This window comes from Diabrotica virgifera, chromosome 1 (genome assembly GCF_917563875.1).
Source record: "Diabrotica virgifera virgifera chromosome 1, PGI_DIABVI_V3a".
Taxonomy (NCBI): domain Eukaryota; kingdom Metazoa; phylum Arthropoda; class Insecta; order Coleoptera; family Chrysomelidae; genus Diabrotica; species Diabrotica virgifera.
The window spans coordinates 119,168,773-119,240,861 of record NC_065443.1 but is presented as its reverse complement, the minus strand read 5'-3'; the positions used below and the strand labels follow the sequence as shown (position 1 = coordinate 119,240,861).

Sequence of the window (72,089 nt, the reverse complement as noted above, 5' to 3'; positions counted from 1 at the left end):
GATATGCTAAAACTGCCTACTAACTACCGTTGTTTTTTTATTATTTCGCGCTGGTAACAATGATAGATTTGTGTTGAATTATTCCCCAAAAAGAAAACTAGGTTTTGTTTATCCAAAATGCGATATTTTATTTTAGAAAATTGAAAAAAAGATGAAAAATATTGTAACAGTAATTTTTACAGATTTTTGATACTCAAAACACATTCACAAACGTGCAATATTGTCGTTTAAGTAATAAAAAAAACTAAAATTGTTGTTAACCAAAAAATTAAAAGTAAAAATTAGACTTTAAATTTATATGAGTTTAAATTTATTTGTAAAAGAGAGCTTACATAAAGGGTAACATAATCTATTTTGCGATTAAGCAGGCGACATTTGTGGATATCATAAATGCATAAAGAATTGCATTTATTTTCGACGAACGAAACTTGTTCATTTTTTAAATAATATACTGATATTTTTGATAGTTCGTTAGTTTAAATCAGCGAAAATTTTTATATGTATAGTCTTTTTACTACAAAAGCAAGATTACCTAGGTCAAAATTTCTGACGTAACAGCACTGTCAAACATTAGAATGTAACTTTTCATCAAGGCCACGTTTATGTCATTACTTGTCAGATTTTTTTGTTTACTATAAAAATAATATCTATGGTTATTTATTCAAATTAATGATGTCAATTTGTTTTTCATTACTTGCCGAAATATATTATTTACCAACAATATTACCACAGTGTAGGTATAATCATTAAAATAGATTATTTAATATTTTTAAAACTAAGTACTGCAATCGCTAAAATTCATAAGAAAACTTTCAGATCTTTAAATCTAATAATAAACTTATTTCTAATAAAGCTAATCTGAGAAATCTAAATTCTGTAACTTACATCTATTCTCTGCAGTTAATGGTAGAAGGGAATCCCATTTTTTCGTTCTTGTTTAAAAATAAACAATCTATTAAAGAAGCATTTTTGATTTTGCATAATGTTTCTCAATACGAACACAAACACAATAGTATAGGTACACAACAATAATTGCAATAGTTTTTAAATTAAGGTATATTTTAATATGTGTAGGTATTTATAAAAACAGTCCCTACAGTGTAAAGCTATATTTTGAATCAAATTGTGTACGAAATGAAGAAAAATGTAGCAACACAGAACTGTTACATCAGTACGATTACAGCGTTACAGCGTACGATTGTCTGATATATTTAAATAAAATTATTATTTTCTGGAGTATTTAACTTAAAGGAATGTTTCATAAAATTTATATTATTAATAATAAAATATGTTTTTGGTTATTTAATTAATATAATTCTAAAATTCTCAATGTACTCGCGATTACGTTTTTCTTATAGGGCTTTTCATCGATTGTCATTTGTTTCGAGCTTCCGTCATATGTTGTATAATCTGTGTATAATATTAATATACCCGGATTATACAACATATGACAGAAGCTCGAAACAAATGACTGTGAATGAAAAGCCCTATTATAATACCATTTTGACACTTTTGCAAGATCGGTCAGTTCGGTCAGCTAAAGAAATGTAAATTTTAAAGTTGATTTCATTAACATTACCAATATTTCGGCGTATTATTAATATATTTCGGCAAGAAATGAAAACCGATTGACATCATTAATAGGAAAAAATAATTAGATATATTATTTGTACAGTAAACAAAAACAAAGAAAATATCTGACAGGTAATGGCATTAACGTGGCCATGACGAAAAGTCACATTCTAATAATTTGTCAGTGCTCTGACGTCAGAAATTTTGACCTCATAACCTTGCTTTTGTAGTAAAAAGACTATACCTACCTTTAGCCCAGTCGGGATAGCAGTCGACCTTGCATGCCAAGCTGTCCAAAATTAAATTTTTCTAATCTTTAAGGAGGGTTAAGAGTAATGTAAATTTAAAATCTCGACTGAATTCCGCTGTAGTGTTAGCCGCCATCTTGATTTTAAACGAGAACGGTTTTTGCTCAATATCTCCGCCATTCTCAACTTTTCGACAAAACGTGTAAGTACTAAAATAATTTTAGTACTTCACACAATTATTGTTGAAAATTCAATTTTAGATAATTTATTTTATTTTAATTTTTTTCGTGCGGTCGATATTTTCCGAGTTATGGGGGAAAACAGTGAGTTGGAGCATAATTATTGAATTATTTCGTTTATTATTAGTTTTACGACAAAAATGTACCTATACAAAAATAAAAGTGAATTAAATTTTATACAATTTTCATTTGATCCATTTTTTTCATAAAATCAATATTTAACGTAGTACGTATGCGGTAAAGGCGCGAGCGTAAGACCTGATTGGTTTTATAGCAAATGTTTTTGTTCCATATCTCCGCCATTTTCAACTTTTCGACAAAAATTGTAAGGACTGAGTTTGTTACAATAGCGAGTTACTACAATTTTTCGAGAGAACCAGTGAACCTACGAAGGCTCGTTCTCTGGCTAGAGAGACCAGAGAACCTACGATCATTCTCTTTATTTTTGTTTACGTACAATCATGCCCTTAAATTAATGATACACGAGACAATTATTCAATAATTATGCTTCCCCTCCGCTTTCACTATTTTACCCCTTAACTCGAAAAATAGTGATCGCATAAAAAAATGTACAAAAGAAATTGTAGGAGATTGCATTTCCAACAATTCTATTCCTACCATTTTTTCAAAAAGTTGAAAATGGCGGAGATATTAAGCAACAACGCTTCTTCTTTAAAATCAATATGGCGGCTAACGCAACGGCGGAATTCAGTAGCAATTTTAAATTTACTCTACTATTGACCTTCCCTAAATGATAAAATTATAAAACTTGGGATAATTATGCCTCACACCCCTTTTTACTATTTTTCCGCTTAACTCCAAAAATATCAACCGCATCAAAAAAATTTTTAATAAGAAATTGTAGGAAATCATATGTGGAACAATATTAGTTCCGGCCGTTGTTATCGAAAAGTTAAAAATGGCGTAGATGCTGAACAAAAACCATTGCTATAAAATGAATCAGGTCTTACGCTCGCGCCTTTATCGACTACGTACTACCTTAAATATTGCTTTTAGCAAAAAGGTAAAAGAAATCAAAATTGTATAAAATTGAATTCTCTTTATTTTTTATTGGTACATTTTTGTCGTAAATCTAATAATAAACGAAATATGTAATTCAATAATTATGTTCTAACTCTCATTATTTTCCCCCATAACTCGGAAAATATGGACCTCACGAAAAAAATGATAATAAAAGAATTTATAGAAAATCGAATTTTCAACCATTTCAGTTTTTACACTTTTTGTCGAGAAGTTGAAAATGGCGGAGATATTGAGCAAAAACGGTCCTCGTTTAAAATCAAGATGGCGGCTACTCAACGGCGAAATTCAGTCGAGATTTTAAATTTACGCTACTATTGACCCTTCCTAAAGATTAGAAAAATGAAATTTGGGGCAGCTCGGCATGCAAGGTTATAGGCCTTTTATTCGTCTAACCCGACTGGACTAATTTGTATAATTTAAGTATAGTAAATAATGAATGAACAACGTCCAAAAAACTGTAGCGACTATAGAATGATAAGCCTTATGAGCCACACCTTGAAAATCTTTCTACGTATCATCCACAGTAGAATCAGAGATAAATGTGAAGAAGACCAGGATGAAACACAATTTGGCTTCAGAAATGGACTGGGAACCCGGGACGCACTCTTTGCACTAAATGTGTTATTGCAGAAATGCCGAGATCAAAAGAAAGACGTCTTTGCTGTATTTATTGACTATGAGAAGGCCTTTGATCGAGTACAACATCACAAATTAATTAAAATATTAAAGGATAAAGGAGTTGATAGTCAAGATGTACGAATCATAGAAAAATTATACTGGCGTCAAACAGCGACAGCTTGCATAAATGGAAAATCAACAGAAATATGCAAAATACAAAGAGGTGTCAGACAGGGTTGTATACTGTCCCCACTGTTGTTCAATTTGTATTCAGATAGAATATTTAAGGAAGCGCTGCATAATTTGGAATGGGGTGTGAAGGTTAATGGAATTCTGATAAATACAATCAGAAATGCAGACGATACAGTTATTTTAAGTGATGATATGAATGGATTACAACATCTTTTAAATGCCATTGACACAGTGGGAAGAGAGTTTGGCCTAAATATAAACTGTTCAAAAACAAAATACATGGTATTTAGCCCATCAAGATGTTTGGCCCATCAAGATTCACGGTTATATGTTAATGGTCATATAATTCAAAGAGTACCCAGTGTTAAATATCTTGGTTGCCATATTACTGAACAACTAGATCCAGATAAAGAGATAAAATGTAGAATCGAGATAGCCCGCACGACATTTTTAAAAATGAGGTCATTCTTCTGTAATGATGCCTTGCAACTTCAACTTCGAAAGCGCATGATTAAATGTTACATTTGGTCAGTCCTCTTGTATGGTGTCGAAGCATGGACATTAAAAATATCCACCATTAACCGTTTGGAGGCCTTTGAAATGTGGCTTCACAGACGTATTCTGAAAACACCATGGACGGCTATGCTGACAAATGTGGCAGTCCTTAAGAGAGCAAATGCTACCCGCGAGCTGCTTGATAACATCAAATATAGAAAGATGGCCTATTTTGGACACGTAGTAAGGGGAGACCGGTATAATATTCTTCAACTTATTATGATGGGTAAAATCGAAGGACGCAGAGGAATTGGTAGAAAGCAGGCCTCTTGGTTGAAGAATATCCGGGAGTGGACAGGAATAAAGAAAGCAGAACACCTATTTAGAATAGCTCGAGACAGAGACAGTTTCGCCATCTTAATCGCCAACGTCAAGGGGACTTGATAGGGCACGTTAAGAAGAAGAAATAATGAATCCCAAGGTCATGATATTTTATGGAGACAAATTTATTAACTTCTAAAAATCCAATAATTGTGACCACTTAGGGATTGGTATATGGTATAACATTTTCGACCAACGCCACGAGCCCCGATTGTCTGGCAACACCGCTGGGTCTGGTTACGATGGTGGGATATTATCAAGTAGTATATATGGGCTCGAGAAGGTGGTAAAATGAATTGGGTTTAAAAACTGTTATTCGGTATGCAACTTTTTATGTAAAAAGAAATGTTTTCCCCTCTAAGCATGCTTAAGAAGTTATATTTTCGAACTGCTTATTTCCTGTTTATATACACACCTTAATCATTTGGATTAAGTGGGTCTTAGGTAGCCTGAATAATATAGCGGGACTGAAAACGTGGGCCGGATAAATATATATATATATATATATATATATATATATATATATATATATATATATATATATATATATAAATGTAAAGAAAAAAGAAGTACTTTGTTGACTTGTTTATAAAAAACACTTTTGAGTTTCGGTGGGTTGGAGTCAATAAAAAGGGGCTGTTAGAATACTATTTTTTATTACTCGAGCTTTCGAATGTGTTTACATTCATTTTCAAGAGCTAAAAAGTAACTGATAAAGTGGAAACAAAGATCATGTAAAAATATAACTCACCAGATAAATCTAGATTGGTTATTAAAACTTGCTAACATTAATACATATAAATAAGAGGAAAACTATTAATATCCATAAAATGAATTCTTCCCAGACTGCATAATATAAATTAATGGCCAAAAGATTTAAATTTTTTTTTTTTTTTTTTTTTTTTTGAAATGAATTTTGAATTTGAATGATCGGTAAATTGGAAAAAAATTTTAATACAAAAAGTCAATGTCAGTGAAAAAATCAGCCTACATCGACAAGTAGCTAAAAGTAATTTATTTAAATATATTATAACGTGATGATTTGTTAAAAAAAAGAAAGAAGAAATAAATAAGTAGAGAAAAAAATATTTTAGTAGTTTACAGAAGTACAAAAGAAATGTAATAAGGATGTGAAAAAAGTGAAATATTTATGGTGCTCTGAACATTATTTAAAATTATAAGGAAATGATGTAATTATAAATTTTGCTTAAATTTTGAATTTCTGATCTTTTATTTAAACTATGATCACTTCTACTAATAGATACCATTTCCAAAAAAGTCCTTTTGAATTTATTACCTTCATTGCACAAAATTTTTATGTTGTCAAAATCCATGATATGATCTTTGTCAATCACATGCTCTGCCAAAGCACAAGACGGTTTTTTTGATTCGGCAATCACTTTTGTGGGAAATTACGCGACTAGATAAATTCCTGCCAGTCTCACCAATATATACAGCCTCACACTGAGTGCAACTAATGCCGTATACTACATTAGTTTTCTCTAATTTTTCTATAGGATACTTTGTCTTAGAATACAGAGATGTAATGGTTTTGATGTTTTTTGTTGTTATTTTTATATTGTCAATAACCTTTAAAATTTTTATTAACTTAGGTGTTAATGATGGTATGTAGGGGAGTGAATGATAATAGATTTGAATAACAGATGCAGCGTTTTGAGATCTCACAACAGATGGTGTCAGATTATTAAAATTGTTAGAAAAAAGTATTCTGTGTAGCATGTGTGGAGGATAAGAGTTCTCAATCAAAATATTTTTTAATACTAAAAGATCAGCTTGTAGGTAATCTGGATGGGATAGCCTCGTGACACGTTTTTTTAAACCTGTTATAAGGTTCATTTTCATTCTGTTGGGATGATGTGAGTAATAACTTATAAACCTATTACTGCACATGGGTTTTTTGAACCATCTAGTTTTTAAAACATTATTTGTTGTTCTAATAATTCTCATGTCTAGAAATGGTAGAGAATTGTCCACCTCTTCCTCAACTGTGAATTGTATGTGCTGATTATGGCTGTTAAAAATGTTGATGGTTTCATAAATTTTATCTCTGGGAAGTGCTAAAACCAAATCATCCACATACCTCTTTATGGAAGGAATAAAAAAATTGCAGTTGTTAACACAATCATTAATGACATCATCCATGACATAGCTACTCAGAATGGGTGAAAGACTAGAACCCATAGGGCTACCAAAAATTTGTTTATAGAAAACACCATTAAAAATGAAAATATTTGACTCAAAGACAAAGTTGATGAGTGTTTTGAAATGTAATAAGTCAATAGTGGTGTGTTGTGAAATCTCATTCCAATGCTTTTCTATTATACTACTTATGATTAAGTTTAAAGGTAAATTGGTGAAAAGAGACTTTACATCAAAACTAACTAACATGTAGTCAGGTGGTAATTGAAAATTATTGATAAAGGAGCTGAAGTCAAATGAATCTTTAATGTGCATGTTGTTATTAACATTATAAGAATTAGTTAAGATGTCAGTGAGGAGCTGTGCTACTGGTCCATTGGGAGTGTCTATAGATGATATAATCGGTCTCATAGATAAAGTCGGTTTGTGTATTTTAGGCAGAGCATAGAAACGTGGAGCAATAGAATTGTATATTTTAAGTTCCTTTGCTTTTTTGTTATCTATAAATTTCTTTTTGTGCAATTCAGATATTAAACTATTAGCTTTCTGTTGCAGTGTACAAACAGGACTTCTTCTAAGTTTAGTGTAATACTTAGTATCATTTAAAAGTTCTCCAGTTTATAAAGGTAACGTAACTGTTGCGATGTGGAAAGAGGATTACCTCCAAAAAACTGGAGAACTTTTAAATGATACTAAGTATTACACTAAACTTAGAAGAAGTCCTGTTTGTACACTGCAACAGAAAGCTAATAGTTTAATATCTGAATTGCACAAAAAGAAATTTATAGATAACAAAAAAGCAAAGGAACTTAAAATATACAATTCTATTGCTCCACGTTTCTATGCTCTGCCTAAAATACACAAACCGACTTTATCTATGAGACCGATTATATCATCTATAGACACTCCCAATGGACCAGTAGCACAGCTCCTCACTGACATCTTAACTAATTCTTATAATGTTAATAACAACATGCACATTAAAGATTCATTTGACTTCAGCTCCTTTATCAATAATTTTCAATTACCACCTGACTACATGTTAGTTAGTTTTGATGTAAAGTCTCTTTTCACCAATTTACCTTTAAACTTAATCATAAGTAGTATAGAAAAGCATTGGAATGAGATTTCACAACACACCACTATTGACTTATTACATTTCAAAACACTCATCAACTTTGTCTTTGAGTCAAATATTTTCATTTTTAATGGTGTTTTCTATAAACAAATTTTTGGTAGCCCTATGGGTTCTAGTCTTTCACCCATTCTGAGTAGCTATGTCATGGATGATGTCATTAATGATTGTGTTAACAACTGCAATTTTTTTATTCCTTTCATAAAGAGGTATGTGGATGATTTGGTTTTAGCACTTCCCAGAGATAAAATTTATGAAACCATCAACATTTTTAACAGCCATAATCAGCACATACAATTCACAGTTGAGGAAGAGGTGGACAATTCTCTACCATTTCTAGACATGAGAATTATTAGAACAACAAATAATGTTTTAAAAACTAGATGGTTCAAAAAACCCATGTGCAGTAATAGGTTTATAAGTTATTACTCACATCATCCCAACAGAATGAAAATGAACCTTATAACAGGTTTAAAAAAACGTGTCACGAGGCTATCCCATCCAGATTACCTACAAGCTGATCTTTTAGTATTAAAAAATATTTTGATTGAGAACTCTTATCCTCCACACATGCTACACAGAATACTTTTTTCTAACAATTTTAATAATCTGACACCATCTGTTGTGAGATCTCAAAACGCTGCATCTGTTATTCAAATCTATTATCATTCACTCCCCTACATACCATCATTAACACCTAAGTTAATAAAAATTTTAAAGGTTATTGACAATATAAAAATAACAACAAAAAACATCAAAACCATTACATCTCTGTATTCTAAGACAAAGTATCCTATAGAAAAATTAGAGAAAACTAATGTAGTATACGGCATTAGTTGCACTCAGTGTGAGGCTGTATATATTGGTGAGACTGGCAGGAATTTATCTAGTCGCGTAATTTCCCACAAAAGTGATTGCCGAATCAAAAAACCGTCTTGTGCTTTGGCAGAGCATGTGATTGACAAAGATCATATCATGGATTTTGACAACATAAAAATTTTGTGCAATGAAGGTAATAAATTCAAAAGGACTTTTTTGGAAATGGTATCTATTAGTAGAAGTGATCATAGTTTAAATAAAAGATCAGAAATTCAAAATTTAAGCAAAATTTATAATTACATCATTTCCTTATAATTTTAAATAATGTTCAGAGCACCATAAATATTTCACTTTTTTCACATCCTTATTACATTTCTTTTGTACTTCTGTAAACTACTAAAATATTTTTTTCTCTACTTATTTATTTCTTCTTTCTTTTTTTTTAACAAATCATCACGTTATAATATATTTAAATAAATTACTTTTAGCTACTTGTCGATGTAGGCTGATTTTTTCACTGACATTGACTTTTTGTATTAAAATTTTTTTCCAATTTACCGATCATTCAAATTCAAAATTCATTTCAAAAAAAAAAAAAAAAAAAAAAATTTAAATCTTTTGGCCATTAATTTATATTATGCAGTCTGGGAAGAATTCATTTTATGGATATTAATAGTTTTCCTCTTATTTATATGTATTAATGTTAGCAAGTTTTAATAACCAATCTAGATTTATCTGGTGAGTTATATTTTTACATGATCTTTGTTTCCACTTTATCAGTTACTTTTTAGCTCTTGAAAATGAATGTAAACACATTCGAAAGCTCGAGTAATAAAAAATAGTATTCTAACAGCCCCTTTTTATTGACTCCAACCCACCGAAACTCAAAAGTGTTTTATATATATATATATATATATATATATATATATATATATATATATATATATATATATATATTCTTTTACATGTTCCACTTTTGTTCCTTGGATGGTTATCGTTGGTTGATCATCTTTGTTCGACATTAGCTTAGTCGTAACTTGAGCAAAACTAAGCTAATGTCGTGGAGCATATACGACTCAATATATTTTCTGTTTTTCTATAACGGCATTCATTGAATCACCCTCGTTTTGTGAATGTGCTATTTCTAAAAATACATGTGTAATGTTAATATTAAACTTTTTCACTACATATAAGTACGTAGCAAACACTATTCGATATTTATTTTGTCCACCACAACTACCAAAAGAAAAAAACTCCGTAAATCCGTTTTTACTTTTATTTCGATAATTTGACTTATGAGATGCACCATATTATGTTTGAATACGTTATAAATTAAACATACGTGCAACATAGTTGTAACTCATTTAAAAACCTTGTTAATCGTCAAGTATAAAGAAAGTAAATATTTTACATATGGAGTATCCAGTGTTACTGCCTTCTTTAAGCTAAAATGGAGTAAAATGGCATACATAACTTAAAATACAACTTCTTATTAGCCAAACCATTGGGAATAAAACTATGTCGTTTATATTGACGTGTGCGCAATTTTTTGCTGAATTCGCCTGTGTTGAAATCTGAAAAAAAAATGTAACTTGAGTTACAACCTTGTTCGATGGGGGTGTCGATATAATAGGTAAATTATAGAAACGGTCTAATATCTCGAGAAATACACTTCCAAATAAAAAAGCGAAAAATACTTGTTTAATATTTTTCAAGAACCTATTGAATAACATCAAACACGACGCTTTACTCCACCCCCTTGAAGTGGGGTGGGGGTAAATTTAAAATCAAATAAGAATCCCCATGTTTTATTGCAGATTTGTATTCCTCATGAAAAAATAAGTGTAATTACTCAAAACATTTTTTAGAATTGTTGATAGATGGCGCTAATAAATATTGTTCTTCCGATTATAGCGCCATTTATCCATAATTCGAAAAAATGTCTCGAATAAAAGTTACTTATTTTTACGTAAGGAATCCGAATCTGCAATAAAAAAATCAAAATGGGGGCTCATATTTAAGATTTTAAAGTTAACCCACACCCCACTTCCAGGGGGTGGAGTGGTGGGTCGTGTTTGATGTTATCAGATAGGTTCTTGAAAAATATCAAACATGTATTTTTTGGGTTTTTTATTTGGAAGTGTATTTCTTGAGATATTAGACCGTTTCTATAATTTACCTATGGTTACCACCACTTCATCTCCAGGGGGTCGAGTGGGGGTCCGTGTTTAGTGTCATTCGATAGATTTTTCAAAAATATTGAGCACGTATTTTTCAGTTTTTCGGTCCAATCTTCATTTCCGGAATAATTCGATCGTCCCAGGCGACGAGTTTCAACCTGCGTACCAGGTACCTCGGAGATCATCGATGTTATAAAATTCGTGTTCAGTGACCTCCAAAACCCCCCAAGTATAAAAATTGAACTCATTTCCCTCAATATTTTCCGGGTCCTAAATTTTTCATTTTCGATCTCTTCGAGATGCACTTTGAAAATGCATTTTCTTATGCACAAAAATTTTTGCCGGAGATCAATTTAGTTCACAAAACTTCCTGACACTCTCTCGAATCGAATGCAAAAAATTTCATGACGATTCATCTTACTGCACAAAAATCCTAGGTTTAATGCTTCATTGCCTCGCCTATATTATGGTTATGGTAGTGTAGGCGTGAGCATTGCAATTGAATAACGTATTTTATGTGTGGCCTAAATAAGGCCTAAAAATGTCTTACAAAAAGTGTAAAAATGACTTGGACTGTTTTTGTTATATTTGTGGCGAATTCATTAAAGTGGGATCCAAATAATTTTGTTTGGCAGCTTTACAAGAAGCTTAAAATAGTTCTTCTTTACCTCAATGGTGCCTCAAGTTTTAAAATATGAAGATTAGGTCTGGCCAGTGATAGGGGATTTCAACATGGTCGGTTTTCTGGTGCGAATGCAAGGCGGATACACTAAATATCCATATTACCTTTGCGTATGGGATAGTAGAGCCGATGTACTTCACTACCCAGATATCACAAAGACATCTTAAAGAAATCTAAAAGATAACCTACTAAAAATGTTTTAGACGTCTTAAAGATGTCTGGTATGTCCAGAAAGATATCTTTACGACGTCTTAAAGATGTACGTATGTTATAAATCCTAACATCTTAAAGATGTCTTTTTACTTTATCGTACTACATACGCAGTATGAGTATAATAGATAAAGTTATAGGATTGTGCAGAAAAATTTTTTTCAGATTTCACTTTTTTCGACGTTTTGAGTCCCCCTGAGTCTAAAAAGCAAATAAAAAAAACATGTCGGAAGTATGTACGTATGTACGTACGTATGTACGTACGTATGTACGTACGTACGTATGTACCGGGTGTCCCAATAAGAATGGCTCTCGGCCGTTCAGGAACCGTTTATACTACAGCTTTGGGAAAAAAAATTTATAACAAAAGTTGCCTTGAGAAAAGCCTGGAAATTATTTTCATAATTGTAAGTCCTCCGCTAGAGGGCGTAATTGAATATCAAAAATTAAAAAATCGAAATATTACAAAATTTGCCTAATGAAAGGGCACTGGAAATCCGATCATCGTATTCTTCATAAAATTCTTCGCATATTTCATTTCACAAGTTTAAGTCTACCTGTGCAAATAAGAGGTGGGGGTGAGAGGGAACCTTGTTATGAAAAAATCGCTGTAAGTCCGGTTCTGCTCAATTGATTTTTGCAAACTTAGTCTTGTTGAAAACAGCTCTTTTTCGTTAATGTAATAGTTATAATTTGGAAACAGCCTATTATGTAATATGCCGACTAGGAGGCGCTATTTTTTTTTTTTTTTATAAATCTAGTTTTCCTTGGAAAATATTAAATACAAGTATGCATTTTTTTTCCTGTATTACAAAATTAGACCAAATTAGCAACAGAATACCGAAAACCGCATGTCGATACCTATTTTATATCTTGAGATATCTTAAGAAACGTGTAAATTTTAAACATAACTGTTGCTGTCATAAAGTGGAAATATATAGAAGCAAGTAGTGTGCTTTGGAAAAAAACAGAGAAACATTTTCCTGATGTCACCGCATATAATAAATCAAAACAAACTAAGACAAATAACACTATAAAATATAACCAAAAAAAAAAGAATTTGGACTTTATACAAAAAAAATTATACATCTATTATTATGATTTTAACGAAAAAAATATATTTTAAACTGTTTAATTGTATTTTTATTTAAATATTAAACTAATTTTAATACTTAAAATAATATCAAAAATTAAAACTAACGTTAATACGTAGAATCGTAGAAAATGTTGAATGTTAAAATGTTAAAAAAATTATGTTTTACTGATTTGACACATAATTTGACACATGATGACTTTTTGAAATTAATACTTCTAATCGTTCTATTTTTTCCCATAGCACACTACTTGTTTCCATTTTGACTTCCTTAAATTAGTTTACCGGTGACAATAACAGATATGTATTTATCTTAGTTGAGAATAGGATAATTGGTATTAAAATATAATGAAATAAAAATTAAGAATTTGTGTAGAAAATCTGACGTTTTTACATTTTCTATGATTCATCGAGAGAAAAGCAAATGCGCGGAGGCAACAATTCATAAAAAATTACATATTAACGCTATTTTTAAGTATTGGTATTATGTTAAGTATTAAGAATAGTGCAATATTCAAATAAAAATAAAATTAAACTGTTTAATAAAATATATTTATTCCGTTAAAATCATAATAATAGAAGTATAACTTCTTACGCGCGTACAAAGTACACACACTCTTTTTTTGTTATATTTTATAGTGTTATTTGTCTTATTGTTGTTTTGATTCATTATATACGGTGACATCTGGACAATGTTTCTTTGTTTTTTTTTCATAGCTCACTACTTGCTTCTATATATTTCCACTTATATGACAGCAACAGTTATGTTTAAAATTTACACGTTTCTTAAGATATCTCGAGACAGAAAAAAGGTATCGACATGCGGTTTTCGGTATTCTGTTGCTAATTTGATCTTATTTTGTAATACAGGAAAAAAAATACATACATTATGTATTTAATATTTTCCAAAGAAAACTAAATTTCTAAACAAACATAAATAGAGCCTCCTAGCCGGCATATTACGTAATAGGCTGTTTCCAAATTATAACTATTACACTGACAAAAAGAGGGGTTTTCAACAAGAACAAGTTTGCAAAAATCGATTAAGCAGAACCGGACTTACAGCCATTTTTTAATAACAAGGTTCCCACTCACCCTCACCTCTTATTTCCACAGGTAGACTTAAACTTGTGAAATAAAATATGCGCAGAATTTTATGAAGAATACGATGATCGGATTTCCAGTGCCCTTTCATTAGGCAAATTTTGTAATATTTCGATTTTTTAATTTTTGATATTCAATTACGCCCTCTAGCGGAGGACTTACAATTATGAAAATAATTTCCAGGCTTTTCTCGAGGCAACTTTTGTTATAAATTTTTTTTTCCCAAAGCTGTAGTATAAACGGTTTCTGAGATATGGCCGAGAGCCATTCTTATTGGGACACCCGGTACGTACGTATGTCGCCACCACCCAGCAAAAACTACTGGACCGATTTCGATGAAATTCGGTATGAGTAAGTTTAAGAGAATTTTGTCGAGAAACTAAGCTTTTGAAAAAAACCTCTCAAAGGGGGGCCGAAATAGGGGGGTTATTTGGGGCCCATTTTTGCAAATTTTTACCGAAACGAATGAAATTTAACTTAAAGTTAGCTCATCGATAGGTAAATAGAAATACGGAATTTGACATTTCCAAATCCAAAATGGCGGCCAGCACGGCCGACCGCCCACCCGATACATTTCCCTACCAATCTAAAAACTTGTTTAAGATAAATTTAATTTGAAAAAACATTTATATATCCTAAAGATGGGGCTATAATCTATAAAAGTTATGGGTTGCCTATATTTAAGGGGTCAAACTTTGACATAAATTTGAACTAAATTTTCTCAAAAATGACTCCAAGTAATTTGTTTATTGTTTGATATATTTTTAATATCCTATCAGTAAATTGAATAACATTGGTCAGATTTCTTAACTCCTCATAGGAGGGGAGTTATGAATTTTTTATAAAGAAATATTCGAGTGCCCGTAACGACCTCTGTAATACAAACTAAAATTTGAAATTTGGCAGACATATATAGTACATAAATTTTACCTACAATATGGCTTCCGGTTTAACCGGAAATGAAAAAAAATCTTAATTTTTTACATACGCCCTGTATATTTTTACATATTTTGAAAGAATGTAAAATTATTTTTCCAATGACATAACACTCGTTGCTGTAACTCAAAAACTCGAAAAGTTACAGAAAATTGAAATTTTGCTAGAATCTTGTGTGTGTCCCCTCTCACGAGATCATAGCAGAGTAGGGATGGGAAAAACCTACCGGTTTAAACCTAAAACCGGGTTTTTACTTCGCAATAACCGGTTTTATCGGTTGTTTTTTTGTCCCGGTTATAACCGGTTTTTTCTTTTTAAAGTAAAAACCGGTTATTAGGTTTTTACGGTGATTAGGATTAGGTTAGGTATTATTTTGGATCCCTATCATAATTATTATTCTCAAGTAATTATTCCAAACAAAACCATAATTCAAATTTTATTTTATTTTATAAATACAGAAGCAAACTGAAAGTGCAATCTCACATCAGCCACGAACATTTATTAAGTTTTATTATAATATTTCCTTGAAAAGGTATTTGTAATCATAATATTTACATAAGAAGTGCTCTGGTTGAAATGAAATCCACAAGGAAAGAAAATTTTTCCTGTAGTTGGCTGTATACCATCAATCACAAAAGTTGGAATAAATCCTTTGTAAAAGGTATAAAATTTTATTAAAATACCTAAAGGGCTACATCAGAACAAAACGTTTTCGATTTTATTACAAAATCATCATCAGTGTAAAACCTAAAAGTAAGTAAAACCTATTTTATTAATGTCAATAAATATCAATTTTACATTAATAAAATAGGTTATACTTACTTTTAGGTCTTACACTGATGATGATTTTGTAATAAAATCGAAAACGTTTTGTTCTGATGTAGCCCTTTAGGGATTTTAATAAAATTTTATACCTTTTACAAAGGATTTATTCCAACTTTTGGGTGAATGACTTTTTCTGATTACCAAAAATAATGCTCTGACTATGAATATCGAATTACTGATTACGAATACGAATCTTCAAGAATTTCCCTACGTTTTCAAAACGATACAGTATTAAATGAGTTAAAATGTACTTATTCTACAAATATACAAACGTGTTAAAAGTAATACATGATAATTTTTTTTGGTGGTAGTAAAAATAAAAGATAAATTGCATTATCCAATTTATTTTTAAGTAAAATATTTATGTTGATATTATTTCTTTTAAATCCCATTTCTTGTAACCTATTGGATTAAAAAAACCGAAAACCGGTTTTTCCAAAAACCGGTTTTTTGGCCGGTTATAACCGCCAGGTTAAACCGTAAGCAAAAAAAACCGGTATAACCGAAAACCGGTGTTTTGTCAAAAACCGCCATCCCTATAGCAGAGCATTATTATAGGGCAGTCAATGAGGGTATTTGGCTCCGAATACCATCCTACTACATCGATATACTTGATATTTTCACAGTAAGTAGGGAATAGCTCAAGAAACAAAATCTACCCTATATACTATGGCGCTTTTATCTTGGGGCAATTCCCACCCCTTCAAGGGGGTGGAAAATTTATTGGTCAAAATAAGCATGGAAGTGGCTAGAGAACCTATTTTTAAGCAAAAACTAATCTATACTTTTTTTGAGAACTCAATACTTTTTGAGTTATGCGTAGTTGAAAATTGGCCATTTTCATTTAAAAATGACACGTTTTCGGACGGTTTTTTGTGAATACCTTAAAAACTATGCATCAAACTAGAAACACTATATAAAAATTTTTTTAATTATAAATAACAAAGAGATTCGTTCCTTCGTATATTTTCTATTTATAATACAAAAAGAGATATGGTAGGTAAAAAGAGTTTGTTCTTTGGTGCATGCTCAAAGTGCTCATGCTTTTGTAGTGTTTGAAAAGGCCTTTAAAACGAGCACCGTTAAATGTCGGTTACATTCAAACTAAGCGAGATATGGTGCAAAAAAATATAGGACTAATGTACTTTAAGGAAAAATGAGAAGTACATACATTTAACCCCTCATTCACCAGAATTTAAATGCATTGTTTTTCTTTTGCAATACCTCTTAATATAGTGCTATTTCTACTTTCAAAAAGTTGGACGGGTGAAAAAAATAAGATCAAATTATAGAGCGCATTTTTAAATTTCCTTAATATTCTTCCTTTTGCTCCATGCAATTCGAAAATAAAAATGTTCTATCCCCGAGAAGTGGTGAGAACCGCCCCCATTATAAAAGCGCCATAGTATATAGGATAGACTTTGAATTAGGAGATTGGGCTTTGGGCTACTCCCAAAATTTCATTACAATCCATGCAGTAAAATGCATATATTGTAAACTATTAATTTCTCAGAAAAATGGACTAATTTGAAATGAAAGTATGACTAATATTCTATTGATTTATGCAATAATCTATAGTGTGTCCCCGAACATTTTCTCAAATGCGGGAATTAATGATGCGTAGAACCATAAAATATTTTCAAGTATACAAGGTGTTTCTAAAATATCAAAATAACGAGTAACTTTGTTATTTTTATAGAATGCCAGTATCTAGTACGATAACGATAATAGATCGGTACGATAAAGTTCTCGGGCGGCCCTTCCGTCCAGCGTTTTTTGTCTATTATTAAGGTGTTAAGGATAGCTTTCTTTTTAATTTTTTATGAAATATTTTAAATGAACTTTTAATAAAAGTTCTAAAAATACGTTTATTGCTATTCAAATTTTACATCTACATACTTAAAATATTAAAAACTAATTTTGATATTAAGTTTTTATTGATTTTATAGCTGTTTCTGTCAAATGCTCTTCTTAGCCATGACTGAATAGCTGATTGTGCTTCTTTGGTTGTTTTTACTAAATTTGTTGCTTTTAATGCCTCTAAAAAAGGGACGAACATTATAAAATTTATAAAATGTAGAATAAGTTTTACCAATTATCACATTTGTGCTAATTCTGGTATTACAACACTTTTGTTTGTCTTTTTGTCCCAGCCAAACGTACTTTAAAGCTTGCTCATTGCTAAGAATTAATTTTCCAACTCTTGATACAAAATAATAGGCTTTTGATCCTCCTACTTTAACAACCCAAGTAGCAATTTTTCGACGCGTTGGTTGTCAGTACAAACAAATGCACTGTATATAACGTTGCCACAATGGACTTTCAGTTGTTTCGGCCAACGACCCCTAACCCGACTGACATTACGATGTTACAACGTTAAGTAATATCTTTAGTTATATGGGCAACTAAGTTATTACTATTGTGACAACTACATATCACAGTTAAGTTTTTTCAACAATCGCAACTACTTAAAAACGTTATAATGCTAAACTAATTTACGCCCTTGGGTTTTCTGGCCGACTAGGTAGTTGTCTCTCACGACCCCAGGGCCTTTACGTATAGTTCTATAGATGTGTGACACGTTTACGGCAACTTCAGGAGCAAAAAAAGAATTTACTTTATAACCGTACTTTTTTCTTATTATTTTATATTTTATTTTGCTGGAAATTTTCGATTTATTTAACAACCTGTTTATTTGTTTTTTATTAGCTGGTTTCTCCATTGTCCATTGTTTTATCAGTAGATTTGATAAGCTTAAATCTTTGTATCAGCTTTGCTAGACAGGGTTGCCAGGCCAGTTCTTACTCTTTCAGTACTACAGTGGAACCTCGATAACTCGGATTAATCGGGACCGCGGCCGATCCGGGTTATCGAAAATCCGGGTTAGCCGGAGAAAATGGTAAAAATTAATAAAATACAGTATACTTACAGATAAACTCCGTTATAATTGAAATAACATGAAATATATATGCACAGTACACATTAACTTACATATAGTTGTATAGAGTATTGTTCATTTCTTGGTAATAAAAAAATCAGTCAGTTTCGGTTGCGTCAATTTCGTCTGCCGCTTGCGTGCTGTGCGATCCCGCAGTCTCTTTAACATCAGCAGTTCAGCCGGCGATGTTTCCGCTTGCCGCTCGAAATAAACCATTAGTGCGTCTAATTGGGTCATTGCGTCTCCATGACTCATCACTGGCTGTTCATTGTCACCGTCTGCGTTCTCAGCGTCTGATTCACTAGCGTCAGGTAAACACAACGCGATCACTGCCTCGTCAGTAAGTGGCGCATAACCTGCGTTATTATCTGCCTCTAACCACAGATTAATGTCACTTTCATCGACTTCAGAGCAACCGTCAATATTTTGGAACATATTCAAAAGTTCTTGGGGCTGGACTTCGTCTGGCGAATCATTTTCCAGGTAACAGTTATCCACTGGTTGAATTGAATTTTCTGGCAAGTCGCATACACAGTTTTTTCCAAGATTTTATCAAGCTGATTGTAGTCACTTGTTCCCAAGATTCTGCAATCATATAAATTACAGTTTTGACATTGAACGTTTTGAGAACTTCAACTACACCGTGTTGTCCTTCGTCTTCTATGATTGTGCTTAACATCTGTCTTCTGTAAACCTTCTTAATTTTCTCTAGAACCCCCTGGTCCATGGGCTGTAATAGCGCTGTTACATTAGGCGGCAAAAACTTGACGGTAATGTCCCCACTGACCAGCACATCTGCTGAAGGATGCGAAGGCGCATTATCAATTATTAGGACAGCTTTATTTGGCAACTCACAGTCTTTTAAATATTTTGTTACACCTGGCACAAAACAATCAAAAAACCAGTTTTTAAAAGTGGTGCTGTCCATCCATGCATTCTTTTGAGACTGGTAAACAACTGGTAAAGAATCCCGATTTACATTTTTCAGTGCTCGCGGATTTTTTGATTTTCCTATTAAGACTAGGGGAAATTTATGCTTCCCCGAAGCGTTGCTGCAGGCCATTATTGTCAATCGGTCTTTACTTTTTTTGTATCCTTTTGCGGCTTCTTCAGTTTTTGAGGCCAAAGTTTTGCTTGGCAACATTCTGTAGAACAGGCCAGTCTCATCGGCGTTATATATTTGATCTGCCGTTAAATTTTCTTCTCTCACAAAATCCAAAAACTTGCTTTTATAGTCATGAGCAGCGTTGTTGTCCCCAGATAGACTTTCTCCAGTGATAGATAGTTGGCGTATTCCATGACGTTTTTTCCATCTATCCAGCCAACCTTGACTCGCAGTGAAATTTGGTTCACAATCAGGCAACATTTTATTCAGCTTGAGTGCTGTTTCTTGAATAATTGGTCCAGACACTGGTAATCCACGTTCGCGTTCCGCACAAAACCACACATACAAAGCGTCGTCGAGAGTCTCATTTTTAGCTTTATTAGTTTTGCACCGATTGTCCAAACTGTCTTTTGTTATCATTTTTAAACAGAATTCTTCGATTTTAGTTCTATTTTTCTTCCAATCCGATACTGTAGATGTACCGACACCATATGATACTGTAACTGTTTTTAAAGATTCGCCATTATCAATTCTACCTAAGGCTTCTAGTTTCTTTTCCATTGTCACTACAACATTTTTACGTTTCGCTGCCATTACGTAGACAAAAAAACACAAAATCTGAATAGATTTACGAACGATTACAGAAAGGAAGCGAATAATACGACTGTAGTACACACAATACGGTTCTCAATCGCAACGATTTTATTATGTTATTTAATAACAGTGGATTACTAAGACCATTGTTTCAAAAAGAATTTTTTAATAGTATTTTCAAACAATGCTGACAGTTTAAAATAAATAAAGGGTACAATACTACAGGTGCCTGTTGATTCCGATAACCCAAACAACGAACGTTGTGTGCCATGAGTCATTTTTACTGTCGTAAAATATGGTTCAAATTACACTAATACCCATTATCTCTCAAATATTATATTACATGAAAGAATACCCACGAACGAACATATAAAACACGCTGTATTTTCCTGTCACCGTGCCACACAAAAAATTGGCAAGCGCAAGTATTATACCTACATATAATAATTATTATTACATGTACTTGAGCTGGGCAATTTTATTTGTGACAAGGTGAGAGGAAAATACAGCGTGTTTTATATATTCGTTCATGGGTATTCTTTCATTTTTCCGACTGTACATTTTTATTGTTGAAATGTTTGTCTGATAAAAATCGGTCCGGGTTAGCCGGACTTCCGGGTTATCGGGGTTCTACTGTATATCCGTTGCAAGATAATTTGGCTGAAACTCCGACAAAATATGTACTTTTTGTACATATTTTGTCTGAATTCCATCCGAATTATCTTGCAGCGGATAGTAGTTTTGCTTTCAAAAAATCAATAGAAATCAGTAGATTCTTTTTAGGCCCTGTAAATACAGTAAAATCTGTATTAACGGTTACCTGTCAAAATCGCCCGGTTTCATAATCAACTTAAAGTAAACATTAAGTAGAGTTCACTTTAAAGTTGACATTTACCCATATATGAATTGTGATAAAGGTAGGTACCAACTTACTTAAAATTTAAAATCAACTGATTATGAAACCGAGCGTTACAATCATTTTGAAAATTCTCCAAACCAATTATATGAAGATTTCCTTATTTAGATCTGGTATTTACCAGTTTCATTTCTCTGTCCATCTGTTATCATCATCTACGTCCTGAATCTTATTTTCGGTAATGACATTGGGAAATTGTAACAAAATGTCTGAAAATTAATTTAGAAATTGGGTGAATACTATTAAAAAGCAAATTTTATTTTAGTGATAACAAAATATGGAAATATACCAAACATCTAAAAAAAAACATTGCCTACTAGAATTTTTTAAATAATATCAAAAATATACCAAAACAGTAGATATCTACTAAATGTGGCAACGCTGTTAAGGAGAATGATGCACTTCATTGCACTGGTTACATGACCTCTGTCACCCAATAAGAGGGTGCGTTCTAAAGTGGTTGGGATAGTCGGTCCAGGCCGTGTTTGGTCGGCGATTGGACTTCTCGGTTGTCTCATCCGTCTATGGTTGGTAATAAGGTATATTTTAAGTAATATTGGTAATGTTGTTTAATGCACCATTTTGGTTTTTTTTGGGATGTAAAGAAAATAAAAACACAAAATACAAAAAATGCAGGCATTTTCTAATACCTTTAAAAGCACCATCAATACATTAAATTTATACAAAACATCTTTAACATAAATTCTGGCTTTTATATTAAAATTAGATTTTTTAAATATACATATTTTTTGTTAAAAAGGTGATAAAAAATGAGCGCGTGTGTTTTTTAAAGGTGGAATATCCATATTTGACGGTAATCTGAGATGCGTTTATAAATTTCACATCAGGTAATTTTGTTTAAGTCCTTATTTATGTATTTATATAAATTTAAATACCTGATATGCTGTCAAAATAGTTTACTTTTTATATAGGTAAAAAAACATAACCAGCCCGACTCTCTGAGCAACCATTGCACGCAGTCACTTTTTATAGTCGCTTCAGTTGTCTTATGCAACGCTTAAGGTTGCCTAGGCAACGTCAAGACAACTCAAAAATCATCCACCAAATTAGTGCAGAATTGGGTCGTCTTCTAGGCAATAACAACGTTGTAACAAAACGTTGCCACGCGGTAGACAACGTTGTCGCGTCGACAAATTGCTACTTGGGAAGCTCCGATACCGAAAAAATATATTTTTAAGAGCAAATAGTTAAGGTAAGCTGTTGAATTAGGAGACATGAATTTACTCTTGATAACAAGGTTAATTTTACTTTAATAATATAACAATCTAAAGGGAGTTCGGTCCTGGCAGGTATACTAGTTGGTGCGTATTTGTCAGCTCCAAACAAAATAGTTATTTAGATAGTAGCTAATGAGTAAAAAATTTTTATTTTCGCATATATAAGTGTATTATAGTGCGTTCAATTATTGTACGTAAGTACTCTTTAAAATTATATAAAGCCAAGTTATTTCACTGGAATTTATTATTTATCAGAAGTCGGTTTGATACAAAAAACCCTAAACACGTTTATTCGTTATCTATAACGACATGATAAAATCACCTGTTGTAAGACAGGTCCGTATTTCAGGATTTACTTAGTTTTGAATAATAAATAAAATATGTCAAATCCGACTGCCGGGACTTCTGACTACAGGAGCGCCCAAATGGAAAACACTACTAAAACTTATTCTACTGCTTTGATTGAACAACAATTTCCAACAAAAGAACAAGCCATTGTATTCCCATCCATTGAAAACCTTAAACTTCAAGATTATCTGATTTCACTAGGAAAGTTGATCGAGCCCAAAAATATCCTATTTTCCTCAAGGCTTTCTAACAACAGAGTGTGTATGTACCTTGCAAACAAAAATGTTGTTGAAAATTTCATGAATAATTATGGAGGATCCATAGAAATTAATAACCAAAAAGTCCAAGCACGCAAACTAATCACTCCATCACAAAGGCTAATTCTGTCAAACGCTTGTCCCTCCATACCGCATGCTGTATTAATTCAAGAAATTGAAAAATTGGGCCTTCAACCCATGTCTCCCATGTCATTTCTCAAGATAAGCGCCGGTTTGCCGGAATTCAACCACATTTATAGTTTTAGACGACAAATCTTTATCACACCACCGCTTGCCCCAATACCTGAATCCATATTAATGAATTATGATAACACCAACTATAGAATTTATTTTGCACAAGATTCCTTGATCTGTTTTTCATGTAAAAGGCCAGGCCACACTGCAGCAAATTGCAAAACAATCCAAGAATCAGTTTCTGAAAATTATAACCAAAACCCCCACTCCCAATCATTATCGCAACCCATACCTTCCGAAATACTTTCAACCAACCCCTCCAAAACTCCAACCTCACAACCAATTATCAATATAGATACAACCCAGTCCACACAAAATAGCTCAAAACGCAGTTTGGATGACATTGTTACACCTCCTCTAGCGCAAGATGCTAATTCAGAAAACCAAAGTCTTGAACCATTTGTTAAACCTAATGTTGCTCCAGCTAAAAAACCAAAGAAAAGTAAGGGAAAGACTCCAACTCACGTACTCATGGAACCGACCAAGGCATTCATCTCAGAGCAAAACCCTTCATTTGTTCTTGATTTTGATCAAATATCCGATCTATTTGAAAATGTTTATGGTGCACAGGACCCAGTCAGCATCATAAAAAACTACACTAGCGAATTTGAAGCTTTAGTGAAAATGCTAACGGCAATATACCCGTATTTCAAACAAAGATCGATTAAAGCTAGATGTACAAAAATTAGAAAGAAACTATTGAAGCATTTACAGATGGCTTACTCGGATACTGAGGCATCAGAGACTGAAAGTGAGTTTTCTCAAGAATAGAGTCATGAACTTCTGTGACAATCCCAAATTTCAGTTTTATTTATTATAAATGGGCTTCTCATCAATTTTGCAGTGGAACATTAACGGTTTCTATAATAACCTTCCAATGCTCCAAATAATTCTGTCCAGACATAATCCAGATATAATTTGTCTTCAGGAGACTAATTTCAAAAATGAAAACATACAAGCTTTAAAAAAATTTAAAAATTACTGCAAAAACAGAACTAACCAAGATAAAGCCAGTGGTGGAGTAGCTATCTTTGTAAAAAAGTCAATTGAAACTACAGTAGTTCCTCTCCAAACTAATCTAGAAGCAATTTGCATTAAAGTTAACTCGAGTCCAAATATCTACATTTGTAACTTATACTTACCTTCATCAACGCAAGTAGACTCAGAAGCATTAACTGAACTCTTACAACAAATTCCCCAACCCAGGCTTATTTTGGGCGATTTTAATGCTCACAACTTTTCATGGGGCTCTTCTACTATAAATACCAGAGGAAGATTGCTGGAAGAGATATTTGAACAGTCCAACCTTTCAGTCTTAAACGACGGCAGACCCACTAGATTTAATATACAGAACGGTGAATCTTCATGTATAGACCTTACGATATGCGAACCAGGTCTGACCCCACAGCTCACCTGGGATAGGCTGGATTTCTTGTATAACAGTGATCACTACCCAATTTTTATTCATAACAACAAAAACCAACGTGGACGGACATTTACCCCAAAATGGAATTTAAAAAAACCTAACTGGAATCTTTTTTCAAATTTAGTCGAAAGCAGTATGACCACATTTAAAAGCACCTCAAACATAGACGAGACCCTTAAGAACATTATTACCATTATCACAGAAGCAGCAGAAAGAGCAATAGGAAAAACTTCATACATAAAACAACGCAACCCCGTCCCATGGTGGAACCATGAATGCAAAACAGCAGTTGAATCTAGCAAAAGAGCTTTTAACAAATACAAGCGCTACAAGACTCTCGAGAATAAAATTGAATATACAAAACAACGTGCAATAGCCAAGAAGACAACTAGAAATGCCAAACGCCAGTCATGGACTCAATATGTATCAACATTAAATGCAAACACTCCCATGACTGAAGTATGGAACAAAGTCAGAAGAATATCTGGATTAAACAGCAATCAGAATATCAAAAGCCTCGAGAGAAATGGAAAGGCAGTTACTAGTAATACTGAGATTGCTAAAATCCTTGCTAACACATACAAAAACCGATCCAGTAATATTAATTATAAAAAATCTTTCATTAATTACAAACAACATGAAGAAAATAAGAAAATTAGCATTACTCCTAACACAGATGAACCGTTAAATTTACCCATTTCTCAATTAGAGTATACGGAAGCATTGTCAAATATTAAAGAAACTAGCGCTGGCCCGGACGATATTCCTAGTATTTTTATTAAACACCTTCCAGCGAGCGCTCACAAACAACTTCTAGATCTGTTTAACATTATTTGGCTTCAACACAAATTTCCTGAAAAATGGCATGAATCCATAGTAATACCTATACAAAAACCTAATAGTATTAAGACAAGTCCCGAGACATACAGACCGATATCTTTAACATGCGCCATGTGTAAGTTACTAGAAAAGATTATTAACAATAGACTAAGATGGCACTTGGAGAGACAAGATTTGATTATTCCAGAACAAAGTGGTTTTAGAGACCAAAGGTCAACTATAGATAATATCATAGATTTGGAGAGTAACATTTCTGAAGCATTCGCACTAGGGGGTAAATGTCTAGCGGTTTTCTTTTACATATCAAGAGCTTTCGATACAGCCTGGCACGACTATATAATAAAAAAATTACATAGTTGGAACATTCAAGGTCACAGCCTATTCTTTATTAAAAATTTCCTTCAAAATAGAACTTTCAGAGTTAGGACAAATAACATAACATCAGATATAATGTATCCAGAAAATGGTATCCCTCAAGGCTCGGTTATAAGTCCTACTCTCTTCATAGTGGCAATCAATGATATCCTCAAAAACCTAAAATCGCCTGTAAAGGCACGAGTCTACGCAGATGATCTTGTAGTTTTCTGCAAAGGTAAAAATATACAAAATATATTTCGTCATACACAGAACTTTATACAAGACTTAGAAATCTGGTCACAAAAAACAGGTTTCTGTTTTTCCGCTGAAAAAACTCGCTTCATCCTATTTTCAAAGAGAAACGTCACAAATATCCCCAACCTAAGACTATGTGATGAAAACCTAAAGCGCGCAACGTCAATTAAGTTCTTGGGCATGACATTCGAAGAAACCCTAAGCTGGAAACTTCATATAACAAATCTGATGTTATCTTGTCACAAGCGACTAAATCTTCTAAAAACTCTGGCCAATAAAGAATGGGGTGCGGATCGCCAAACACTTTTAATGTTATACAGAACATTAATCAGATCAAAATTAGATTATGGGTCTACTGTGTATTCTACAGCGGCTAAGACGCTGCTGAAAAAACTTGACAGTCTTCACAATCTCGCTTTACGTATAATATCTGGAGCTTTTCGCACAACACCAATCGAAAGTCTGTATTGTGAAGTTGGAGAACCCTCCTTAGAAGACAGAAGAGTTTATTTAAGTGTAGCATACGCCGCAAAAATCAGGTGTAACTCAAAAAACCCTACTATACAAAATTGTTTTACAGAAAAGTTCCCAAATCTCTTCATAAATAAACCAAGAACGGCCAAACCCTTCTACGCAAGAATTAGAAGCTACTTAAATCAAATAAACTATGCGTTCCCAGAATGCTTTCCTTCCAAACTGTCCTCAATTCCTCCGTGGCAAATAAAGAACCCTCAGTGCCTAACACACCTCATTTCTTTCGATAAACATTCAACAAACCCACAGTTAATCAAATCCGCCTTCAATGATATACTCCGCAATTACAAGGAGTATACACAAGTATACACCGATGCATCTAAATCAAATGAAGGCACTGGTGCTGCAGTCATAACCCCAACATCAACAAATAAATACAAACTCCCTTCAGAGTACTCTATTTACTCTGCTGAATTATACGCTCTATACCAGGCCACCCTTGCTGTCAACGCGTCCAGTAATACCAAATATATCATACTCACAGACTCTCTAAGTTCGGTACAGTCAATCCAATATGTCTACCCATCTAATCCCTTGGTCATCAAAATAAAACAAGAAGTTCATACCGCTCAACTGAATGGAAAAATTATCATATTCCTCTGGATACCATCCCATATTGGAATTCAAGGAAATGAAGAGGCAGACAACGCTGCAAAAGAAGCTGCAACTAGTGATAGTGCGGAGTGTACGGAAACATTTACGAGTGCGGATGTGAAAGCGGCGGTCAAACGTAAAGTGCGGTATATGTGGGAAGAAAAGTGGAAAGTGTCATCGGCCAAGCTACGCGAAATTAAAAAATCGATAAAACCCTGGCCAACATTACCAACAAGTCGGAGAGACCAGGTAATATTAACGCGACTCCGATTGGGTCATACGCGATTAACTAATAGTCATGTGTTTTCCTACAAACAAGAACCAAGATGTGACAACTGTGAAGAAAAGTTAACAATCAAACATTTATTGGAGAATTGCGCAGCATTAACGCCAAAGCGCATATTGTACAATATACCAAACAAACTGAGTGACATTTTAGGCCTACAGTGCAATATGTCAAATTTAAAGAGGTTCCTAAGCGCAATTAACATTTTATACAATATATAAAAACACAAATGTAATAAAAATTATTGTTCACCACTATTGTTTCGCTAATAGCCAATTTGGCTGATGCGATTTTTGTTAATAAAAAAAAAAAAAAAAAAAAAAAAAAAAAATAACAATCTAAATCTAAACCTACTGCATTATTAAAATCTGTGGAGTCTTCCAAATATCCCTCAAGTAAAATCATATCTTCATCACAAGATATATGGGAAATACCACTGAAGTCACTGATGTGAAAAATAATTTTGTTGGGAGTTTGTCTCTTAGCTACCAGCTCTATTCTTAATTGTTTTACTAACCTAACCTAACTTTTAAATTCGTAATTATCATAGATTTATAATACTCTAGATTGCGCCTTACGATCTTAAAATGGGTGACGGTTGCGACAGAGATAAATGAGCCTATTTGGTCGGTAGTCTCTTTCTAATTCAGAGTATCGACAACGTCACTATCCTACTCCGTCATCCAGTATTTTAGATGGTTTGACAGTTCGAGCGGATGGCGACGAGAACTGCATAGGGATTACGAACACTCGATACGAATCGTATCCGCCATGTTTTCCCGTAAGGCGCTATGGGAAAACATGGCGGATACGATGCGTATCGAGTGTACGTAATCCGGGCCCAGGTCGTTTGTCTTCGGACGTGGATAATCCTGGTTCGAATCCCACACCAATCTTTACTTTTTTTATTTTTTATTTAATCAATATTGCGTTTATTAGATATTATTACATCTCTAAAATAAATCTATGCAAAGAAATATATAACAAATAAGAAAAACTGTGTAGGTACCTATAGATTTTTAAAAATATAAAAGGCAATGTTATTTTTTTAATAAGTTAATGGTAGAATAGTATAAAGTAATTAAAAATATTCGTAAAAAATTACCAATAATTAATATCAACATAATGTACCATCGATTTATTAATTGAATCGGTCATTTCAAAAACAACACGAGTCACATATTCCTAATTTTACAGAAGAGCAAAGAAAACTTAACTAGGTATATAGTCGAAAGATGGATGAAATGGATGACATCAAAATTCAGAGTTATATTGTAGTTTTGTTCCTAATGTTTTTACTGGACTGGTGTCGTTTTTGCACACAACGTTTATCTTAAAGGAGTCTATTCCTCTCAAAAAGTTAGTTTCTCAAAATTGTGGACTTTGCTGTTTTTGAAATGACCGATTCAATTATAAGTAATTAGACATTATTTTTATTTATGAAACTATTGTTACAATTTTTTAAAAAAGTAGAAGCAAAACAAATATTATTCACATCATTCGAATAAGGACGAATTTATATTAATAACGAATGACTTTTATTTTACTATGCAGTTCATAAATTATGTATTCCAATATTAACTTACTATACATAGGTACATTTATTATCTGCTAGATTTACTTAGGTCCATTTTTCAGATGTAAAAATATCTAATAAACGCAATATTGATTAAATAAAAATAAAAAAGGTAAAGTTGGTATGGGATTCGAACCACGATTATCCACGTCCGAAGACCAAAGACCATTTCTCGTCACCACCCGCTCCAACTGTCAACACATATTACTCGATAAAGTGGGATAGTCACGTCGTCGATATTCCCCTTAAATTAAAAAGAGACTACCGACCAAATAGGCTCATTTATCTCTGTCGCAACCGTCACCCATTTTAAGATCGCAGGGCGCAATCTAGAGTATTCCTATATCTATGGTAATTATAACCTATTTTTAAGAAAAAATGTCCTAAAAATGATGTTTAAAAGATATCTTAAATTTGGAATTTTAAAGATATCTTAAATTTGGCGTTTTAAAGATTTCTTTTAAAAGTCTCAAGACATTAAGACCATATTTGATTGTAAATAAGATAACTTAACACTAGAAATCTGACTTAGGGTACCTACCTAGAAAGTCCGAAGGGATCATTTTGGCCCCAAGTTATTAAATCAATAAAAGCTCAAATTAAAGAAATTATATCAACTCTAGACTATAGAAACTGACTTTATTTTTTAGTTTCATTGTTTAATACAATCGCTGCTTATCAAAAACATTTGGAACACCATACAGTTTGCAGTTTTTGACATTCGCCACACATTGCCTTGTTAGAGCCCTGGCACTGGTTGGAAGTATGATTTCCCTTATAAAATATTTTTAACTGACATTTTCTCGTTTTTGGATGGTAAGAGTGCTGGTTGTTTCTTAGAACGGGTATTGCTGAATGTAATACCAGATTTCGGGAGGCAAGATATGGAGTCCAGAATTCTTCACACAGACGATGAATAAACTTACGAAGATTGAGTCTACTTCGAGCTACTTCGTTATAAACAATCCATGCATTGATTGCTCCTAAGTCAAGAGTATTATATAACACGTGCATAGGCCATCGTTTTGAAGCAACTTTTGTAGTATCAAGATGCGCCATTTGGTCCTCTACACCAATCCAATGTTTGATTTGTTTATAAAAATTTACTGATTCAGGAAGTTTTTTTTACAGACAGCAATATCCACTGATTGATGTAACGAGCTCAACAAAATCACATATTTGTCACCCTTTTCTGGGTATTCAGTAAGTCTCACAATAAAACACTGAAAAACGTTTGTTTTTCTATACTTCCACAAAATTTATTACAACTATGTTATTACTACAGCTGTTTCGGCAAAGTGCCTTTCTCAAGTGATATATTTTACAATGTGTTTGCCTTTTTAAGTCTTTAACTGAAGAGGTTGAGAAGTGGGGAGCTGTTTGTCTCGAGTTGGTCATTCAGAATTATATCTGTATTTTTCAATTTATTAATTTCCATTGATTCTAAAAGTGATAGCTTAAGGCCTTTATTTTGAATATGTAGAATTTGAAACTCTTCATTGAAAGAATGATTATGATCTAGAAGGTGAAGTGCGTATGTAGAAGTGTCTGTTTATCTATTGTTGAAAGCCCTTTTGTGTTCTGCTATCCGTTTGTCAAAAGTTCTGCCAGTTTGACCGATGTAAGTTTTCGGACAGTCACCAGAAGTTAGTTTGTACACACCACTCTGTAGTTGCTTTCTCTTTCGGCTTTTATTGTTTTTAATATGTTTGCTTAATGCAAACATATTAAATAATATGTTTGCTTTCATACATCAACTATTCAGTAAGTGTTATTTTTTCGTCCCTCTGGAATATAAGGGTAACAATACAAGATACAATTCTCTATCTTCACACTTTACGCTTAGAAAATCTTCCGTTCTGTTGAGGTTCAAAGTACCCACAAGACTTGTTGATTTTTTTTGCAATGCATTGGCCAATTTTAACGAAGTGAAGTATTTGTCTATCTATTTTTGACGTTTCCCGGTTGATTTTTCTTTATTCGCAAAACAACGTGTTCACCAACAATTGTATCTTTATTGCATAGATGATCAGTAAAAGTATAATTGTAACCGTTTATAATAAACAAACAACAAACATATAGTCGGAAAAATGAAAGAATACCCATGAACGATAACATCAATCACTTTTTTTGTATTTGCTATCTTTTTCTATAACAAACGTTTGTTATTTATAGAAAAGACAACAAAATACAAAATAAGTGATTGATGTAATCGTTCATGGGCATTCTTTCATTTCTCCGACTGTAAATATAATTTTACCCATCCGACAAAGAAAAACTCGTGGAATTTCCGAGAAAACGATAATAACTTACACAGGGCAATTTCGCCCCTTCAGATTTCTATGGTGTATTTGTTAAAAAAACGAATTTAATAAATTTAGTAAACAACGTTTTTTGTGTTAAATAAACCTTTGTATAAAAATATTAAAAGTCATAAAATATGAAATTATTATTGCCTCAACTAAAAAAACCACAATAACTTAAGTTCTCAACAGGGACCAAATTGGCCCCTCCGACTTTCTAGTGTTAAAGATGACCTTTGCTGTATGGGTACCAGCTGCACTCATGGTCTCATCGGAGCGAGTTTTAAATGTGGAGTCCCATCCTGCTTTAATGCCTCCGTTGCATATAAAATTAAGTCTATGAAGCAGTTTGTAAAGGCTCTTCGTCAAGATTCTGACGCCTTTCAATTTTTAAATCAATTTTTCCGAAATTATCAGAGGCTGACAATTACCAAGAGCTTATTATAATATGCTTGACAGCTTCAAACTCATGGGTTGCAGGATGTCTCTTAACACGTTGACGGACAGAACGTCTATAGACGTCTAATTTTAATTGATGTAATGATAGACCTACAGATGCATATGAAATGTGACACGACGTCTATGGCCGTCGTACACATGTTCACAAAAAATGTTAAGATATTCATTGTTTCCATAAAGTATAAGCGCTAAGAGAAATTCATTAATCTCCTTATTCTACATTGCAAAATACAGTCACAACACTTGCTTATACATGTGACGCACTGTCCGTCAACGTGTTAAAGGACACCTCACTTGGATCAATATAAAGACAACTTGGGTGCATATTCAGAAAGGCAGGGAGAATGCCTTTACCAAGATGTAATGAACTTCGATCAATGGTATCAAGGAGAATACAATGAGAACATGATGGTGATGGTCAGTAACTATGGTAGGTGAACCCAAGCGGGGATTTTTGCAGTTACTCGAGCGCGTCAGATTATGATATGAGGAGAAACCTGGTACCCTGCGTATGTACCTCTACCATATATTGGCTATTAACACAAGGGAGTTCGTTAGGCGGGGCACGAAAAAAATACCCGAAATTGTCAGATTAAGATAGGGTAAGTTAAGTACATGCAAAAGAGTGTATATTTTAAAAATCTGATGATGATTTGAGCGGGGCGTAAGGAAATGGATGAGTCAAAAATTTCACAACAAAAAAGCGAATATTTCGCGAAATGAACGTCAATTCGAAAAACTAAAAACTACGCATTCAATATTTTTCAAAAATCTATAGAATAATACCAAACATGACCCCCACGGAGAGGGAGGTGGGTAAATTTAAAATTTTAAATACAAATCCCGCGATATTTTGCAAAATAAACATCAGATCGAAAAACTGCAAAATACACTTATTCAATATTTTTGAAAAATCTATCGAATGGTACCAAACACAACCTCCCATGGAGGTGGGGTGGGGGGTTACTTTAAAATCTTAAATAGTAGCCACAAATTTTTATTGCAGGTTTGGATTCTATACGTAAAAATAAGCAACTTTGATTCGAAACATTTTTTAGAATTATTGACGGATGGCGCTATCATCAGACAAAACGATTGTTGGAAATGGAAAATTAAGTTAAAAAGTGGAAAGTCCCCACTAAAATGGAAAATTTTACTTAACTTTTTTAGTTTTAGGACCTAATAATCACAACCCAATAGGTCCCCAAAGCTCTCGAGTGACTGCACATTTAGCATACTTTGCTCCCCTACCACTACGATTGGGGGCTTCTACGAGACAGTCCTTGTTTACACATTAGAAATACTAATCTGTTCATGTTTTAAAGTTTTATTTGTATTGTTTTTTGTATATATGGGTTTTATAATATGCCGTCGTTTATAATTAAAGTTAATAAAAATTTATAATTCTGTAATAGTACTTTTGAAAATAGTTTAAATTAAAAAAGAGAGCTTTTTCATAAAATTTGAAATTTCGTTCTGGTAAGTAAAAAACAAACTTTATTAGATAAAAATATTTTTTCTTTCTTTAGTTAGACATAAATAATCAAAATCAGAGGTACAGAACTCAGACTCAAAATTCATGTTGACCAGTATTATTTTATTATTTTTATATACGCCAATTATATTTATATTTAATTTCAACAATTTATCATATTTGTATACCATTTTTTTAAATTGATATGATGGCTTTGGTAAGGACCAATTAGCCAGACAATTTTTTCTTTAACTATAATAATTTTTTTTCATTGTAAACTCATCCTTCTTCGCGATTACAATGCTCAAAATATTAGTAGAGTGAAAATGTGTGTGCAATTTTTCTTTTGTTTTTTTTTATTATTAATAGTCAACTTCAAATTCAAAGAACTTACAAATGGATATAGTAATTGAGTCAATAGTCGCAATCTTTAGTTTGTATTTTTATTAGTTGGTATATAATCATGGGGCAACCGGTTTCGAGTCTTACAATATATGACTCATCATCAGGCCCAGTACAAAAAGTCTTCTCAATACAAACTACAAGCTAAAAAACACAAAACGAGAGACATGTACATATATATAAAACATAAAAAACAATTTTGTCTTGGTTTCAATAACACACAATAAAGCCAAGCAACTGTATAGTATTGAACTCAACAGTCTATAGCATGTAAAAATGAGACATTGTGTCATTGGGAGCGACCAATCTGATGAAAATTGCTTGGTATATAATTTGATATATATACTACCATCAATCCTTAACTAGTCAAGGGTTGATGGAGTCCTGATAAGATAGTATGCGATTAAAAGACATAATACAAAGCTATTAGTAATCGGTATGTACTTACATAACAGCCATAGAAACTGTTCCACAGCTAAAGATGTACCTGGAAGTCACCAGCCCCATAAGAAGAGTTGACTAATCAAACAGCCCTTAGTCTCTTAAATTGTTAGTTATGTTCAATTTAGAACCTGGCAAAAATTTTTTTCTGTGTTCCCAGTGGTGTATATTATTTATCATCAACAGTTGTTTTTGTCTGATTTAGCAGTTGTTTTTGTATGTTTTATTTTGAAAAAGTGTAAAAACATTTAATAATTTAATAATGGGACATCACTTACAAAATATCACATGCACAAATTTTAAAAAATTGGTTTTTGGTTGCCAGAGACTTTTTGTTATTTTTTTTTTCAAATATGACATAAGTTGAGATTGCCAGAAGTATGAAGGGTTGAATGTTTTTTTTTTCATTTAGTACAAAACGTAGAAGACAAAGTAAATAGAATGATAGTGTGACCAACTCCAATTCAGTCGAATTCGGGACAAGGCTCAAAATATATTTTTTTTGCCATTTTTTTGAAATATAGAACTTTTTAGTGAATATTTAGCATTTTTATGTTGACAATGTTATTTTTGTTGGAATCTCACCAGGGTCAGAAATTTTTCGTTTATTATAAATTAATAAATAAATAGTTTCTGTTCTTGTGGGATCGGTATCGCTACTCACCGGAGGGACCGCAGACGTTCGGATACAATTAGCGTCTCTTTGCAAAGACAATGACGTCGACTTTGCAAAGTAACAAAACACTTATTCAACACACACACTACACATGACACTAGGTACCTAACTGTAAAAATTCACCGGACCACCATACCAATGGCCATTAGTTGTCGAGGCATTAGCTAATAAAAAAAAATATTATTTTTGATGGGATTAAGCCACAATTTATTGATTGTAATGGTAATTACATTTTTGTTAGTTTTTGACGTTTCGACTTCCACTCCGGCAATCGTTCTCCAAAAAGGAAAAATTAGAAAGTCAACTAATTTTTTGTAGAAAATCAACTAAGTTTTCGTCCCATCCATTCAATTTGATGTGAATAAGTAAAAGAATAACGTATTCAAAATTTCAAAATAGAATTTTACCAAAACGTTGAAAATTCGGATGACCCGGAAGCCTTGCCCGGGACGCCGGGACATGACTTTGTAATTCGGGCCATGTCCCGGATTTTTCGGACTAGTTGGTCACACTAAATGACAGGTGATACGAGGTACAGTATGATGAGTTAATTATAAAAATTATATGATACAATTTTATTAGGATCTTCAGAAATGAAAAATGAAGATAGCATATAATATATACATAGAAATTATAATTTGCATCGAGAAGTTAGCGCGTGAACCTTTACGCGGTGAGCCGATCTTGCGCCTCATAGCGCGTCATTTAAATATCGATATCTCGGCCTAAAATAAACTTAGGAACATTTTCGTAAGCTTAATTTGTTAATTTTGGGTTCTTCTATCATTATTGTTAATTAAAGTATAAATGTCTATAGACCAAATTTGCTTCAAACCCTTATAAACCAATTAATATACAGTTTTTTTAAGAAAATTATAACAAACGGATATAACTTGAAAACAAATAAAGATAAAGTAATTCAACAAACTTTGTTTGGAAGCCTATTAATTAAGTTTTAAAATAAAGATAAAATAAGACCTTCTAAGGCTCACTTTCATGCGTAGAAGCCGAGTTACGAACGATAAAACTTCGAAAATAGTTATTTTCCTAACAAGTGCAGAAAGTCATTCTTTTCCGCACGCGACTGCAGTTTGCCGAACGACGCGAAGCGGGAGTTCGGCAAGCAGTCGAGTGCGGAAAAGAGACTTTCTGCAAGAGTTAGGAACAATATTTTTTCTAAGAGTTTTTAAAAAATTACCAAATTTTAATCAATTAATTTAATTAATATGAAAATACATACAGAAATTAATTCTTTGACTAGGTTGTCAAAACCAAACTTTCAATATAATTAGTTAGCATGACGACGATCTTGGTTTCCATGACGATGATTCTGACGACTGTTACTGTCTACCGATTTAACTTTCGAATATTATGTCAAAATAATTTTATTTCATCGAATTGTCGCGTTAATTTCATTAAAACAGGAACATAATAAGATATATTTGAAATAAATTAGTAAATAATATCTAAATATTAGTTTATTGCATGTATTATAATTACTTTAAGGCCATATTAACATATCTAAATTAACACGCGTGCGGAAAAGTAAAAACCGCGTGCGGAAAAGTATCACGCGTGCGGAAAAGTAACACTTGTGCGGAAAAGTGAAACTTTCTAAACTAAAATGCGTGCGCGAAAGTAGACATTTTTGCACGCTCGTAGAAAAATACTTATTTTGCAATTTGCAATTTGCATTGTGCACTAATTTTACAATATCTTGAGTCCTAATTGCTGGATTTAAGTTTAGTAAACGTTTTTCCTTCGTTTTTTATTAAGGAACAAGTTTTATTTGAAACATTTTTTTATCTCTTTTAGTTTATAAGAAAGAGCCTTATAAAAAAATTATAAACTATTAAATTGTTTATAACAATTTTTTGGTCACTCGTATCGAAATCTACCCTCGAAATTCGTAATCAGCAGCCAAAAATCTATAAGAAACCGTTGAGTTTGTCCATCAGAATTGAAAAGGACACGGTGACCTCTATTTGGCGCCTAGACTATATGGTCCGAGTAATAATGTATGCCCCTTATAATAATATCACTATCAGAAGTGGTAGACTTCTTTGAAACCGATCAGAATATTAAGTCTTAAAATGACCTAAAAAGTATAGTAGTCAATCATAATGCACATAAATAATTCAGGCTTTATGAAAGTAAAAATAATAAGACACTTGCTCCAATTTCTCGGAGGTAACTGGCCCAATAGTATAAATTATTATGTTTAAATGACTTCAGTAGAGCTGTAATAAAGAATAGAGAAAAGTGGTTAAATATTTATGTGATACGTGGCTATTAAAAATTAATAGTTTTAACCGAACTGACCAATAATTTCTATGAAATTATTAGTCAGTTCAAATCGAAATACTAATTTATAGATAACGTAATCCCAGAGAACGGCAGTTCTCGCCAGTGGCGCACAACCCCCCTACATTCGACACTATATATACACAAAGTTTTCGATTCTGGCAACCTGACTAAATTGAAAAATTAGCCAAATTCCATGTCAAAGTTTAGGAAAATTCCCGTCAATCCATATATCAACCATCAATTTTGGTTCAAGGGTGTGTTTTACGGCCCTACCCATTTTTGGTATGTTTTCTGTTCTCGTCCCCAAAACTCCATATTTATGCGCGTTTTATTTCAAATGTAGCAATTAAGTACTATGGAAAAATCTTTTTCCACCTACCTCTATCCAAAGTATACATTTCCTGTCCTCATTCTAGGGAGCAAAGTCTTACTTTTCCTCCCTAGGGAGACAGAGTACTTTTACCCCCTAGGGAGTAAAAGTAAAAGTGACGTCATGGTATTTCATTGATGAAATATTACTTATTGACGCCCTGTACAATATCTATTTGGTATTACGTAAGTATCTATAGATTTTAACGTTTATTTAAAAAATACCTGTATTAGATTTTTAAAAAACACCCTGTTGTTAAGATTCAACAGTGTTTACATTAATAATTTGACTTATGTTTTACAGTTAACAGGTATACTGTACCTACTTGTTAGTTTTAATTTCTCTAATAAATTTTGTTAGTTAGTTACATAAATAAATGATTTAAAAATGAAAAAATTACTTGTTATTTGAGAAAAGTGGAAAACCATAATACGCACCTATAACATGGGAGTAATGTGCCTTTTCCTCCCTTGAATGATTACTGCATAAATATAAACTGCAGTAAACTTTATTCTCGGGAGAAAAAGTAGCACTTTGCTCCGTTATTATACAAATAGCTATTTTCTACAACCGTGTTAAAAATGCAATTTATCTACTCTATGTCATATTATGTGTAAGTTTTTAGTTTGCGAAAACTGTCATTATAGATAAAACAGCAAATAAAAAAAAAGAAAAAAATATTTTTTCTACAACCGTGTTAAAAATGCAATCTTTATCTACTCTATATCATATTATGTGTAAGTTCTTAGTTTGTGAAAACTGTCATTATAAATAGCAGTGCGTGAAGTGTTTAAAGTGTGCGTGAAGTAACAATGTATTTTAAATGGGACTTACTTTTTCGCACTGTTTTTAACACACTTTCATATATTATCTATAAACTATAATTTTTTTTTCATCAACACGAAAATACATTTTTGCGCCACGTAATATTCATATCAGCTCTTTTGTAGCTTAAATAATGTGTGCGTCACTCAGTTTTACGGCGCTTAGCGGTTTTTATTCTTGTATGATTAGACTACGATATAAATAAATGTAAGATGGTCAGGACGATCAGTAAATACAGTAAAAATTATATTAGAAGACCGATATTTAAGCGATGATCAGTGGGCCTCAAAGTTCTGCTTTAAAATTTAATGTCAATCGCTTGAAAAGTAAATTATCCGTCGCTGAGCGATGATTCCTAAGCAATTTTCGGAATTACTGAAGCTATGATTAGTGAGTTGGCCGTGGTCTAGTGAAAAAGAAGTTTTGTGGCAGCGATGAGCGTATGTCAAAGAAAACAATTATATGTATTGTTAAAATACCTCCTATTAGAAAAAATAGAAGACGAAGAAATGTTGAGTGCTCCAAGACTAGAAAAACTTGTAATATTTAAAAGAAGGCAAGAAAAAGGAGACTTTAAAATTTTCTTAACAACCATTTATTAGGAGGTGCTATTAAGTTTCCACAGTTCTTCTGATTGAAAGAACTTCAGTTTGATTTTTTGTTAAGTTTAGTAAAAAAGGTACACATGCCACTATAACCGCTCAGAGTCTGCGACTGACTGTGTCTCCTCTCGGACCAGTCGCCAACAATCGACGCTAGCTCCTCCAGCGACAGACGCTTCAGTCAAAACAGCTCCTTAACAAACCACACAAGCAGTTCACCGCGATCATTGCTCAGCGACGTCGCTCAACGATGATTGCAACAGAGGCTCCAGTAAAAACGTACCGTAAAATACAAATGAAATAAAGGGTACCTACCCCCCGTTAAGATAGGCAAAATGCCCTCACTCTCATAATCCAATTTTTTTAATTTTTTTACGTTCTGTGCAATTAAAAAATGAGATAACGCGGATTTTTAGCTCGCCACCCCCTTACCCCTCCCCCCACAGCCAAAAACGTAGATTTTTAGATTTAGTTTTTTTTAGTTGGGTTGCAATTGATTTAAAAATTTCAAAAAATTCACACGTGTAGCTGAGGCTTTTACAAAACATGTTCATTTTTTATGGACCCTTAGGTCGAGTGTACATAACCTCAATTTTTTTTTAACTTTTTTAAAACCTACTTGTTTTTGGAGGGGGCTGCAGGTCAAATTTTTTTTGGATTTTGTGTATTTCAGAAGCTATATATTTGATTTTTTCAGATTTTTTCGTCTTGTGCGACATCTTGAAAAATCCGGAAAACTGTTTTTTTAGGGGGTTTTTATAGATTTTCTGCATTTTATAGACTGGAACATAGATCAACTCAAGGTTTTGTTAATAGGTTATGTATAATTTGAAATAAATGAGTATTTTAGGATTATCAAAAATTGGGCAAAACACCTTTAAACCCCCCAAAAAACATGTTTTTTTTTAAGTTATGTAAGGGTATTTGTGGGCTTAATGATATTTTTTGAGATCGATACAGCCTGAATATTATTTTTCATTTTTTTACGTTATATGTGATTAAAACATAAGACTAATCGCATTTTAAGCCCACCACCCCCTCCTCCTGCTCCCACAAAAACGTCAATTTTTCTATTTTTTTGTTTTTTTTTATTTAAAGTTGCAATTAATTTAAAATTTTTATGAGGCTTCTGCAAAATATATCTATTTTTTATAGACCCGTGTAGGTCGAGTGTACAATACGTATAACCTCCAAATTCCTTTTTTATTTTTTAAAACGTATTTTTGACTTCCAATCAATATTTTTTAAAACGTCCAATGAATATTGTACATCTCTCTCTCTCGCCGACGGCCGCTTCAATACATGCTTAGCGCTCATTTTTAATTATTAAAATCAATAAATTAATAGTAATAAAATAATGACAAAAATTTCTTGCTATTGCGGGGTGGGGGGGGGCTTTAAACTTTGAGTTGGTCACTTTATGACTTTCATAATAATAATTTTTAATCGAGCTATTAAGCCTTGAAAATGGCCATTTTCGCGTTTATCAAATTTGAAATTGCATGTAACTCGACAACAGTCAATTTTATAGAAAAATCACAGGATACCTTTTTAGCTCAGCTTAATCTAGAGAATCTAAAACAAATTTGTCCGAAGTGAAAAAATTGATTTTTTTAATTCGTTTAAAAAAATGTTTAAACAATTTAATTGCAAGTTTGTGCAAAAAAAATTAATCGGAATAATTTACCTAACGGGACAAGCATACAGCGTGGACTATTTGCATTATGAGCCAAACGTAGATGGTTTGTAAAATACACAAAACACAAAAAAATTAGCAGCCATCGCCAAAAAAAGTTATACGTACCTATTAAAAAAAAACAAAAATGAGGTTATAATATGTACACTCGACCTTCGAGTCCATAAAAATAGATGTTCTGTTAAATGCTCAGCTGTGCGTGTGAATTTCTTGTAATTTATAATTTAATAATTACTAACTAGTCTAAATGCGAAATAATCCACAATTTAACTAAAAAATGATTTTTATTAGCGTTGCGACGTCCACCACGGACGTCGTTGCCAAAATACAAAATATTAACAAAAATGTTGCTTGGTACAAAAATCTTCTAATAATTTAATTTAATCTAACTTATTTATATAGATCGTCCTAAACCATTTTTTCAGTACGTCACAGATTATCGAATTCTCTAGATCGCATTACAGATGGAAAATAAAATTATTTTCTAGTTAAATTGTGGCTTATTTCCCATTTAGAATAGTTAATTACAAAAATGCCACAAATAAATAGCTTTAGAATATTTATAATTTAATTGCAAACCAAGTTAAAAAAAAAAATAAAATCGAAAAATTGACATTTTTGGCTGTGGAGGAGGGAGCATAGGGGAAGTGGGCTAAAATTGCGGTGAGTCCTAATTTTTTAAAATCATATAGAACGTAAAAAAAATAAAAAAATATTCAGGCTGTATCGACCTCAAAAAATATAATTAGACCCGCAAAAATCCTTACAAAACTTTAAACAAATATTTAAACTTTATTTTTGGGGGGTTTTAAAGCGTTTCGCCCAATTTTTAATATCCTAATATACTCAGTTATTTTAAATTATACATAATCTATTAACAAAACCTTGAGTTGATCTATGTTGCAGTCTATAAAATGAAGAAAATCCCCAAAACCCCCTAAAAACAGTTTTCCGGATTTTTCAAGATAGCGCACCTGACGGAAAAATCTGAAAAAAATCAGAGAGATAGCTTTTGATAAAATACACAAATTTCAAAAAAATTTGACCTGCAGCCCCCTCCAAAAAAAAGTTATAGGTTTTAAAAAAGTTAAAAAAAAATTGAGGTTATGTGCACTCGACCTAAGAGTCCATTAAAAATGGACATGTTTTGTAAAAGCCTCAGCTACACATGTGAATTTTTTTGAAATTTTTAAATCAACTGCAACTCACCTAAAAAAAAATAAATCTAAAAATCTACGTTTTTGGCTGTGGGGGGAGGGGTAAGGGAGTGGAGAGCTAAAAATCCGCTTTATCTCATTTTTTAATTGCACAGAACGTAAAAAAATTTAAAAAATTGAATTCTGAGAGTAAGGGCATTTTCGGACTGGGACGTTTCGCCGTCGCCGTTTCGCCGTCGAGCCGTTTCGCCGTCGGCCGTTTCGCCGTCGAGCCAGTTCGCTGTCGGTCGTTTCGCCGTCGCCATCCCGGCATTGGTTAAGTTTACAAGAACGTGATAACATACTAACTTTTTTTATACTAAATGTCGCAAGAACCTGATAACATACTAACTTTTTTTTATACTAAATGTCAGTGTAAATAAAATGCTGATGTTGCTAGTAAAACCAAGTTATATTTTCGTATTCAACTATACATTGTTTTCGTCTGAAAAATAAAATATTTACAGTATTCAAAATATTTAAAAAGTTACATTTCATAATTATGGGCAAGTCCTCTCAGATATTCTAAAATATCTCCATCGGCATTGAAGTTTCGGATTAATCTTAAAATTCGCTCATCCGCGTCCCTATATTTCTTCTTTTTCAAGGGTCGCAGATTCCCAGCAACTAATTGTTCATAGTCAACGTCCCTACCCTTCTGCACCTTACGGAGGCAGTCGATAAATTTCCATATTGTAGGGTGGTTGACTCCTAATTATGTTTATTATTTAAATAAGGAAATTAAGGACAATAAACAAGAGTATAATTAGAATACATTATTAAATAAATAAATATGACTGTTATCAGATTCCCGGAAATAAACAATATTGAGAAAAGGGATTTCAATTTCAATTGTTTTTACCGTATCAAAAATAAAACACTTCATTATGCAAAAGTGATAGTATATAATCGTTCTAAAACCATTCAAAACTAAAATGATCATCCCGAAATTATAAGTACGAATGCTAACAACAAAATGGCGACGGCGAAATGGCCCGACGGCGAAACGGCGACGGCGAAATGGCTCGACGGCGAAACGGCGACGGCGAAACGGCGACGGCGAAATGTCCTAGACCCGGGCATTTTGCCTATCTTAACGAGGGGTACCCTTTAATATTTACACACACCCAAACTTATATGGAATCACCATGTATTTCAAAGTAATATTTATTTCTTTTGAAAAAACTTGTTATTGTTGCGAAGATTAAAGGTTTTTATTGAAAATAAACAAATATATAAGACAATCGGATAGTACAGCCCGGTACGGTATAGATTATTTGCTTGAGTTGCAAGTTGAACGAAAATAAATAAACTAACTTTTGCATCCGAAAACGAAAGTATGCCTCATGTGGGGTTATAGAACTTACAACGAGGAAAGATTTGGGTCTTGTGGAGAAAGTAATGTTCTCAGATGGACATAGCTGCACAGCTAGGCGTAATACGGGGCGTTCTGTCCAAAACATATGCTAGGTAAAAAGTACTAGGAAAGCTCAAAAATAAAGCAAGGGAAAGTAGCCAAAGGAAATAACGGCTCTCCACGATCGTTTAATTGCCCAATTAGCTGGAAGACACCCAACCATTTCTCACCTGCAGCTCCGAAGGCAGCTTTTGGAAGCTACAGGTGTAACTGTTTTAGTTGAAACGATAAGAAGAAGAGTTCGTACCAAAAAGTATACAGCAGGTGACAGTTATGGGTTCCCGAGTTATCCAGGCAGCACAATATTGATCGCCTAAATTGGTGTCGTCGCCACCAAAACTGTGCTATTTTCAAAAACAGTCAGGATTTAATGTAATCAGATGGAAAATCAGATGACCCATGAAATCGTGTACTTAGAGGTCGAGGAAGACAAGCAAGAACGAAAACTGTCAGATCTGTTCACAAATAGACAAGGGGAAATGTAATGTTCTGGAGAGGAATTGTGATCCCTAAAAGAACTCCTTTAATTTTCATCCAATCAACTTTAACTGCTCACAGGTATGGTGATAACCGGTAGTCAGGCTCTGGAGAGGTGAAATAGAAGAAAATTTAATTTTATCGCATGATAATGGACTTCTACATACCATTAGAGTGACGACAGACATGATTGAAGCAGAAGGTATCCTTTGTTTGGAGTGGCCTGCTTGCTCACACGAGCTTAATCCCATAGAGTATTTGTGGGATATGCTTAAAAGAAAAATTAGGAATAATCCACAAAACACCGCACGGCTAGTACAAGCTGCTCTTAAAGGATGAAGCAACCTACCACAACAAAATGTTGATCAATTGATTAGGAGACTGCTCACGCAAACTGAAGCTTGCATAAGAACTAGAGGTGATAACACTGACTACCACAAAATACAAAAAAAAATAAAAACAATTTAAACAATATTCGTTTTACATTGAAATTTCGTATGCTATTGACTTTAAGACGACTACTTGTAATTTGTTGGTAAATACTTTATTGTTTTATTTAATTGTTATATATTTGTTTTTAAATTGCTTTAAAATAAATATTGTTTGACTTCGTGTGTGTGATTTTTTTAACTCGCACGAAATATTAAGAAATACCAGATGATTCCATATAAGTTTTCGTGTGTGTAAATGCACTTAGGCATTTAATTCCGGGCTATAGCGGTCCGAGCAACACAAAAAATTTTGCAATAAAAACATGTATTACGCAAAACAAATTGAAAAGACTGAAATACAGGGAAAGCGTACTTTTGAAGTGTGTAAAATATATAAATCCTAGCTGGGCGCTTTCAGTTTACAAAGCCATCTTCAGAGCTATGGTCAAAAAGTTCAAAATACCAGTATGAAGAGAGAAGGATCCCATGTAAGATATAAAAAACTTCTACTTCTTACGCAGTTTTTAATGGTAGAAAAAACCGTGTCTGGCTTTTGGAAACAACTGTCCAATTGTGTCGTCGGTTTGTAGTTGGAACATTAAAAAACGTCAAATACGGGTACAAAGGACTCTCACATAAAAAATTACATTACAGATTACAAAGATTTGATCACGGTAAGGTCAAAAAACCTTACCATCTGAAGTGTACGTTGTCAGCATGCAGAATTCTGACCACCATTGGACCGACAACACCATTGGTCAGTTTTTTCCAAAAGCCAGACAAGGTTTTTTTCTACCAATAAAAACTGCATGCCATGCCATGCCACATTGTTTGATTTGCTTGTCTAGATAATGTTTAGAAGAAATGCGTTCAATGTGCTTCCCCGTTTAGGATTTTGTCCTCTTCAGGGTTTGAGGTGAATGTATTGTGTTGGCAGCAAAGCAAACAGTCCGAAAACCACACCGGGGCAAGCGCCGTGTCCTGGTGTTCTTGGATCCTGGGTTATGCCAGACGGTGTTGTCCAGAAGGCCAGAAGTCAACAGAGAAGAAAGTTTGATGGATTGGTGTTGGTTCCATAGACATTTACGTGTACTGTCCGTGCTTTGCTTTCGACCAAGCTCCCTAGAAACCATTGTACAACGACAGGCGAACCTGCGTCCCTCGTCGGCGGTCAGGAGGTGGCTTTGAGCGCAGCGTGGACAGTGAGCGTTCGAGTGGAGAAAATAGTTGCGGCTATTTTCTTGGGACGAACAGGTATAATTGTGCAATGAAGTTGGGAAACCGCAAAAAACCAACTTCTCCCTGTTCGGGGTAAGGAAGAGGAAATGTTAGAGGTGGGTACGGAAGGCTAACGGGGTAGCCTCAAGGATGTTTTCGTACTCTACCGGGAGTTCGTCAATGCATGTTTGCATTAGAGCGGACGGTACGTGAATCTTTTTGCGTTTGGGCTTTCGGTAGAGTACGTGGCCGGAAGATGAACAGGAACATTTGAGAGATTCTTGTGTGTCGGAAGGGGGGCCGTTGCTTACTTTGATTGTGAAGTTCCTGTTCAGAGAGTTTATTCTCTCGGTGATTTTGGGGATGTTCGAGATGTTATGGATTTCGTTTGAGGGATATCGCCAGTGCTCATAGTTACATCTACGCAAGACTCTGCGCTCCGCCCTCAACAACCTCTCTTGTTTTTGTCTTGAGCAAAGAGAGTAGATACATGATTTGTACTCCATGACGGGTCGAATAAAGGTCTTGTAAGTGTGAATGAGAGTCTTCTTGTGTGTCTTAAAAACTGCATAAGTAGAAGCTTTTTATATCTTACATGGGATCCCTCTCTCTTCATAGTGGTATTTTTAAATTTTTGACCATAGCTCTGAAATCTTTATAAGCCGAAAGCCCTCAGCTAGGATTTATATATTTTACACACTTCAAAAGTACGCCTCTTCCTGTCTTTCAGTAGTCATAAGTGTGTACAAAAACTATTTCAGCCTTTAAAAGAATTAAAACCTCGTCCACCCCACTCTCGGACTAAAAAAATAATTATATCAAAATTAATTACGTCAAAAAAATTAACACCTACTATCTACCCATTCTACTATTGTTTATACTTTAATTAATTTTCTTACCTAATACTAAAAAAAATTATTAATTTATCACCCTATATCAAGCACTATAAAAATTATTCAAGTGTGTAACATTATTCATTATCACTGTACTTTTCAGAAGTCACAGCATATCTCAGCACTTTAAATGAAAGTCCTTAGTTAACGAAACATTAAAATTAACAATATTAGCACTTAAATAGAAAATCGAGATACATTAGAAAATAGTTGTGAATTTATATAAGATATATTTTCTAATTAATTTATTCTATGGTTATCATGAAAAGTTTAATAGTTGTCACGATTGTACTTTTCGCCGTTTATCAGGCAGTAGATGGTGTTACATGTTTTCGTCGGTGCGACAACGTGAAGTGTGACAATGAAAATCTCGTGTGCAGTGATTCTGAAATTCTGCTTAAAAATGGAAGTTCCTGCAGGTGTTGTGATGACTGCCACAGAAAAATATGTAAGTATTTATTAACACCTGAACGTACCGTGAACGTTACACAGTACGAACGAACACGTTAGCGAGCGGGAACAGTTTCATAACTTCCTATTTGCCGGAAGTTACGTCTCCTGTAAAAAGTTTTGTCAAATATCGCACCTCCAAAGAGTGTTATAAGTCAAAAAAGCAAAGTTTCGAGAAAAAGACGTTGAAAGTTTGCCCTACAACATCTTCGGGTTTAAGTCAAAAAGTATTAAACTTAGAATAATTATTACTATTTTAGTCAGTTACAGTTGTTTTTGAAGCTCTATAATTTTTTTTTATTAAGTGCAAATTTACAATCTACTCCAATTACAACACAGAGTATTTAGCAAATAGTAGCTAAGTCTTGAATCCTGGCATGCTTTGGGCACCATCCATCGATGGTTCTCCAATACACCTAATCAGTTAGGTCCTCTGGCCATGTCCTTTTCAGTCTTCTCCCCACAAGTGGCGGCTGGTAGAGTTGTTGAATAGTTTGACTTTCATGGGCGAAATTTCTTTCTTGGGCTTTGTTTGCCTGTAGTTTAATAACATCTTCGATGAATGGTATCCCAAGGTCATTATTGATAGTTATATTGGAAACGTACCATGGTGCATTCGCTATCATGCGCAGCGTCTTTGATTGAAAAGTTTGCAGTATTTTAGTGTTGCTCGGTTTACTGCAGCCCCATAACTCTATAGCATAACTCCATATCGGCTTTAGTATAATTTTGTGTAATAATACTTTGTTTTCTAATCGTTTTCCCTTGAATCGTCACGAAATTGATTGGACTGTTTTAATGCACACAATCTCCCTTGAACGGTTTTCTTTCGATCCCGAACCGATTACCGGTACGTAAATCTCTTGGAACGTATTTGTGTACCATTTCAAGTTCGAGTTGCGCCTGATCCATTTTCAGTACGAGTACCACAGTAAACAGTACCACTAGTAGTTTGCTAGATGGTAAGAAATTATTATTTCTAACATGTTCATTAAACATCACTTCAACTTCAAAATCTTCCTTAGAATCGATATCTGACATAAAATCGCTGTCTTCTATGAAAAAAAAATAATAAATTATCCATATTTTTAAGATTAATTTGAAAAAAAAGGAATTAATAATAATTATTTAACCGAAAATCAAGATACACGGGTACTAATAGTGTGGATTATTTTATTATTGAATCATCAGCTGATCTCACAGCAGTGGCCAGTAAAAATGAAAGCAATCCTAACTGCGCAAGTCAGTACAATTAGTTTCTGCTTGAAGGCATGTATCAAAAGGACCGTTCAGTTGCCGTTTTCGAAACGGTACATGGACTGCTTGGAACAACACAGTGTACGATATGAATCATCGTTCATGGTCGCTTGGAACGCATTTTTTATAATGCGCATGACGAGGGCAGTACGAAGGACGGTTTTCATGTCACTTGGAACGCGCCTAATATCATTATTTTTATCTGGTTAACAAACTTACACTTTTTAATGATATAACTTTAAATACAAGCAAAAGCAAATAAAAAAAAATGAAAAAAATATTTTTTCTACCTACCTCTACCGAAAGTATACTTCTCCGGACCTGATTCTAGGGAGCAAAGTTGTACTTTTCCTCCCTAGGGAGGAAAAGTAAAAGTGATGTCATGGTATTTCATTCATGAAATATAACTTATTGACGCCCTGTACAATATATATTTGCTATTAATTAAGTATCTATACATTTTAACGTTTATTTATAAAACACCCTGTATTTTGCAGAATAGTAAAAAACAGTCAATTGTTATTTTGATTTAACAATGTTTACATTAATAATTTGACATATTTGAAAGTTGACAGTTATATTGTACCTACTTGTTAGATTTAGTTTTAATAAATTTTGTTGGTTAGTTACATAAATAAATAAGGTAAAAATGAAAAATGACTTGTTATTAATTTGAGGAAGGTGGAAAAACCATATGTAAAACATGGGAGTAAAGTGCCTTTTCCTCCCTTGAATGATTACTGCCCTCCGCTATTCTCGGGAGGAAAAGTAGCACTTTCCTCCCTTGTTATACAAATAGCTATTTTCTACAACCGTGTTAAACATGCAATTTATCTACTCTATGTCATATTATGTGTAAGTTTTTAGTTTGTGAAAACTGTCATTATAGATAAAACAGCAAATAAAAAAAATGAAAAAAATATTTTTTTCTACAACCGTGTTAAAAATGCAATTTATCTACTCTATATCATATTTATTATGTGTAAGTTCTTAGTTTGTGAAAACTGTCATTATAAATAGCAGTGCGTAAAGTGTTTAAAGTGTGCGTGAAGTAACAATGTATTTTAAATGGGACTTACTTTTTCGCACTGTTTTTAACACACTTTCATATAATCAAATATCCTTAACTTTAGCGTTGTCATGGTGATGACATAATGAGCAATAAATTACGACAAAAGTTTTGACAGTTTTGTGGTTTGAAAGAAGTTAGAATTTTTAAATGTCAAAGTTCTAAAAATTGTAGAATAGAAATGAATTCCAGTGACGAAGAGTTACAGTTTTTTTATTTGTTTATGGTAGCGTAGATAAAATATTGTATGAAACAGTGCGTGAAGTATTTTTTGCGAACTTACGCGATGTATAGCACTCGCCCCGCTGTCGCGCGTGCTCTAAATATCGCGTGCGTTTGCAAACAGCATACTTCACGAACTGTTTCATAAATAACTATTTTAGCACTCATAGGAGAGTTTAAAAAGAAACTTTAAAGCACTAGCGCTTTAAAATTTTTAAGGCACTACAGTTAAAAGTGAATTGTCAAATTTTGAAACGTTAAAATATTTATATTTCATTTATTAAGATTAATATTAACAGTACAACTTGCGCAATTTGAAAAAGGTGGTTTAAAAGGTTTTTTAAAATTTAATTTAAACGTTATTATTGCATTTTTAACATGTTTGTAGAAAAAAACTATTAAAATTTCTAAGAATATATTTATGTACAACAATAAAAGTAAGTAAAAGTAAGATGTTATTCTATAGTTATACGTATTGACAGTATAGGCAGTTTTTATGTAATGTCAAGAAAAATATAAAAATGGAATGTCAGTCAAATTCAAGTAAAAGTTTTTGTAGATATTGTCCTGTAATTGAGAATGAATAAATTATAATTGTTGATATATAAGACGTTTGTATAAAAATATTGTATGATATACGTCTTAAAAAGTACATTTTTAAGGCACTCATGTGAATTCACATGCGTGCCTTAAACGTGTACTTTTAACATTTATATCATAAATAACTATTACGAAACGCTTTTCTTTCGCTTTCTATATTATAAAAAATCAACCAAAAGCAAAGAATAAAAAAAATTGAAAAAATCTAACACATTCGTCAAAGAAAAGCGTGGCGCGTCTTCATCGAATAAACGGTTTTCGCACCATGCTTTTCTTTAACGAATGTGTTTTTTTTTTCTATTTTTTTTATTTTTTGCTTTTTAGTTGATTTTTTGAAGATATTCTTCTTTAGCGGCGAATCGATTGAGGGTAAAATTGTACTCAACCACGCGCCTGCGCACACTGACAGTATGTAGTTCATTTCTAATCTTTCAAGATAGGTATGTATGTATCTGTAACCGTGCAAATAAGTCATTAAAAGAATATATTAGTGGTTTTAGGAAATGTATTATTTATTATAATTCTTGTGTTTTTGGATTTGTGTTTCCCTGTAGTAAAATAATAAAATATGTAGACATAACATTTTTACAGTTTGTCGCCGTGTTGTGTAATTATATCCGAAACTTACGCGTCAATTCAAGTGGCTCGATGGCGCAATTGGCAGAGCGGTGGGATAGAGAACGGAAGCACACGGAAGGTCGCGGGCTCCAATCCCGGACGATTCACGTTTTTTCTATTTTTCGTTATTTTAATAAAAAAATTTTGAAAGTGGTAGATAAGAAAGTTAGTTTAATTTTTAAATAAAATACAAATAACCTTTTAAGTATATTTACTTCGTTTAAAGTACCTATATAATAGAAGAATATCTTCTTACGTGCGTACAAAGTACACACACATACATTTTTTATGTTTAATGTTAGTCACTCGTAACTAAAGAAAAGCGTTTCTTAAAAATATTTTTTTTCATATTTTTTTTATTTTGTACTTATTAGTCGTACACTTCTCAAACATTAAAATATATCGTCATGTTTATTAAAATATGTATAAAACATATCATGTACAAACATGAAAAGTAATCGAAATCGGCAAAAATTTGAAACTTTATTGTTTATTTATGAAGCATAACGTAAAAAGTAAACTTATGTATAGTTCATATAATTAGCTACAATCTGTAAAAGTTTCAAGTTTCTTTATTGTAGAAAACAAGAGAATTTAAGCATTTTCCGTTAAAATCATTTTATTATTTAAACAATAAACAAAAAAAAAATTATTGACTTTTCGTGTATTGTTCCCGCGAAAGCCTATATTTGCAAATTTGTAGTCATTTGATTTGAAGAAAAGGCAGTCAAATTAACGTACAAAGATTTGACCCAAACGATTGAACTAAAGAATAGCGTTTAACTAGTTAATACGACAAAATGAATTCTAATGTTAATTGTAGCACAAAACGTCTCTACCGATGGTTTTTCTAAGACTACGATAAAAACACGAATTTTTTGAATTCGAGTTTTGGTTGAATTTTTGTTTCGTATCGTATTGAAATTTGACACGAATAAACGCCGATTTATATATAAACAAATATATGAGCGTTTAAAATTTGAAATTTTATTGTCTATTTATGAAGCCATAACGTAAACAATTAACGTAAAAAGTGAAATTATGTATAGTTCATATCATTAGCTACAATCCGTAAAAGTTTCAACATTTTAATTTAAGCATTTTCTATTAAAATCGTTTTCGTTATTCAAACAATTAATAAACATAAAAAAAATTTATTGACCATTCATATATTGTTCCCGCGAATGCATATGTCGGCAATGTTGCAGAAGTTGCGTAATTTAGCGATAAAATTATATAAATTTATATTATATTTATTGATTCCCACCTTAAGACGTATCGGACGAGTTTGGCAACTGCCACTGTGACAGTGACAATTTTAGTTGACATACTCCTCTGGCACGTCTAAAGATGGAAAACAATAAATATAATGTGAATTTATAGAATTTTATCGCTAAATTTCCGACCTCTACTAATTTCATTTCTTTCTATCTCACAACTTAATATACTTTCCATCTTTTGCTTTATTTTGCCAGCTTTTAGCGCTTTTATCACTGTATATTAATAATATAGGTAAGCAAAGTCTGTAGACAGTGTGCTATTTTTTTTAATAAACAAATTAGGGCTCCGAAATCGTGTTTTTTCAATTATTGCTCTGTAACTCCGAAGATTTTAACTTTACACCAGAAACACTTCAATAAAAATTCACCGTAATTTAATTCTGCATAGAAATATTTTTTTTCCCGATTTGCCTTTCCTCCCGGGTTTTGCCAACAAAATATTTTAGTTTCAACTAAAGTTTTAAGTAAGTAATTATTAACAATTAAATAACTTGGTGCCATAGAAGCTTTTTTGGTACAGATTATATTTCCAGACGCGGGTGGAAATTTAACGAATAGTTTAGCAACCATTAAATTATAATAATAGGGTCGCAATAACAAACATACGTACAGACAAGCAGGCCATCGAAGTTTGTAAATCTAAGAATCCGTTCCATTCGCCTGTAAATTTCATTAAGAAGGATACTTTAGAATCTTCGATAAATCTGGATCCTTTGACCCCAACAAGAGTTAGGTTAACCAATAACTCGAATAGTTGATATCTTCTAGGCAGATTAAGGGAAATGGATATCTTAAAAGCCATTAAACTTCATCTTGCTTATCTACACCACCAACCAGCTTCAGTGTTTTACGATGGATTTACCAATACAAGCGTTAAACTCTTTTTGGCTTCCGAGGGATTTCCCACTAAGACTGAAGATCTACGACGAATTCTGCTGGAATTTAACAATGCCTATGGGATTGGTCCAGATGAGGTGGAAGCTGATCTTGATGCTTACAGATCCTTTCTCACTTCTGAAAGAATTATACACCTGCAAAAATCAAGCGAATGTCACCGAAATTACTATTCCGCTGCCTCTCCAAAACAAAATTTTTAAACATCACGTCGTGTTCTGAGGGACTAGAGTCCTCAAATTGTTTTAGTGATAACAACTTTAGCATGGTTCTGATTAATATTCGTTCTATAAGATACAAAACTGATGAATTATTTTTGTTCCTAGAGGAATTAGGATTTCCCCCGGTAGTTGCGGTTACAGAGCACTGGCTTGAAGTCAACGAGCCTTTTTTGTAGAAAAATACACCACAATTACTAGGTATGATCGTCCAAGCTCAGCTTACGGAGGCACCCTAATTCTATCTACGAGCAATGATTTTTCTTCGGTAACAAAATATGACTTTTTGCTAAGTGAAACCTTGTTTGAGTTTTCGTTAATTTACAATAAGGATCTTAATTTTTATATTATTTGCATTTAGAGATCACCTAACTCTTCCGTGGAACTATTTTTTCAGAACCTGCTAAATTTGTTAGATAACCTGCCCCATAAAAGTAGCAAAATTTTATGCGGGGACTTTAACATTGATTATGCTGCTGCTAGTGCTACACAAATATCCTTGGTCAACATATTTGAATCGTATGGTCTAACAATGCACGTTGATTCTCCTACAAAGATTACAAAAACTTCATCTACCATAATTGATTATACTGTCTCAGATTTTTCACCCCTTTATGTCCACTCTACAATTATTAATGCTGGACTATCTGATCATGAAGCAGTTTATACGAAGTTTAATATCTTGAGCAAACCCTCCTCGAAAACCCGACGTTTAGGCAGGATTTTTTCCACCCGGAACTTTCGTAATTTCCAAAATTTATGCTTAACCTCTGAGTGGCGCTTTCCTGCTATGGACGTGGATAATAATTTCAGTGCTTTTTTGGATAAGCTTGTCTGTATCTTTAATAAAGCATTTCCTTTAATTGCAATTAAGCCAAAACATTGCAAACCCTGGACTACTAAAGGTATCCGAATATCTTCCAAGAATATGCGTTCTCTTCTCTATATCAAGAAACTTACTACCAACGTCTCTATCATTGAATATATCACCAAGTACACGGCAATCTATCTTAAACTTATAAAATCAGCTAAAAAGACTACTACCATAACCGTTTGGGAAGCTCAAAAAGTGTTGCAAAAGCAACTTGGCCCATAATAAACGATCTTCGAAATAAAACCCACACTGCTAAAACAATTTACCTTCCAGACTCTAAAAATCTAAATGAATACTTTGTTAATGTGAGTAAAAATATTACATCAACTATTTTGCCACAACAAGATCCCATTGCTTATCTCCCTAATTCAAGAAAGGTCTCGAATTCATTCTTTATAAAACCAGTCGATAAATCTGAACTCATCCAAACAATCAATAGTATCAAAAGCAAATCCTCCTGTAGTACTGATGGTCTACCGATAAAAAATTTTTTTTAATCTCCCAGAAAATATGTTAGAAGTCCTCATCTCACTAATTAATGATTCCTTTGAGAAAGGTAAATTTCCAGAGTGCCTGAAGACAGCCATCATTAGAGAGTTATTGCCACCGGCAAATAAAGGATCCTTTATTACAGGATACTTTAATAAAGGACGGGTCTAAAAGAGTGGTATTGCAAACGCAGTTAAAGAATCTTTTATTTTGACAAATGACATGAAATATTTTTGTAAATATAAAAATAACCTATAAAATTCCATTTGTCGATATAAATTAAAATAAGATAATTGAAGAGTGAAACGTTAAATTTAATTATTTTGTCATTTAAAGATGTTTAGAGAACAACATAATATATCCCATAATACTCATCGTTCAATAATATGGAAGTGCAATAAATTGGAAATACTATTTTAGGAGTTTTTAAATACTTTTGCATTATGGGTATATGTAATGGGGAATTTCTGGAGAATATATTATTAGGGAATAGTGGATATCCATTCCTCAACTACAACTACCGAATGACACAATTCCAGAATTTTCAGACAGAAGTTGTGTTTTTATAATCCATCACAAATCCCTTCAAGAATTGTTATTGAAAGAACATTTGGTATTGTGAAGAGATTTTCCATTTTACCATATGTAATGAGATGCAAGTTACCTTTTATTCAAAGAATAATATCAGCTTGTTCAGTTTTACATATTGCAGTAGTACATAATAGAGAAAACGTTGAAATACTGGCAAATGAGTGCGCTGTTGATATTGATATAGAAGCTGTGGCAGTACATTTTCAACCAGGAGCTAATCTAATGCGACTAAATTGTGTGTGTGTTTGTTTAAAATTATTGTTCGACATTTAAAGCTAGCGCTTAAACTAATTTTATTTTTATTGGACTGCAGTTTGTTAATAAATTTATATAAATATTATATTGGTGACTGATTTTAAGTATTTTATGATCATTAGCAGGTTTTAAATAATAAATTTATAAATATATACATACATGCTATTGGCGTTTGATCTTTTATCCATTATGGCCCTCTCTTTCTTTCTTTTCACCTCTGGATAACTAGTTATCAGGAAGTTTATCTGACAGATTAGATACTAATAGATATCTGACAGAGAAAAACTTCCCGTTAACTAGTTATCCGGAGCTGAAAAGACAGATACTAAGGATACTGTTATATAAACTTCCCAATAATTAGTTATCTGAAAATGAAAAGACCTCTAATCTGTCAGATAAACTTCCCGATATACAAAAAGATAATAGAAGAATTAAAGCTTTATGCTGGTTTTTATTAATTTTTTTGGCAATGTTTAAATAAATAAATACTGATGGCATGAAATGGATCACGAACAAGGAGGAATGAAGAAGGAATTGGAGATTGTGTTTACCATTAAACGCATAAAACTGCAGTATCTGGGACACATATGATAAATCAGCACCGTTACTCCCTGCTGCAGTACATATTGCAAGGTACAGTCAAAGGTAAGGGAAGACCTGGTAGAGGGAGAATATCAATGGAACTGTTTCGAATCGCAGCTAGCAAGGTTACGATTGCTATATGATTTCCAACATTCGAAACGGATAAGAACCAAAAGAAAAAGATGGCATGAAAATGAAAGTGTATTAATACTTTTGATTAAAAACTTTATAGATTCTAATCTATAAAAGATTAAATTTTCAAAAATAAATACTTGAACCTTTGTTTTATTTTGTTAACCTGTTGTTATATATCTGTTGAATAGAACTCTATTTTGAATCTAGAATTTTAACAAATCCTAACTTTCATTAAAATTTATTGATCTTATATCTTCAATCTCTTATATCTTCAATAAATATTTATTTCTATAGAAAAATGTAAAATATATTGAGTTTAATAAATGAGTTACTGATATTTTATCACAGTCGACCACAAACCTTAGACCAAAGCGGTCGCATTTCGTCCAGCAAATTTTAAAATATTTTATACTGTAACCGTTAATGTGATTTTAATTATTTTAATGTGTTTTTAATATCATATATTCGAATGACCCGGTACTTGTTTTAAAAATAATAAACTCAGTTTTTATTATTGATAAATTGAAAGTGATTCCAATGACAAAACGGAAAAAACTCTCAGCGAAATGGATTACAATATTACTTCGCCGTTTCAACCGATGCAGCCACAGCCACAGCAGAATTTATACGGAGTTCCAACACCAGCGATGATTCAGCCAGGCCAATTTACAACTCAGCCAGTGGCGTACGCTCCGCAAGTTCAGATCAACAACGACCAACTAGTACAAGGTAACGTTTCATTTCCTCAGGTTTTACCCACACCATATTACCAAACAACACAACAACCCCTATACTTTAGCAATATCCCAGCCTTGCCAAACAAAAATAGCCAAGAAATTAGCCAAGACGAAGAATGGAAAACTGTAGAAAACACTAGGAAAAGAGTCAGACTTAGCCCTGAACACAGAGTAACTAAACAGACCAAAATTAATGACTACTGGCTAAATTCACCTGTTCATACATCAAATCGATTTGAGGAGTTGTCTAACGACGCAGATAACGAAGCAAAAAATGAAGAAGTTCAAACTGAAAGAACTGAGATTCAAACTGAAAAAACCTCAAAACCACCTCCCATATTTGTAAATGGAGTGAAAAATGTGACCCCACTCACCACACTATTAAATAATATAGCCAAAAATGGATACGAAATCAAAGTTTTAAATCACGATCAAGTTAAAATACAACCTAAAGAAAAAGAAAATTATAGTACAATAACTAAAGCTTTAACTGAGAAAAAAACAGAATTCCATACATTTAGGCCTCGTGACGAACGCAGCTTCAGAGTAGTATTAAAAAACATGCATTACTCAGCCAATCTGACAGAATTAAAAGAAGAAATCGAAAAGCTGGGGCACTCGGTAGTAAATATGTGGAACATTAAAAATTACAAAACTAAGCAACCTTTATCAATGTTCTTCATTGACTTAAAATCAGCAGAAAATAATAAAACAATTTACGACGTTGAACACTTGCTAAACTACAAAATTAAATTTGAACCACCATACACAAGGAGGGAAATTCCACAGTGCAGTAGATGTCAAAGATATGCGCATACAAAAAAATACTGTCAACATAGGCCCAGATGTGTAAAATGCACCGGAGATCATGCTACTGAACACTGTACAAGAAAAGAAAGATCTGACGATGTTCAGTGCATTCTTTGCGAAGGAAACCACCCGGCAAATTATAAAGGATGTACTATATATAAGGAACTGCAGAAAAAAACATATCCAACCCTACGGCAAAAACAACCTACAACCCCACTAACGAGTAATATTGGAAGAACCATCAATCCAGGCATTAGCTACTCACAAGCAGTAACAAACCAACTACCTCAAGCAAGCACATCTCAGAATACTTTGCAAGCACCAAATTTAACGCATCCTACTCCTGCTAACGACCTGTCTGAACTAAAATCGATGTTTAAAGGATTTGCGGAACAACTGTCCACACTGCTAAACCTCCTAACGATAGTCGTCAATAATTTAACAAAATGAATAAGTTACTAAAAATTGCACTTTGGAACGCCAACGGGCTTGCCAAACATTGTCTTGAGGTAAAAACTTTCATCATTAGTCACGAAATTGATATAATGTTAATATCAGAAACTCACTTCACAAGTAGAAGCTACTTTAAAATACCTAACTACACAACTTACAATACTAGACACCCAGATGGTACAGCCCATGGTGGAACTGCTATTATAATCAAAAACAATATCAAACACTATGAGACTAATGACTTTAAAAAAGACTACTTGCAGGCTACTAACATAGTTATTGAAGATTGGCATGGCTCACTAACAATCTCTGCAGTCTATTGCCCACCAATACACAAGATAAAAAAAGAACAATTTGAAGAATTTTTTAAAACATTGGGTAACAGATTCCTGGCTGGAGGAGATTACAACTCTAAACATACACATTGGGGATCAAGATTAATCACCCCAAAAGGACGACAGCTTCTAGCGGCTATGAATAGTAACAACTACTCGTATATTTCCAGTGGTGAACCTACTTATTGGCCAACCGACGTGAACAAAATACCCGATCTACTTGACTTCTGCATAACAAAGGGAATTCCAAAAAGATCGCAAAGAATTGAATCTTGCTTTGACCTTTCCTCGGATCACTCGCCTGTATTAATCACGATAAGTACTGAACTTGTTGAGGTACAGCTACCACCGAAACTGGACAACAAATATACGGATTGGGAAAGGTTTCGGCGGGTGATTGAGGACAACCTAAACCTAAACATACCTTTAAAAACAAACTATGAAATAGATGAAGCCATACAAAATTTTAACGTAATTATACAGGAAGCAATCTGGCAAACAACACCCCTAAAAAACACGACGCTCATGAAACAAGAGCTACCAAACATAATCAGACAAAAAATCAAAGAAAAACGATATTTAAGAAAAACATGGCAAAGAACGCACGCGCCTCAGGACAAAACCAGACTCAACCAGGCTACACTTCAACTTAAAACTCTCCTAAATAACTACAAAAACGATGGGATTAAAGAATATCTTAGCAACCTATCAGCAACAGAAATTACAGACTATTCTCTATGGAAGGCTACGAAAAAATTTAAACGACCTCAATCAAGCAACCCTCCTATTCGCGCAGAAAACGGCGAATGGGCCAAAAGCAATAAAGAAAAATCAGAAGTGTTTGCAAAATATCTCACAGACGTCTTTCAACCTTTCCCTGCTGAGAATAATCAAAACTTTGAAGCATCCATCCAACAATTTTTAGAATTTCCATACCAGTTAGAACTTCCACCGGAAAAGTTTAAGGTAAATGAAGTGATCAAAATAATACAAAATCTTAAATCGAAAAAGTCCCCAGGCTTCGATCTTATATCCAGTAAAATTATTAAACAACTACCCAGGAAAGGAATTGTGTACCTCACTCAATTATTCAATGCAGTATTAAGAACCGCATATTTCCCTCTCCTCTGGAAAGTCGCAAAAATTATACTAATTCCCAAACCAGGAAAGCCGCTGGAAAATGTCAAATCATATCGACCCATAAGCTTACTGCCGATAGTGTCAAAGATCCTAGAAAAACTGATACTCTCAAGAATTCAACCACTCCTATCAGATCGAGAACTAATCCCTGCACACCAGTTTGGATTCAGATCCCAACACGCAACCATAGAACAGGTTCATCGGATATGCAGAACTGTTAATCAAGCATTGGAAGACAAAATGTACTGCACTGCCGCTTTTCTAGACATCTCGCAAGCATTCGATAAAGTCTGGCACACAGGCCTTCTATACAAATTAAAAAATATGCTTCCTCTCACTCACTTCCTAATTTTAAAATCCTACCTCCATAACCGTTACTTTTTTGTACAACATAGAGATGAGTGCACGTCTCTATTTCCAGTTGGATCTGGAGTTCCACAGGGCAGTGTTCTGGGGCCAGTGTTATACCTATTGTACACAGCAGACTTACCAACAAACTTTCAAACCACTACAGCTACATATGCAGACGACACAGCAGTGATGTCAGTACATCAGGACCCACGGATAGCTTCTCAACTTCTGCAAACCAGCCTCAACAAAATGCAAACTTGGTTAAAACGGTGGCGTTTTCAAACAAATGAAACAAAGTCGGTTCATATTACCTTCACAAACCGTAAAGGTCACTGCCCGCCTGTATATATCAACAACCACCAACTAAAACAGCAAGCAACAGTCAAATACCTTGGAATGCATCTAGACCAAAGATTAAACTGGAGAACACACATTTTTATGAAGCGTAAACAACTTGGTCTCAAATTACACAATCTTTACTGGCTGATTGGTCACAAATCATCACTTTCGATGAAAAATAAAGTACTTGTCTACAAAGCAATTTTGAAGCCAATATGGACTTACGGGATCCAACTTTGGGGTACTGCATCAAACTCCAATATCGAAATCTTGGAGAGGTTCCAGTCGAAGGTTCTTCGAATAATCACAAATGCCCCATGGTATGTTGCAAATATTATTATTAGACGCGATCTAGAAATTTCAACAGTAAAAGAAGAAATTACCAACTTTGCACAGAAATACGAAGACAGACTGGCACAACATCCAAATGTACTAGCCAGAAACCTGATGAGCCAACCAGACAGACGGAGACTTAGACGAAATACACCTAGTGATTTACCATCGCGATTTTAGTTATATGTGCCGTAATTCCCAGAGACAAACAATTTTATATCTATGTAAAATATTTGTAAAGAAAATGATTATTGAATCATTTTCTCCAAGTCACCTACACTAGTGGTCACAAAATTTACTTATTGTAACTTGTTTTACAGATTGTAAATAAATTAGGACGTTAAATAAAAAAAAAAAAAAAAAATATTTTAAGTCTGATCATTGTAATTAGTAAAAATTTAAAATTATTTACCTAATATTCCTTTTTACAACTTCTTGTAATAACTCAAACTTCAATAAAATGTTCTTTTCTATATTAGTTTGGGTCAAAACATCAATAATCTATATCTCAGAATATTACTTAGAGTTGTTTTTAATAAATAAAACCCAACATACAACTTTAATGATGAAAGTTTAATCAAATATCAATCCCACAATACATAAATTATCAATCCAAAGAAGCGACAAGATAAATTCAAATTCAAAATACAAGTGAAGTTAGACCCATAGAGAAATAAAAAAAAAGTTCTCTTTTTATTTCTCTATGGTTAGACCCAGTTAGACCTTTCTTCACATTTTTGACACGTTATGTCAAAATAAAGGAACTTTTATTAAAATAAAGGTGTCCTCTAATTTTCCTTAAATACAGGCAGCCTGTATTTTATTAAAAGACAAAAATAAAAGACGCAATACTGCGCATGCTTATATGTCAAAATAAAGGATCTTTTATTACAGGTCGACTTAAAAGACGTTGGCAATAACTCTCTATTATTCCTCTTCATAAGGGTGGTGAAATATCTAATACCTGCAATTATAGACCTATTGCACTACTACCGGTACTCTCCAAAATTATTGAGAGATTCATAAAAGCCCGACTTATGTCCTTTCTAGTTGAAAACAACATTTAATCACAAAATCAGTTCGGCTTTTTAAATAATAAATGCACCACTGATGCCATCTTTTCTGTACTACATGAGGTTTAACAAGCACTGAACAATAATCTTCACACTACCACCGTTTTTTGTGACTACGCCAAAGCTTTTGATTGTGCGAATCATAACATTTTGATAAGAAAACTAAATTTCTACGGAATTCGAGGTATTTCTTTAGATTGGTTCCAATCTTACTTGGATGATAGGAAACAACTGGTTAGGGCAAATGATACAGACTCTAGTCTCAAAAACATTGTATGTGGGGTGCCTCAAGGTTCAGTATTGGGTCCTCTACTTTTCCTTATCTTTATTAATGACATCACTAGTTTAAAAATCGATGGAAAAGTCTTTCTTTTTGCTGATGATACCAGTATCACTTGGAGCAACTCAAATATTGCAACTTTTCATGCTACTATAACTTCTGATCTACTTAAGATAAAAACCTGGTGTGATTCTAATTGACTCTCGTTTAACGTAGATAAAACAGCAGCAGTGTCTTATAAAGGAGTCCTTCAACCCTTACCTCTTAATAACAGCCAGATCAGTACCGTTGATTCTGTAAAATTTCTTGGTATTTTTTTAGACAGCAACCTTAAATGGTCCCAGCATATCGATTTCTTAAGGAAGACCCTATCCTCAGCTTGCTATGCTATAAGATCTGTTTCGAATGAACTCAATTTAGCATCTTCCAAAATAACATATTTTTCTTTATTCGAGTCACATCTTCGTTATGGTCTTCCTTTTTGAGGTTCTGGTACAGCTGCCCAATTCGATGTTATTTTCAAATTACAAAAAAGAGCAATTAGATATCTGTTTGACCTCAGAAGAACAACGCATTGCAGAAGTTACTTCAAAGATCACAGAATTTTAATTCTTCCATCTTTGTATATTTTAGAAACTGTTTGCCTAATTCGTAAACATCTACATGTCTTTCCACCAAGACCTAATCATGACTACTTCACGAGAAATTCTACGTTTGACGTCTATATGCCGACCCCGTCCTCTGAGTTAGTACAGAAATCTATATTATATTCCGCAAAAAAACTTTACAACCATCTCCCTCTACAACTTAAATCTGCAGCATCTTTCCCCAAATTCCGTAAACTGACAAAAGCCTACCTATCTGAAAAACCATATTATTCAGTAAAAGATTTTCTTAATCAATACCTAAGAAATTACAGTACCCTTTGCACAAGTAGTATTTTTATTATCATATTTTTGTCTATATTTGGGTGTCATATTATGCAGCAGCTTAACTTTTAACTTATTAATTACTACGTAGACTATGCATTTGCAATTTACTTAAATTTTGCAATTAATTACTTCTGTTTAACTTCATTATTGTTATTATTGTAAATATATTGGCGATTTATGTAATTTTAGTAAATTGGATTGTTATTGTTTTGTTTTCTTGACTTTTTATAAGCTTTGTCGATAAAATTGTACAATTTTTCATGACAATAAAGCATATTATACTCTATTCTAACCATAATAATTACGATACGTCAGAATAACTATGATTTTCGTATGAAAAGGCACTATACCTATCTAACGTACTTTACAGAATTGAAGCTAGACTATTTAAGCGGCCTCAGGAATGTTTTAAAGCATAAACAATTTTGTGACTTATAAACAAGTAGAATATCTCAGAATTTATTTAACTAAGTTAAATTGAAAAAAAGGTAGTGGAAAGGACGTGCTAGGACTAGGACGCCATTTTTTGAGAAAAAAAGTTTAATTGCGGTGAGTGGTTCCTGAGATATAATCGGAAAAAGTTGACAGGCATGTGCGACGAAGTTATAAACAATAGGATGGTAATTTTCGAACCATTATCTTTTTATTTCGGTCCTTTTTCTACATACAAGTTTTTATATTTTCACGAGGCGCATAACATTATATATTATAATAATAAAAATAATACTATAAACTGTACTGTAAATTAGCCAATGGTTGAATTATATTTATAATATGACAATTCCCAAGCGCAGGGTCTGTCAGACTAGGCGTCACGGATGCAGGATGCAAGCAACAAAGAGTCATGTGTACCGGTGTATGCCTATGTGTAAACTGTATAATGGTGTATGTGTAAACAGGGTGATAATATTTATGGTTAATTCTTCCACTTAACCATATCCGCTGATTTTTCCCTGCGCCATGATTTCTTATTGTTTTTGTTTGCCTGCATGTTTTTAAAAGCTAACTTCTCTTTTTTGTTGTAGATGAAGGAACTCCTTGCTTGCCACATTTTTGGGGAGTTCCATTGAGAGCAAAATGTGTAGATGGATTAATATGTCAGCATGACGAGAAGGTACAGATGTCTGTATGCACCAAAAAAAATTAAAACCAGAATTTTTGTTTGTATGAATAAATGATACACATGATTTTTTATTATTATTTTATTATTTGTAAGTAGCTATATACCTACAACGTTTATATAATATATACAATATCTATGTATAGTGCCCTCACTGAAGGTGGTTATGAGCTATTACCTCCGATTTCGGTGAACCTTCATCGATTTTTCTGAAAATTGTTGAGTGATTAGGGAATACCTCAAGGAACAAAGGTGACATAGTGCCAACTTGCGATTTTTCCATTTTAGGTGAAAGATTTTCACAACATTAAAACATTGCAGAATCTTATATACTTTAAGAAAGTGAATATCAAGCTTAACCCAAAAATGTAAAAATATAGAGGGTATTCCATTAAAAAAAATAAGTTTGTTTTAAACTTTCAATACAGGTGACCCTGTATATTTGGAAATATTTTTAAATTCTGATAGTATCTATACCCCAATCTAATTTAAATAATTTTTTTTCGTATCTCTTACTACAAACGAGTAATTGTGATTCTCCGCACCCTTTATAGATACAAAATACTTGAGTAGGGGAAAAAATGAAAGATGAACAAATGAACATACTGACAAATCCACTGGACCATTGTTGCTAAGAGAGGAAAAAAATTGTTTAATAGTTGTGATTACCTCTTCACAGATATGGTTTGTCTTGTTTGGCAAAAAGAGAGCTCTGGCGCACATATACTTGCAAAATTTGAAATCAAGTTGTACATAAATATGATGTGCGCTTACAGCAAACTTGATGCATACTATGAAGGATTCGAAATTCCCCTTTTTTGCAATTAATTTTTATATTTTTGAAAGTGAAGATCAATCCGCAGTCACTGAAGATTTTTACCTCCAATTTAGTTAAACCTCCATGTATTTTCATTAAAATTGGTGAGTGGTGAGGGAAACCTCCATTTTTTCACCCCCCATAACTCTGGAACCATTGATTTTATAAAATTATGTGTAGGACCTTTTTTGTTTTTAATTTTATGTAGAACACTTGTTTATAAAACACTGTTTACGCTAAAGCATAGTTTTAGAAATATTGACAAAAAACGTAAAAAACTACGAATTTACCGATTTCTCCCCCTCTCCCCCAAACCCGACGCTCAAACTAGTGTGACTTTTAAAGTAAAGTAAAACTTTTAAAGTAAAACTATATATTTCCATCAAAATGAAAATCCATTTTTGCGCCACGTAATATTAATATTGTCCTTTTCATGAGCATTTTTCAGTGCGTAACAAATGATAGGAGAATAGGTAAGTCCGTGATAATACACATTTATGACATTTATTCTAACATGACATTTTAGTTAAATCTGACAGTTGTCACATTTTATTTTCAATTTGGAATAAAAACAAATCAAATGTGTTTCTTGCATTTATAAAATGGTATTTTCTTTGATTTGTATAGTCTTATAAATTATACAGATTATATTTGTAATATTATTATCTAATTAAAAAAAAATTATTTTTTTTATTATGGCGCCATCTATCGACAACTAGAATAACTAGAATAAATGTTATAAATGTCACCGACGAAATGTAATCACTGACGTGCCTTTTTTTCTGTCACATACAATTTAATGCGTTAGAAAGAAATCGAAAAACTGTGACGCACTGAAAGATGATCATGAGAAAAAGAATATCAGCTCTTTTCTAGCTTGAATAATGTGTGCTTCATGCAGTTTTACGGCGTTTATAGTCGAGGAAATGAAGCCGAAAAAACGGCAAAACATCGCAATTTTTTCGTCCAGCATCGATTTTTACAAAAATTTGGGATTCGGCTCATTACACCCTCTAGTTCATTTTCTATATTGAGCCGTTGTACGCTTTTGGGTTTTTAAGGGTGAAAACTACCCCTAATTTTAAAAAATTATAAAATAACATTTTAAACTTTAATATTGTCTACATTTGGTGCTTATTAGTTACATAATAATTTTTATATGCTTAAAGATATACTATCATAATATTTCAACCCTTAAAACCACCCTCTTTGGAGCTATATATAAAAAATTTACTTATCCTAAAAGAATAATTTCGGCTTGCATCGATTTACATAAAAATTTGGGATTAGGATCATCTCACCCTGTACTTCATATTCTATATCATGCTTAAGGGCGTTGATTATTTTTAGGGGTGTAAACTACCCCTTATTTTTAAAAATTATATAAAAACATTGAAAACTTTAATATGGGTAAAATTTAGTTTTGACTGGTTAAATAATAATTGTTTTATACTTTAGGATATAATATCATAATATTTCAACCCTAAAAAACCACCCTTAATAACATTACAGCTTTTATAAGTAGATACTTTAATAGGTCTATACAGAAAAAAAAAGTAGACTTAAAAAATTACAAAAACATTTATTTAAACAAAAATACGAATTTACAAATATGTACAAATACAAATACAAATAGCTTTTTAGTCATCTTCCAGTATACGAACGGGTTCTGTGCTATTATACATACATTGAAAATTATCCATAAGCGGACTATCCGAATTTTTTGGAAAAAAAATTCGTTTAAAAAACATAGCTCCTTCATTTGTGGCGATAAAAAGTTTTTTCAAAAATGACTTTGTAGGATTTTTGAAGAGTTATAAGACTGTGCAAACTTAATTCCTTAAGATCCCTTAGTTTTTAATTAGGGTGGGTTTAAAGGGCTCGAATAAGGGGGTGTTTGCTCGTAAATAGAGGTTTTAAACAGCTATATCTCGCTAACTGTTCACTGTTATGAAAATCTATGTACAGAAGAATTTTAGTTATTAAAATGGCTACAATTTAGTAGTACATCATTTTTTTCGGTTTACTGTGAAGAGACCGAAATCATTAGACCGAAAGCAGTAGACCGAACTCATTAGACCGAAAAGCACTTTACCGAAACCTCACTAGACCGAACAGCAGAAGACCGAAAAGCAGGTCTTTTTAATTGTCGCAGTAAAAGAGATAAGACTAATGTAATTACAGCTAAATGTTATTTGGATGGTTATTATATACAGTTAAAATGGTGTTAATGTCACTCTACCCTTAATTTATTTTTACCTTCACTAATTTGTTTAACGGATAAAAATTATTTCATATCAGACTGTAGGTACATAGTAACAATTTACACAGTCTATATATAAAATAATACAAAAAAATACAATAAACAAAAAGAGGGATATACAAAATCTTATATAGCATAATTTACTGTAAACATTTAAATTTATTTACCATTTCGGTCTAATGCTGTTCGGTCTAGTGAGGTTTCGGTAAAGTGATTTTCGGTCTAATGAGTTCGGTCTACTGCTTTCGGTCTAATGGTTTCGGTCTAATTGTCGTGTACCATTTTTTTCGTATCTCCAGTTTTTTGGGAGATATCTTGAAGTAAATGGTGAAAAATGGGAAATTAAAAAAAATTAAGTTTTCTTTAAACTCCAATTTTTCCACAACTAGGCCATTTAAATAGGTCAAACTTCTTGGGTGTATTGATAATACAAACATAAAAGGAATTACAGAAAGGTGAAGACTCATTTTTAATTAGGAGGTTAGTTAGGAGGTACTTTTCACTGATTTTTTCATAGAGAAAAGCAGGTACCGAAATTTTTTTGATCATAAATCGCTTTATTTTCGGGGTAGAAACTTTTTATTGTTATTTTTTGAAAGGTCTAACTCCATTCTTGAAAAAAGATTATTTAGGTATTTCTCGAAAAACGAAAAGTTTTTCCGTTATTTTGTTTTGAATATTTCAAATTATGCATTTGACGAAAAAAGCTAACATTTAAGATGCCGTATCTCGGTTTCTATTGGTCTTAAAGACAATACAGAAAAAGAATTTGGTTTGTGTTACTAAAAGATACAATTTTGATGTCCACAGTTTTTTTGATTAAATGCATATTTTTCGAGGTATTCTCAAAAAACTCTCTAAAAAAGTAGATTTTTTCATCGTAAAACTGTTACTTTCAAGCGTGAATAACTCGAAAAATATTAGTTTTACGAAGAAAATATAAAAAACCTTTTTTTTTTTAGAATCACATTTTACATCGGTTTACATGGTTATAATGTAATAAAAAATTCCCGCCTCCGAGATGGGGTGGAACCACCCCCAAGGTTTTAGCGTACAGCAGCATGATATAGAAAATGATCCTTGGGCTATTCCCTACTTTCTGTGAAAATTTCAAGTAAATCCATGTTAGACGAAAAAATTGCGAGCCAAAATGCTTCATTTCCTCGACTATTAGCGGTTTTTATTCTTGTATGATAAGACTACGATATAAATAAATGTAAGATGGTCAGGACGATCAGTAAGTACAACAAAAATCATACTAGAAGACCGATATTTAATTAAGCGATGATCAGCGGGGCTCAAAATGCTGCTTTAAAATTTAATGTCAATCGCTTGAAAAGTAAATTATCCGTCGCTAAGCGATGATCGCTAAGCAATGATCGGCACCGGAATGTTTTTACTGAAGCGATGATTAGTGAGTAGTCCGTGGTCTAGTGAAAAAGAAGTTTTGTGGCAGCGATGAGCGTATGTCAAAGAAAACTAAGTATATGTATTGTTAAAATACCTCCTAGTAGAAAAAATAGAAGACGAAGAAATGTTGAGTGCTCCAAGATTAGAAAAACATGTAATATTTAAAAAAGAGAAGAAGGAGACTTCAAAATTTTCTAAACAATCATTTATTAGGACGTGCTATTAAGTTTCCACAGTTCTTCTGATTGAAATAACTTCAGTTTGATTTTGTGTTAAGTTTAGTAGAAAAGGTACACATGCCACTATAACCGCTCAGAGTCTGCGACGGTGTCTGCTCTCGGACAGTCGCCAACAATCGACGCTAGCGGCTTCAGCGACAGACGCTTCAGTCAAAACGGCTCCTTAACCCTTATTCGGGCAAGGTGGTCCAACAGGCCCGAGACGCCAATTCTTTTATCATAAACTGATAAAAAAATTTTTTTGAGTTTTATGCATCACTGAATTTGTTTAGAAGTATGTTTCCTTCAACATAGTCATGAGTAGGGAGCGGATTTTATGCTAAATGCATATTGCATGCATATTTCGCATATTTGAGAACTTTACTAAATTTTGCATATTTTTAAAGAAACATGCATATTTTGTGCCTATTTAAAAACATTTACGTCCAAAAAAATTTAAATTTTTAATTCCACACAAAATATTTCCCCGCACAGGCTGTTCTATCAATTCGAGAACTACCTGAAGAGAGACGGCTCATTCACTGCCTTTTCATTTTTTCTTCGAAATTACCCGATCTTTACACAATGTACTTATGAAGGATGGTTTACCGGGAAATCCGAATTTTATTTACTTTTATTATATTTAGTACAATTTGCATCCCAATTTTGTAGGTGCCTATAATTCTGGTGATAATTTTAAATCCCCTATTGTTAAGAGAATTTACACGTTTAACCATAGTTTTACGATTTTCTAACGGAAATTGAAATATTCATGCTTTAGATCAGATCCCGTCTTTAAACGGCTTTAAAACTTTGGAGGACATAATGCGAAATTTCTAATGGAAATTTTGAAATTGATTTTGGTGCAGAATTTTCGGCTTTAACAAGTTATTTTAAATACGCCCCAATTATTTCTGTTGATGTTGAAAGGAGTTTTTCAAGTTATAAAAATATTTTATCTGATCAAAGAGAATGTTTCCTCATAAAAAATTTGGAAAAACACATTGTAGTGAATTATAATCGAAGATATATACATTGTTATGTATATACATTGTTATTATAACATATATGTTATATAGATATATACAATGTTATAAAATGACATTGTTATTTTATTTTAAATAGGTAACTATTGGTACCAGTTTTTGTAAAAAATGTGAATAAATTGCATAATATATAAAAAATAATGATTTTATTTGAAAGATAATAAATAAGAACTCCGCTCCCCCTATAAAAGAACCCCCTAGAATAGAATAGAACAGAAAATATGTGGTTTCTCGAAATGAGCATTTTTTGAATTTTTGTGCATATCTTGCGCATATTTCGCAATTTTTTACTGCATATATATGCGCATATTTCATCAAAATTGATCGCATATAAATCCGCTCCCTAGTCATGAGCTATTCAAAATATTCATTATAATTTTTGAAATTATTGTGTCCAAAGGATTTTATCACGTAGGGGCAACACGGGCCCGTCGGACCCTATTTGTATTTATACCTAAAATCTAAATCTTTGTTCCAGAAGTTAATCTGGCAGTCAGGTAATGTTTTCGGGGATTATCTAAACGACTTTTATGATTCCGGAAATCGAATAATAAAGTCTAAACCTGTAACAAACAATGTCATCAAAGAGATGTTTACAATAGGTGTTATGTATATTCTAAATAAATTTTAAAAACTGATAATCATTGTTGGAATGCAATAATATTATTAGGTAGATACCTATACATATTTTGAAATAAATAATGCATCTAGTCCAGAAATCCCTGCGCATCCGCTAGGAAAAATATTCTAATTCGGATTTTTTGCACAATCTTACTCAAAAAGGACTCCTTTTAACAAATTTGCATGTTGCCAGGACCAAAAGGTGGTCAAAAATTTTTTAAACGTTTTTTTTTTGTTTTTTTCCTAAAATTATTTTTTTGCATGGAAGAAAGTTTTTTTTAGGTTTTTTGGATCATTCCAAACAGAAAAGGTCTTTAGTGACTTTTCCCTAAAAATTATAGTTTTTGGCATATAAGCGATTAAAAATTGAAAAATTGCGAAATCGGCCATTTTTAACCCTCAAAAACTATGTGAAAAACTGAAAATTTAAATGTTGCCAAAGTAGGTAGATCCTCTTTAAACATCGATTGATAAAATCCCGAAGATTTTTTTGCAATACACTATTCAAAACTCCTTTGTTTTTTAATTTCTAATCACGCGTGCGCGACACCGTTACATGTGTATACAGTATGGTGCAAATGAAAGGATTAAATTCTTTATTTCATAAACCGGCGACTTTAAGTAAAAAACCCGAAACAGGTATTTTTAAGTTATGATATTGTGGCATGTATGGTATACTAGTGACGTCATTCGTCTGGGCGTGATGACGTAATCGATGATTTTTTTAAATGAGAATAGGGGTCGTGTGGTAGCTCATCTGAAAGGTTCTTCAATTCTCTATTCAGTAGTGTAAACATTTATATAATTATTTATACAGGGTATCCAAAAATTTTTTATTAAATTAAATTATTTAACAAAAAAAGAAGTAGAAGGACACCCTGTATAAATAATTATATAAGCGTTTATATTACTGAATAGAAAATTGAAGACCCTTTCAAATGAGCTAGCACACGACCCCTATTCTCATTTAAAAAAATCATCGATTACGTCATCTCGCCCAGATGGATGACGTCATTAGTATACCATATATGCCACAATATCGTAACTTAAAAATAAAAATCAACCTGTTTCGGGATTTTTCCCTAAAGTCGCCGGTTTACGAAATAACGAATTTATTCCTTTCATTTGCACCATACTGTCGATGGAAAATAGTGTCGCGCACGCTTGATTAGCAATTAAAAAACAAAGGAGTTTTGAATATTGTATTGCAAAAAACTCTCTGGGATTTCATCAATCGATGCTTAAAGAGTATCTACCTACTTTGGCAACATTTAAATTTTCAGTTTTTCACATAGTTTTTGAGGGTCAAAAATGGCCGATTTCGCAATTTTTCAATTTTTAATCGCTTATATGTCAAAAACTATCATTTTTAGAGAAAAGTCACTAAAGACCTTTTCTGTTTGGAATGATCCAAAAAACCAAAAAAAAAACTTTTTTCCATGCAAAAAAATAATTTTAGGAAAAAAACAAAAAAAAAACGTTTAAAAAATTTTTGACCACCTTTTGGTCCTGGCAACATGCAAATTTGTTAAAAGGAGTCCTTTTTGAGTAAGATTGTGCAAAAAATCCGAATTAGAATATTTTTCCTAGCGGATACGCAGTGGCTTTCTGGACTAATCTGCTATTAATCGTTTGATA

At 32.8% G+C, this 72,089-nt stretch overlaps 1 long non-coding RNA gene across 1 annotated transcript; it reads left to right on the top strand.

Moving 5' to 3' along the window:
* The first annotated feature begins 46,690 nt into the window (after positions 1–46,690).
* LOC114324157 (uncharacterized) lies at positions 46,691–64,143 on the top strand. Its single transcript, XR_007696339.1, has 2 exons — positions 46,691–47,087; positions 63,982–64,143. It is a non-coding gene; the product is annotated as an uncharacterized LOC114324157 (long non-coding RNA).
* Positions 64,144–72,089: the final 7,946 nt, after the last annotated feature.